The 70331-nt window shown below is 44.7% G+C and overlaps 6 protein-coding genes and 1 pseudogene across 11 annotated transcripts in view; 2 read left to right on the forward strand and 5 right to left on the reverse strand.

Annotated features, from left to right (window-relative positions):
- Positions 1-496: 496 nt before the first annotated feature.
- Positions 497-4538, reverse strand: LOC115129470 (GTP-binding nuclear protein Ran-like). The gene is made up of 7 exons (XM_029659845.2): positions 4442-4538; positions 2951-3015; positions 2750-2834; positions 2274-2399; positions 1773-1960; positions 1092-1262; positions 497-876 (listed from the first exon to the last, which is right to left on the reverse strand). The coding sequence occupies exons 1-7, from the start codon at positions 4521-4523 to the stop codon at positions 832-834; spliced, it is 762 nt and encodes a 253-aa protein (XP_029515705.1). The 5' UTR covers positions 4524-4538; the 3' UTR covers positions 497-831.
- Positions 4539-4868: 330 nt separating this feature from the next.
- On the reverse strand, positions 4869-13454 carry LOC115129471 (NADH dehydrogenase [ubiquinone] iron-sulfur protein 8, mitochondrial-like). Its single transcript, XM_029659846.2, has 7 exons — positions 13351-13454; positions 12531-12585; positions 12377-12445; positions 12115-12204; positions 10302-10474; positions 5488-5616; positions 4869-5333 (listed from the first exon to the last, which is right to left on the reverse strand). Exons 2-7 carry the CDS (start codon positions 12568-12570, stop codon positions 5202-5204), a joined length of 633 nt encoding a protein of 210 aa, XP_029515706.1. The 5' UTR covers positions 12571-12585; positions 13351-13454; the 3' UTR covers positions 4869-5201.
- A 363-nt stretch (positions 13455-13817) lies between these two features.
- Positions 13818-25332, forward strand: LOC115129156 (mucin-22-like). 5 transcript variants are annotated; one of them, XM_065018636.1, is made up of 10 exons: positions 13818-13969; positions 14342-14496; positions 17503-17602; positions 17674-17781; positions 17919-18025; positions 18196-18310; positions 18657-18722; positions 20232-20421; positions 20863-21020; positions 21141-25332. In XM_065018636.1, exons 2-10 carry the CDS (start codon positions 14351-14353, stop codon positions 25200-25202), a joined length of 5052 nt encoding a protein of 1683 aa, XP_064874708.1. In that variant the 5' UTR covers positions 13818-13969; positions 14342-14350; the 3' UTR covers positions 25203-25332. The 5 variants fall into 5 exon arrangements, with proteins under 5 accessions (XP_064874708.1, XP_064874710.1, XP_064874709.1 ...); XM_065018638.1 differs by having other exon boundaries at positions 14345-14496; XM_065018637.1 differs by lacking the exon at positions 13818-13969 and adding an exon at positions 14105-14123.
- A 125-nt stretch (positions 25333-25457) lies between these two features.
- On the reverse strand, positions 25458-31312 carry LOC135571693 (cell cycle checkpoint control protein RAD9A-like; annotated as a pseudogene).
- A 6344-nt stretch (positions 31313-37656) lies between these two features.
- On the reverse strand, positions 37657-48183 carry LOC115129922 (P2X purinoceptor 3-like). The gene is made up of 12 exons (XM_029660719.2): positions 47790-48183; positions 47425-47560; positions 45591-45662; positions 45308-45377; positions 40207-40297; positions 39956-40033; positions 39395-39536; positions 39006-39142; positions 38732-38837; positions 38587-38652; positions 38359-38436; positions 37657-38224 (listed from the first exon to the last, which is right to left on the reverse strand). Exons 1-12 carry the CDS (start codon positions 47918-47920, stop codon positions 38099-38101), a joined length of 1233 nt encoding a protein of 410 aa, XP_029516579.1. The 5' UTR covers positions 47921-48183; the 3' UTR covers positions 37657-38098.
- Positions 48184-53746: 5563 nt separating this feature from the next.
- LOC115129472 (FACT complex subunit SSRP1-like) lies at positions 53747-67903 on the reverse strand. Of its 2 annotated transcripts, none has more exons than XM_029659850.2 (18): positions 67815-67903; positions 67135-67216; positions 66294-66479; positions 63618-63723; positions 63238-63431; positions 62931-63031; positions 61561-61690; positions 61285-61388; positions 60959-61087; positions 60527-60751; positions 60355-60427; positions 58753-58885; positions 58568-58610; positions 56751-56874; positions 56379-56546; positions 55931-56028; positions 55396-55588; positions 53747-55256 (listed from the first exon to the last, which is right to left on the reverse strand). In XM_029659850.2, exons 2-18 carry the CDS (start codon positions 67186-67188, stop codon positions 55194-55196), a joined length of 2124 nt encoding a protein of 707 aa, XP_029515710.1. In that variant the 5' UTR covers positions 67189-67216; positions 67815-67903; the 3' UTR covers positions 53747-55193. The 2 variants fall into 2 exon arrangements, with proteins under 2 accessions (XP_029515710.1, XP_064874714.1); XM_065018642.1 differs by lacking the exon at positions 67815-67903 and adding an exon at positions 67580-67758.
- Positions 67904-70201: 2298 nt separating this feature from the next.
- The window catches only part of LOC115129158 (uncharacterized), a 20602-nt gene continuing 20472 nt past the window's right edge, over positions 70202-70331 (forward strand). The window contains exon 1 of the mRNA XM_065018190.1: positions 70202-70214. Within this exon, the coding sequence (XP_064874262.1) occupies positions 70202-70214 (13 nt within the window). The remainder of the gene's footprint in view (positions 70215-70331) is intronic.

Raw genomic sequence — 70331 nt, forward strand, 5'->3', positions numbered from 1 at the left:
TGCACCTCTTAATTAAACCATGGTGTTTAAAGACTCACCAGGAGTCTGCAATGAAGTCCTGAGTAAACAGAATGGAATACATCTGCAGTGAGCTACATGCCCTCACATACTGGATAAGCAAAAATTAAAACATTTTGTTCACCCACCCTTTAAAAAACAAATGTGTGTTATTCCCACCAGGACATTGGGAGATATAATTTAAATATATTGTTAAGTCATATCAAAAAGGAACCTGGGTAGGTGGTGTATTCTTCAGAAGTTACACCACACAATACAGAGTATCAGGGTCAGAGCCCATTTCATTTCCACTCAATTATAGAAAATACAATAAAATAACTTTTCCTCATAGGGAAATTTGAATTTCAGTTTTACTTCCTGAATTGAAATTCACCCCAACCCTGCGTAATAAATCAGCTACTGGAAAGATTTGAGTCTACAATGCTCAACTTCTACCCCCAACGACATGTCAGAACAACGAATCAAAGACAACTGCATGTTGTATTGAGAATGTTTTTATTCAAAGTTAATTCCCCCAAGTGCTTCCGGTCAGTCTGCCTTAGCCCAGCGTGTGCCGGGTAAGGGCAGAGGGTGGTGCTTGATGATGGTGAGTTGCACATTACCATGCCAACACTAGGGCGGGTGTCTTACAATGAAACTAGAGAACCACACGACTTTACCAAGTTTGTATTTTTATCTGTTTTAAAACAGAAACGGAAAAAAGTTCCAAAATAAAAATAAATCTGCAACGGGATTTTACATTTAAAGGGGCCAAACTCCAACAACTTCCTGACACACAGGGGGGGAGGGGGTCATACATACATACATAACAGGTTAAAGGTCATCATCTTCATCTGGGAGCGCTGTTTCTGATGCAACCTGGAGAGGTGGAGACAGAAGTGAATAACGGTTAGTGTTACGACAATACACCATTTGCAATTCAACAACATTGATGCATGTTATTATCTAGCCATTCTGATCCAATTTCCTACGGTAAGACACTGATAAGATCAGATCCAATTTAAACCGATAACATTTGACTGTCTCGACGCAGTCCATCTACCCGTGCTGAGCCACTGTGCGGTTCTACTCACTTTGAGGTCATGCTCATACTGCGCTGCGAGGGAGGGGTCCATGAGGATCTCTGGTGGGGCGAGAGCGGGCATGGCCACGAACTCCAGGTTTGGGTCTCCAATCAGCTTCCGTGCTAGCCACAGGAAGGGCTTCTCAAAGTTGTAATTACTCTTGGCAGAGATGTCGTAGTACTGAGAGAGGGAGAAGAGGGTTATAACATAACTGCGGAGAACAAGGTGTAAAATGTTTATTTACCCATTATTTCATCAGGGCTAGTCTCAGTTTGCACAGAAACCCAGATACACTGCTATACTTACTGACTTTATTGTCCCCATGGAAGTTTTGCTGAAGTGTCATGCACATGTTTAAAGTGGTGTTTAAATACAAAACAAAATTGACAATACAACGTTCATAAGTATATACATTCAATACAACGCTCATAATAAACATTCATAAATATATTTTTAAAATTGTTTTATTGGTAAGACTGGCTTGCTGCCCTAACTGAGTAGATAAGAACATTAGCCCAAACTATTTAGGAGGGATATCACACCTGGCACAAATTATTGTCTAGTTCTGTTTTTCTTGCTGAGGGGTGCCCTATACCTGTGCCCAGAGGGGAGTATTTCAAAGTCCGGGTACAGGGGGTGGCTTGGTACAACACCGCCAGTCAACAATATTAAAAAGTGTGTAATTAGTACCTGGAGGTTCTTCTTGCGATGGAATACGATGCTCTTGGCTTTGACTTTCCTGTCTTTGATGTCTACCTTGTTGCCGCAGAGGACTATGGGAATGTTCTCACAGACTCGCACCAGATCACGATGCCAGTTGGGTACGTTCTTGTAGGTGACTCGGGACGTGACGTCAAACATGATGATTGCGCACTGGGCTGGAGAGCAGAAAGGAGGAGAGGAAAGAGGGAGCAGAGGAAAAAAGTACAGAAGGGGATTCAGAGAGTGAAGAGGCAAAGAAAGCAAGAGAAAGATGTAGAGAGGGAGTGTCACAACATGAATCTAGTCAACATGGCATCCTTACTGGAGGGGGCAGATTTTACCCAGAATAGCTTTGTCATTCTCCCCCCCGCAAAGATCTGTCGGCAAGTATGTCAGTAGAGCAGGGAGTTATTTTTAGTAACTAGGGCCCAGAGTTTTTCCTCTTGACAAAACTTCCAGGCCAAGCAAACGAGCACTTTTATACAATACCTTGGATGTAGTAGCCATCTCGGAGCCCTCCAAACTTCTCCTGCCCGGCTGTGTCCCACACATTATATTTGATGGCCCCCCTGTTGGTGTGGAATACCAGCGGGTGCACCTCCACTCCCAGCGTGGCTGGAAAAAGGACAGGCGAAAGGAGGGACAGATGAGAGGGAGACAAGGAGAGGTAGCGAGAAATAAGGAAGAGAAAAGAGGAAGTGGGCAGAAGAGAAAGAGACAGTTTAGAAACAGGTGTTTACAAGGCTGGTGCTGGAACGGTGGCTGTTGGTTTCATTCCGAGTCGAGCCCTTGCTGCACTTATCTGGTGCCTCCATGTATCCTCTCTTATGACTAAAACTCCAACAAACCATTCTACCACTACAGGCTGAGTGCAAAGGCCTAAAACATGTGGATGTGTTGGTGGGTTTGCGCTATAAATGGGTGTATTGGTGTAAGTAATTACATGCTGATGGGGAGTGACTTACCAACATATTTCTTCTCAAACTCTCCCGTCAAATGCCTTTTGACGAAAGTGGTCTTTCCCGTTCCTCCATCGCCAACCAACACAAGCTGAGAGGGTAAGAGCGTTAAAAGTTGAAACACATGGGGGGGGGCTAGTTATCCATGACCTGCTTCATGTTCTAAAACAAAATAAACATGTGTGAGATAGAAGGAAAAACCCTCACCTTGAACTGGACCTGCGGTTCTCCCTCTGCCATTGTGGAATGTGTCGTGGGTTTTTTATGTTCTCCTAAAACACAGACCGGATGGTATGGTTAGCGAGCTAGTATAGTTAGCTGGCTACCCTGGCTAGCTGGATCAATTAACTAGTAGTGGCTAATGAGATTGTAGTTTTGCAAAGGGGGTTCCCAAACATTTTCCACGCTGTCCATTTCTTTTGACACCCCTTATTGGAGAGAATTTTGCTGGTGTAAATCTTGTTTTCTGCAATTCTACACATTTGCTCGTGTTTAATGTGACATTGAGTGACAAATTATAATATACATGGGCTAAAAAAACGAAATAAAGAAACCTTAGCTGACATGGGCTAGTTGATCTGGACATTTGACAAATTATAAATAGCTCTCTAAAGTGTGCAATGACAAAAATGACAAGATTAACTGACAATGCACTAACCAATTTCGAAACCGCACTATTACAACTTTCAAAAGATTTTAAAAGCCTGACAGAGTTCCTTTATACAAATGTTTTCTTATTTAGGTCCCCCGCCCCACAGCGGTTTGTGAACCACTGAACTACAACAACCAAACAACCTTTCGACATAGCAGCACGCGTCCAAGCTAACCAACAAGAAACCTTGGTAACTAGCTGCGCGTTTTATTAAACTAGCAACTTATTCCTAAACCTTTGCATATTTCCGAACATCTGACAGATCAGGACATTACAACGTGTAAACAATCCGACCGATAACCTAAATTCAGGCCTGTAGTTATGACTTCTAAATATAATATTAATCAGTTCATGTGATGTCACGTAAGTTAGCTAGCCAGCACAGCATGCAGTCTAAACGCCGAGGATGGCTAGCTAGCACAGCATGCAGTCTAAACGCCGAGGATGGCTAGCTAGCACAGCATGCAGTCTAAACGCCGAGGATGGCTAGCTAGCACAGCATGCAGTCTAAACGCCGAGGGTGGCTAGCTAGCACAGCATACAGTCTAAACGCCGAGGACGGCTAGCTAGCGCGCGCGGTAGCTAGTTAGCGTTTGAGTGCGCCATTCAGCAGGCTGCCGCACTTTTCTAGTTTCGGCTGGAACAATGTCTGTGCAGCACAATCTGTTCTCTGGCTAGTTCACAGTCTAAGTAATGGTTCTGTTATGTAACAAATTAACCCTGCACAAAACTGCTACAATCTGATATGTGTGTGGACAATAACAATATAACGAAACATCCTCAATCAAATCTATAAACGAAACAATACATTAAAGTTGCCATCTAACGTTAGCTAGCTAGCATTTCGCTACTCGCAAAGCTAACGTGGTCTTAGAAATCAATAAAACTGTCTAACAACTTCGCTTATTGCCAAAATAATTACTAAACTGAAGGTATAAATACACCAATAACGCACTTTGGTGTCTCTGATTGTCACAATTTTGATTCACAATGATTAGAAATTGAATTTAGACTAGCGTCACATCAGGAACAATGTTCAGACTCACCCGGCGTTGAAACGAAGCGGAAAAGAGTAAATGGCTGCGTCCGCGGGAGATTCAGCGACGACCTGAGTCCGTTTCCGCTCATATCACGTGATCAACGCCAGCGATAAACTGTTTTTGTTGCAACAATTGAGATATTAAAAACGTTGCGACTCTCAGTGATATACACGTAGGTAGTAAAGCTTTATGGTGGTTTAAAAACAAATTATGAACGTTTTGTAAAATGTAACATGCATGTTTTTTTGTTGTTGCCATGGTTGCTTTTTCCCCCAGTAATTTCTTCTGCAATTTGGCCATATGATTTCTAGACAATGGAAGAGTGCAAGCTATAATATTTGTATTCAAGCTATGCCAAACCAGCTCTTTCTAATCTTCATTCAATCACACATCTACTTCATACCCAAATCAGTATGAAAAAGTACAAACAGGAGGCCTTCAGAACACAATTTATTTTCTTCTTACAAATAAGCTACAATTAAATTGACAGTTATTATAATGCTTATTCAAAATCTCATATGACAACATTTGTATGAGGTATACACTTAAATCAAATAGTGATTAATGCAAATGTGTGCGCTTTTGCTTTTACACTTGTGCGTGTTTATTTGACTTTGACAATATGCCTACTGGCTCTATGTTAAAAGTATGATCTATTGCGTAGTTGGTGTATTATTAATTGACATAGGATTGTCTTAGTGTTTACAGTATGCATAGTATAGGTAGTTAGCCAGTATGATGGTGGTTGGTGTGCCAGTATGATGGTCTATCTATAGAGGTAGTCTGCCTGTATGTTGGCAGCAATCTCCGACTCCCACTGATCTCCATTGTTCAGCAGCTTCTCTTTGTTGTACAGCAACTCCTCGTGGGTCTCCGTAGCAAACTCAAAGTTTGGACCCTGAAGGACATGAAAAAGTGAAATAAGTCCAGAAACCCTTAACCCTAGAATACACCAGAAGTTGGAGAATATGCAACTGAAAGTTCTGTTCTCTTATGACCAAAGCCACTAGAATTTGACAAGCGGTGAGTGTGTGAGATTTCCAGCTGTTCACCTCCACAATAGCATCAACAGGGCAGGCCTCCTGGCAGAAGCCACAGTAGATGCACTTGGTCATGTCAATGTCGTAGCGAGTGGTTCTTCTGCTGCCGTCTGCACGAGTCTCAGCCTCAATGGTAATGGCCTGGGGCAGACACGGGGGCAGCAGAGAGAGGACAGAATGAGCAGGCAGAGGGAAATAAACTATTTCAGTGTACGAATACCAATACCGTCGTACTAAATAATATGAAAACAGAAAGTGTAATAATATGTGAAATATCCAAAACAGTACTCAAGATTGCGTCATCTAATGCGCGATTACGTTGACTCCCGCCATTCGTTCATTGTAAAACAGCACGTCAATTTATCTGATTATCAGCTGTTGTCAAACATCGATCGAACGTGAAAATGAGTATTCAGTTTAAGTATGTAGTAAGCTGCTATGGGTATTCGGACACAACCAGTGTGTACCCTATGAGCTGTGCAGGGGGTATTTGATTACTGGGGGAGGTAACTGGACTTTGTAGGGGTTACCTGGTTGGTGTACCATTGCATAGTAAAGTATATGAAGTTACCGATACCCTGGATAGTGTTATGGACTGCAGGTACACTACATGACCAAAAGTATGTGGACACCTGCTCGTCAAACATCTCATTACAAAATCATGGGCATTAATATGGAGTTGGTCCCCCCTTTGCTGCTTTAACATCCTCCACTCTTCTGGGAAGGCTTTCCACTAGCTGTTGGAACATTGCTGCGGGGACTTGCTTCTATTCAGCCACAAGTGCATTGGTGAAGTCGGGCATTGATTTTGGGTGATTACGCCTGGCTCACAGTCGGCGTTCCAATTCCTCCCAAAGGTGTTCGATGGGATTGAGGTCAGGGCTCTGTGCAGGCCAGTCAAGTTCTTCCACACCAATCTCGACAAACCATTTCTGTATGGACCTCACTTTTTGCACTGGGGTATTGTCATGCTGAAACAGGGAGGAGCCTTCCCAAAACTGTTGCCACAAAACTGGAAGTACGGGATCATCTTGAATGTCATTGCATGCTGTAGTGTTAAGATTTCCCTTCACTGGAACTAAGGGGCCTAGCCCGAACCATGAAAAACAGCCCCAGACCATTATTCCTCCTCCACCAAACTTTACAGTTGGCACTATGCATTGATGCAGGTGGCGTTCTCCTGGCATCCGCCAAACCCAGATTTGTCTGTCGGACTGCCAGATGGTGAAGCGTGATTCATCACTCCTGAGAACGCGTTTCCACTGATCCAGAATCCAATGGCGGCAAGCTTTACACCACTCTAGCCAATGCTTGGCATTGCACATGGTGATCTTAGGCTTGTGTGCAGCTGCTCGGTCATGGAAACCCATTTCATCGAGCTGCGGATAAACAATTCTTGTGTGGTTTTATCAACGATAAACCAAGTTCATACATGTAGATAGATAACTAAAGAAAGATATGGCCGGAAGAACCAAAACGTGCACCCTGAACTGAGTTTGGGAAACGGTGGAACGGAGATGGCGGACACTGAGGTTTTGTTTGAAACGGCTAGTGAGTCGAGTGAAGCTAATAGTACAGAAAGTGAGAATGAGTGGGTTACGGTGACAAAGAAAAAAAGGGAAACAAAAGAAGTAAAGCTGTTGGAAAATAGGAAACCATTTTTTGGGGTCGGAGTCAGGGTTTTGGATCAATCATACTTGGGAAATCCGTTTAACGTCTCCAGGAAAATCTGGAATGTGTTGGAAGAAAGTGTGAAGTCAGTGAGAGTCACAAGAAGTGGTCTTATTTAGATTTTTTGTGTGTCTGCGGAGTAGAACAAGCGTGTTTTAAGACTCATAATGATATCGGACTGGAAAGTTTCCTGTATGGATTTTCGTAGCAGGGAGCCTATCAAGGGGGATATTTCTGCGGTGGCTCAAGAAAAAAAAGGCAGAGGATATAACTGAAGACATCGAAGGAGTGGTTGGTGCTCGTCGATTGAGGTGAGGTGGACGGAGAAAAGAAGTTCATTTCATCCATGCTACTGTTCTTTGATGAAGAGTCTCTCCCTTCACATCTAAAGTTAGGATTCATGGTATACCCTGTAAGAGCTTCTGTGCACAAGCCCCTTCAGTGTCATACACGTAAAAGATTTGGTCATGTGTCAAGTGTGTGCAGAAGGGAAAAAATATTGTATGCCAGATGAAGGGAAATGCTGCAACTGTGGAGGTGAACGTGTGCCTGAATTCTTGGAATGCCATGTTAGGGTGAAGGAGAATGAGGTGGCACAGGTAAGGCATGTCCAGCACGTCTCCTATCTGGCGACGGTGAGAAAATTGGAAGGAACAAGTGGCAGGGAAGATGCAATGGTAGTAAGAGCCACCAAGACCAGTGAAGGTTTCTCATCAACCCGAGAGATAGTGAAATGCCACATGTTAAAAAAGGTGGACTTTGTGTTATTTATTGCAAGGATCATAAACTGTACAGCACAAGCAGAGAAATCGAAGAAAATTGGAATCATTGTGAATGCCGCTGAATGTTTTTTGGGTCTTCGCGATTTCATAGCCGAGGCCGTGCAAGAAATCCCGTCGGTGAATGTAACCCCATCACAGTCCCCTGAGGCTGTGTAGGGATGTATTTTGAAGTGGACTGTGAATGAAGAAGTATGATGGTTTTTGTATGTCGTCGTTTTCCCATTTCCCGGAATGTTTTTTGTTCGTTTCTTATTCAATACCCTGTCCAGCAGGTGGCGGTAATGCACCATTAACATTGGATGCCAAACGCTGTTAAACCCCATCGAATAAGAAGAACAATTCTTGTGCTGATGTTGCTTCCAGAGTCAGTTTGGAACTCGGTAGTGAGTGTTGCAACCGCTTCAGCACACGGCGATCCTGTTCTGTGAGCTTGTGTGGTCTACCACTTCGCGGCTAAGCCGTTGTTGCTCCTTGACGTTTCCACATCTTACAATAACAGGACTTACAGTTGACCGGGGCAGCTCTAGCAGGGCAGACATTTGACGAACTGACTTGTTGGAAAGGTGGCATCCTATGACGGTGCCACATTGAAAGTCACTGAGCTCATCAGTAATGCCACTCTATTGCCAACGTTTGTCTATGGAGAATGCATGTGTGCTCGATTTTCTACACCTGTCAGAAACGGGTGTGGCTGAAATAGCCGAATACACTAATTTGAAGGGTTGTCTGCATACTTTTGTATATACAGTGCCCTCAGAAAGTATTCAGACCCCTTGACTTTTTCCACATTTTGTTACATTACAGCCTTGTTCTAAAATGGATGAACAAAAATAGAAAATCCTCAATCTACACATAATACCCCATAATGACAAAGTAAAAACAGGTTTTTAGACATAAATACCTCATTTACATATGACACACGAAATTAAGCTCAGGTGCATCCTATTCCCATTGATCATCCTTGAGATGTTTCTACAACTTGATTGCTGTCCACCTGTGGTACATTCAATTGATTTCATAAGGTCCCACAGTGCATGTCAGAGCAAAACCCAAGCCATGAGGTCAAAGGAATTGTCCGTAGAACTCAGAGACAGGATTGCGTCGAGGAAGGTTACTAAAAAATGTCTGCAGCATTGAAGAGTCCCAAGAACACAGTGGCCTCCATCATTCTTAAATGGAAGAAGTTTGGAACCACCAAGACTATTCCTAGAGCTGGCCACCCGGCCAAGCTGAGCAATTGGGGTAGAAGAGCCTTGGTCAGGGAGGTGACCAAGAACCCGATGGCCACTCTGATAGAACTCTAGAGTTCCTCTGTGGAGATGGGAGAACCTGCCAGAAGGACAACCATCTCTGCAACACTCCACCAATCAGGCCTTTATGGTAGAGTTGCCAGACTGAAGCCACTCCTCAGTAAAAGGCAGATGACAGCCCGCTTGGAGTTTACCAAAAGGAACCTAAAGACTTTCAGACCATGAGAAACACGATTCTCTGGTCTGATGAAACCAAGATTGAACTCTTTGGCCTGAATGCCAAGCGTCACATCTGGAGGAAACCTGGCACCATTCCTATAGTGAAGCATGGTAGTGGCAGCATCATGCTGTGGGGATGTTTTTGAGCGACAGGGCCTGGGAGACTAGTCAGGTTCGAGGCACAGATGAACGGAGCAAAGTACAGAAAGATCGATGAAAACCTGCTCCAGAGCACTCAGGAGTTCAGATTGGGGCAAAGTTTCACCTTCCAACAGGACAACGACCCTAAGCACACAGCCAAGACAACACAGGAGTAGCTTCGGGACAAGTCTCTGAATTTCTTTGAGTGGCCCAGCCAGAACCCGGACTTGAACCCGATCGAACATCTCTGGAGAGACCTGAAAATAGCTGTGCAGCGACGCTCCCCATCCAACCAGACAGAGCTTGAGAGGATCTGCAAAGAAGAATGGGAGAAACTCCCCAAATACAGGTGTGCCAAGCTTGTAGGATCATACCCAAGAAGACTTGAGGCTGTAATCGCTGCCAAAGGTGCTTCAACAAAGTACTGAGTAAAGGGTCTTAATACTTATGTAAATGTGATATTTAAGTTACATTTTTGCTCATTTATAAAAATTATAAAAATCTGTTTTTGCTTTGTCATTATGGGGTATTGTGTGTCAATTGATGGATGGAAAAAAACTATGTAATCAATTTTAGAATAAGGCTGTAACCTATTGCAATGTGGAAAAAGTCAAGGGGTCTGAATACTTTACGAAGGCAAGCAGGTATTAATGATGCATATGCCTACATACAGTAGTTTGTAGTACTAGTGAGTATAGTGGCCAGGGCATTGAGGGCAGTGTAGTGCTTTACCCGTGTGTTTATGTGGGTGTATATGGGTCACCTGGGCAGGGCAGACAGCCTCACACAGCTTGCAGGCGATACAGCGCTCCTCTCCGTTGGGGTACCGGCGCAGAGCGTGTTCACCACGGAAACGAGGAGACAGGGGACCCTTCTCAAACGGGTAGTTGATGGTAGCGGGCTCACGGAATAGGTAACTCATAGTCATCCCCAATCCTGGAGGAGTGTGTGGGAAAGACAGGTAAAGAAATGTTACTTAAGGTGTGTGTGTGTGTGCATCACTGGAGTACCGCAAGGCCCACGAGCTCTGGGGTCCCATTCGTCTGTCATCGATGTCCATTTTATTTGACTTAATAAATCATTTTGACAGTAACCCTCCAAAACGTCATTCATAAACCTTTTTCATTTCCATATGTACTAGGAAGCTAAGCGTTTGTTTCTTGGGCTTCAGGAATGTGTCTGAAAAAGGGAATGAGGGGAGCGTACTCAGGTAGTTCTTTGTGGTTTTTAGTTTAGAAAACAAAAATCTCTGCAGAAGCGACAGTTACAGGGATGGTAAAAACAGCTGTATTTATGTAGCAACGTCAGGAAAACTGTGAAGGGAGTTTTGTGCTTCAAAATTAGCAAGTTTGTAACATCTTCAATTGAGCCTCTCGTTCTTAATTGCCAGCCTCAACGCGTTAAGGAAAGAGATTAACTGTCGCCTACAGGAAGCTCTGGGGACAGGTCATTTGGATACTGGACAGACGATAAATTGCCAGATGCAAACAGATTATCGTCTTTAACAGACAACAGTTCTTGAGGGCTTGAACAAAAGATAGCAGTTTACGTTTTTGTTCATACATGGTGAACCAGCGTTTGAGTTGTGTGGTTGCAATATCAACTGTCTCTTATCTCTGGTCTATCTTGGCATGCATCATTCAAGACTGCGTTTAAATTGTGTGCAGCACAATGGACATATAACGCACAATGTCTCAGGAAAGACTGTCTGGGTTGGTAATACTCACTATAGAAAACAGTCAGGCTTCCAACCTGGACCTACAGGCCTTGGCGGAAACATTTGCACACAAAAAAGGAAGCCTTCAGGACACCAGGGGAGTCTCTTAAATTGGATTTAATTTAATTTTGCAGTCCATTTGTGTAGGCTACTAGCCAGACAAAATCTGCTGAGTTCAACAATAAATAGTGGCTGAATTTATCCTCAAGACAACTACTTTTTCCTCATTGTTAGGCTATTTGATGTGAATTTTTATAAAAAGCTAAATACGGTATATAGCTATAGATAGTACACTGCATAATGAAACAAACCCTAATAAGCTAGTGTTTTGAGAGTGGACTGACTATTATTTGGTATTAATAGACTGGTTATACGCACAACTTTTTACCCAAGCTGGGTGAGAGAGTGAGGATGGCTCATCTCATGCAGGCTCAGGTAACCTATACAGGACAGTTGTATATTCCCCCCAAAATTAATTGGTAGCTGATTAGTATGCTGTTGCATCAAACATTTATTTTACAATCTGCAATGTTTGAATGTCCAACTTTAATTGCATTATTGCTGCCAGCCAGCAGTCTAAAAATAGCAGCATTGCGACACTGTGTATAGCTTTGTGAAATGTTAGGCATGAGAAAATGCCGACCAAATAGGCCTACCAATAAACATTAATCCATTAGCTAAAGCTAAGCTAAACCCTGGCACCCCAGAAAACCTATCAATGTTTGCAGCCGCATAGACATGTCGCAATTTCAGCACCATGGACAGTGGTCGGTAGAGTCTGTACTTTGATTTGTATTTTTATTTTAGAGGGGGGGGGGGGACTCCAGAGAAACTGTGTTATGCAAGTGGTGTGTGTCACCTCTGAAGAGCTCGGTCCACAGGAGAGTCTGAGCAGCTCGGTCTGTGATGGACCTCATATCAAGAGGAAGTTCCTTGGCATTCACATACTCTATACACACACACACACAAACACACACAGAGAGAGAGAGGAGAGAACAAGATGAGAGAGAGAGGAGAACAAGAGAGGACAAAGAAGAGAACAAGAGATGAGAGGCAGCTATGAAGCCAAATCAAATTTGTTGTTATGGGTACTACTGAATATCAACATTTGTGTTACTTACTGTACATCCCTCTCTGCACACTGAGGCTGAAGTGTCGAACCAGACCGGGGCTGATAACTCCAAAGGTGCCTACCAAAGAAACAGAGTAGACAGTGACACATGTAGCTGTCACCCCCCCATGAATGCAATTTGATTTACAGGTGTCTAGTCTTACCTGGCCTGGGGCAGTAAAGCAAACGCACTGCAGTAGACATCGAAGCAAGAAGAAACTGGAGAGAGAGAGATATGGACCATTTGTTGAATAGTTGGTCAATGAGGCAAATAGGCAAAATTGTGGATTCCTGATCCCACATGTCCAACAGCAGAAACAACCTTTCTCTCTGCCCCTACGTGACCTCCAGTGAGCACATCCTAAACACAAACCTCTTCGTGAGTGTCTGTAAGGTGGTGAACAGATTGTCAGGCAGCTGCTTTACCCTGCACTTTCCTAATCTCCCATACCCAATCTGGCCTTTCGGCGACGTCACAGGTCACACAAAAGCGCCATGCATAAGCACTTTCACAGCCAATCACACTGACCTTACAAATAAATACTGCAGGCTACCGTACAATTGTAGCCCCCCAAAATGTACAACGTATAGGCTACAACCGTAGGAAGACGTTGTCACTAGCAAAGAAAGTTGAAAGACAAAGCGTGCAGTTTCTCGTAAATCCCGAATAGTTTATAACTTTAACTAGGCTGTTTTGATGAATAAACCTTGAGGAAAAACGGTTATATTTAAAACTCGGAATAATAACTCACTATCGACAGTAGGCTATCTGAGTTGTCTGGACCATATGATGGTGAAGCTGTTCAGGCAACAATAATTACATGCTGCGCACTTAAATACCGCTGTCCAGACCGGACCGTTTACTTCGCAAGTATTCTAAGCACTGTAATTGAAAATGCAGGAATACCGATTCAAAAACCAAATAAACATTTGTCAAATTACATATTTGTTTAAAAAAACAGCATCAAACATTGTGAAACATACCTGCTCCCACAACCTGTGATAACAGACGCAAGGGACAACCGTCTATGCACTTGCACTGTTGCTCCGAGAGGAGGGGAACTCAGACGAGCCTTGTGAAACAGCAGTATACTGTAGACCTGGGTAGACATAGTCGCCATTTTGAATGTGGCAAAGTTCTATGCACTTACTATCCAGTGCATATCAAAATATGGTATTATTCATCACACCACCCTCCTATTTTACAATGCTATTATACACAGTCATTTAGACACAGACATACACACCAGTGGAGACTGGTGGGAGCAGCTATAGGAGGAAGGGCTCATTGTAATGGCTTGAAAGGAATTCATGTGTGGTTTCTATATGTCTGATCTGTTTGATACCATTCCATTATTCCATTCCAGCCTTTACCATGAGCCCTTCCTCCTATAGCTCCTCCCACCAGCCACCACTGACACACACACATATATATATATATACATACACACACACACAATAATGACTTCCCAATATTAGTTCGTGAGAGCGCAAGACTGAATAGCGGAAGTTTCTCTCTTTCTTTCCAATCTCGTTCTAACCAAACACTTCCCTCTAGCAAGCATTCCACCCAGTGATCAAAGAGGAGAGAGAGAACTCAAAGGTATTTGATTTTACACCATTGCTACTTTATAACTACCGGGTGTGGTAACAGTCACAGTTAGTGTCGAGGCAGGAAGCAGATTTGGCTTCACCTCTGCTTCAAATTGAACAACTTGATCTGTTGATGCTGTGGATAGATTCTGGAGCACCACACTGTATGTATGAAGCCTAGATTGTGTTAAAGTACTTTATTTAAGTAACAATAGGCTGTAGGTTTGATCTAAGTGTTTTAATATACAGGATAAGTATACTTATAAGTATACTTGCTTTAGCTCTAACACACATAAAGTACAGACACACACAACGGACACACTCTGGTCCATCAATACAGAAGTGATGAGTATTTTTGAAACTGGGACCTCTCCTCTCTCAGTAGAGTAAGATGCTGAGTGCGTCCACTCCGACTCAGATGCCCCCCAACGGAGAGGACATTTCTGGTTCTGACAGGGGGTCAGAGGTCAGTGTTCCAACTCCAGCCACAGAGACAGACCGCTTCGGCTTCATCCTGGTGAATGGATCCACTGCCGGGTCAGTACGAAGCAGTCTCTGGCTTAGCAGCACTGAAAACCAGTTTCTGTTCTCTCTCTCACTCTTCACTGTAAAGGTTTACATTTTCTCTCTCTCTCTCTCTCTCTCTCTCTCTCTCTCTCTCTCTCTCTCTCTCTCTCTCTCTCTCTCTCTCTCTCTCTCTCTCTTCTCTCTCTCTCTCTCTCTCTCTCTCTCTCTCTCTCTTTTTTTTAAAGCCCATGTAGTCTTTCTCATATTATTTTTAAATCACCACTGTATGTCTAATAAATCACTGTGTGTTTATTTAGCAAAAATAACTAAAAAATATTTGTAATAATTTATGTCCCTTGACTTAAAAAATGTAACATTAACCTAACAAAGACAGTCGTGTAGGAATGAGGTTTGTACAGTAAATGTAAATACATTTAAATAATTCGCTTTTTTTATTATAATGGACTGATGGTACCTGCATCTGATGGTCATGGTGCTTTCAGGACAACTGGGAACTCGGAAAGAAACTAGGTCAAACCATGACGTCAGTGATCTTCAGGTCAGAAAGTCCGTGCTCAAGAAAGATGCCCGAGTTTCCGACTTCCCAGTTGTCTTGAACACACTGAAGTTGGAAGTCGGAGATTTCCAAGTTCCCAGATGTTTTAAGCACGGCATTAGTCGCAGCTCAGGGAAGGATGGAGAGAGCAGCAAATAGTCCACCTCTCACAGTCCCTGCTCTCTCCTTCCTTTCCTCCGGTGAGACTGACCAGAGAGAGGGCCCACCGTCTTCCACCTGATGGCGAAACTCGAGTGGCACTGCCTCATGCACAAATTCATGTTGTTCCTATGACCAGAGAAAGTGAAATATTCCTCGATATTAAAAAAAGACACGACGAGCTGCAGATAATAATAAAAACGCAGGGCTATCAAGACACTTGGTTACTCATTCATTGCCGCTGCAGCTCAAGTGGAAGTAGGGAGAAGCACGTTTTCTGTTTTTGTAATAGTGTTGAATAAAACAGTGTTGAGAGTGCTGAATAAAAACTTAGGCATGAACTCACTCATTAAAAAGCAGCTCTTTGCTGTATTCTTTGACAGTCTCTCTCTGGTCATGGTTTTAAAAGTAGTGAAATCTCACGTAGGCTAGTATCAAACTTTACTGTGGCCGGGGGTCGCGGAAGCTGTAGTAACTGTGATTGGAGCTATCCGATTGGCCAGCGCAGTAGGCACACTCTATTTAGCCACAGATCTCCCGGTCCTCGGGCAAATTAAATAGTTTAAAATGGGAACACTTTACCTTTGCCAGGGCTTCTGAATCAAGTGTACCTACCATCAACAGTGCAACCCGGAAAAAAGAATAATAAAAGGAGTGCAAGACTTTATTGTTGGCTTTTCTACAGAAATGTTTGGTGATCGACTAGGAATGCCTTGAAGATTGACCAGTTGAACGCCATCGACCGGTTGGTGACCACAGATGTAGGCTTTAGGAAACAAATTTGAAGATATTTACATACACAGCCATGCTTGGCGGATAGGATGGTCTAGAGCCCACCCCCTTACCCAGATGAACAGTCATTGGTCTATTATAATCAGATCACATTGTGACATCACGATATGGCCAAAAGTTCCATCCCACCTGAACAGGCTGAAATTATAGTTTTTTTTTTTAAAAAGCTCTTACACAAATAAGATGGGGTGCTTTGCTGCAAGAGGGACTGGTGAACTTCACAAAATAGAAGGCATCATGAGGAAGGGAAATTATGGGGATCGATTGAAGCAACATCTCAAGACATCAGTCAGGAAGTTAAAGCTTGGTTGCAAATGGGTCTTTAAAATGGACAATGACCCCAAGCATACTTCCAAAGTTGTGGCAAAATGGCTTAAGGACAACAAAGTCAAGGTATTGGAGTGGCCATCACAAAGCCCTGACCTCAGTCCTATAGAAAATTTGTGGGCAGAACTGAAAAAGCATGTGCGAGCAAGGAGGCCTTCAAGCCTGACTCAGTTACACCAGCTCTGTCAAGAGGAATGGGCCAAAATTCACCCAACTTATTGGGGGAAGCTTGTGGAAGGCTACCTGAAATGTTTGACCCAAGTTAAACAATTTAAAGGTAGTGCTACCAAATACTAATTGAGTGTATGTAAACTTCTGACCCACTGGGAATGTGATGAAAGAAATGTACTCTGAAATCAATCATTCTCTATACTATTCTTCTGACATTTCACATTCTCAAAATAAAGTGGTGATCCTAACTGACCTAAGACAGGGAATTTTTATGAGGATTAAATGCCAGGAATGGTGAAAAACTGAGTTTAAATGTCTTTGGCTAAGGTGTATGTAAACTTCCGACTTCAACTGTAGCTTTTACACAATTTCAATGTTATTTTGACCTGTGTGGAAATTTCCTAAAAAACAACAGCAGGAAAATCACCTTTTTAACTGCACTGCCCTTTAAAGGATTGATTAGTTATGATAAGAGAAACAAACTGAGCTATAATGCATTTCTGGTGAACAGAAGACACTAAAGACTCATCCTATAACTTGCAACTTCATGCAAATAAACAGTTGTAGCACGAAAGATCACAGTTCAGCGTCACAGTACTCTTTTTTTTATATAGATACAAATGTAAGTCATTCTTTATTTAGTTCATAGAATAAACCCAGCTAATAACCGAACAAAAATATAACAGACATCCTCTTAACAGTCATCTCCTACACTCTCTCACTCTGTGTCCTTGAACATCCTGACCCGTTGCTATGGAGATAGTCATACCCCCACCATGTGGTTTTCCTGTTTCCTGTGTATCTTTACGGTGTTCTCTTTCTCTGTGACGAGACATGAAGGTGCAGTTGACTCAACTCAGTACATTTTGGTAAATTGGCTGCCTTAGGGAGGACTTTGGTCCTCAGAAACAGGAAAGAGTCAAAGTGAGGAGTTAGTTCCCTGCCCTAGAAAGATATAGACATGAAAATGTTATTATGACAGCCATGCTTAAAGTGATCACCTTATTTTGCTTATGATATGTTGGTGTCAGGAGTGAAGGCCCTGCTCCTGAGCTCGTTAGACAGAGAGAGACTAAGTGGATCAACATCATCAGCCAATGGGATCGTGTCTTACTAAAGAAGTCCAGCAAGGTGTGTACTTAGCGTTTTTGATATAACCTGGGACACCAGACCCAGGCATTTACTCTCCACCGGTCTCTCAGGTCAAAGAGCAGTGTCAGAAAGGCATCCCAGCATCCCTCAGGGCTAAATGTTGGCCACTGCTGTGTGGCGCCACAGACAGAATGCACCGCAACAAGGACCTCTACCAGGTAAGACAGAGTAAACAACTCAACTATATAGATAAGTTCTAATAAACGATTCTTACTGGGCCTTTATGGTAGTCTTACCGTAAATATACAAATATTGCAGAGTAAAGTTCTCAGGTAAATCTCTCTCCCTCTGTCAGACTCTGGACTCCAGGCCTGCCCTACAGAGCTGTGTGGACGTTATCGAGAGAGACTTAGACCGCCAGTTCCCCTTCCATGAGATGTTCCTCTCCAGAGAAGGCCATGGGTTAAACAGCCTCATGATACTCCGTACAATTTATGGAACGATGATGACCTACAACACATCTTTCTCCATCTCTCGTTCTTTTGTGTAGTGTTGTATAAATATTGTCTGGTGTTATCCCGTGTTCTGGTTGATCTGAGTGTTGTGTTGTGTGTGTGTGTGTGTGTGGGTAGGCAGCGTGGTCTGTTCCGCGTGCTGAAGGCCTTTACTCAGCTGAAGCCTGACGAGGGATACTGTCAGGCCCAGGGACCTGTAGCAGCTGTACTGCTGATGAACATGCCTACTGAGGTACTGTTACAATCAGGGGCTCAACTTTGGTATTAGAAGTGGGGGGTGGGGGGACTCCAAACAGCCTACCTGACCACTCGAAGGCGTCCCATGGTCCTAAAGCACACGTTGCCTCGTTTTGTATCACTTTCCAATGATAATATTAGGGGGGATAAAAATGCCATTTCAGAATGTAGGACATGTCCCCCCCGCCCCTCAGTCCCCAGTGAAATTGCGCCCCTGGTTACGATCACCATCCATCCACCTGAACAACATGAAAGGACTGGATAGGTGGCAAGCTTGAGATTTCTCTCTGTCACAGCCTGTAATAACCTTCCGTCTCTACCTTTGCTTTCCCCTCCTATAGGAGGCATTCTGGTGCCTGGTACAGATTAGTGAACAGTACCTCCCTGACTACTACAGCCCCCTTCTGGTAAGATAATGTTACTTACTGCTCATGGTCAATTAGTGATCCAAAGAGTACTCACAGAGTGAAAACTGCATATGTACAGTGCCAGTCAAACGTTTGGACACACCTACTCATTCCAGGGATTTAATTTATTTTTACTATTTTCTACATTGTAGAACAATTAGTGAAGACATCAAAACTATGAAATAACCAAAAAAAGTGTTCAGCAAATCAAAATATTTTTGATATTTGAGATTCTTCAAAGTAGCCACCATTCGCCTTGATGACAGCTTTGCACACTCTTGACATTCTCTCAACCAGCTTCATGAGGTAGTCACCTGGAAGGCATTTCAATGAACAGGTGTGCCTTGTTAAAAGTTCATCTGTGAAATGTCTTTCCTTGTTAATGCGTTTGAGCCAATCAGTTGTGTTGTGACAAGATAGGGGTGGTATACAGAATATAGCCCTATTTGGTAAACTACCAAGTCCATATTATGGCAGAAACAGCTCAATTAAGGAAAGAGAAACGACAGTCCATCATTACTTTAAGACATGAAGGTCAGTCAATCCTGAAAATTTCAAGAACTTTGAAAGTTTCTTCAAGTGCAGTCGCAAAAATCTTCAAGTGCTATGATGAAGCTGCCTCTCATGAGGACCGCCACAGGAATGGAAGACCCAGCGTTACCTCTGCTGCAGAGGATAAGTTCATTAGAGGTACCAGCCTCAGAAATTGTAGCCCAAATAAATGCTTCACAGAGTTCAAGTAATAGACACATCTAAACATCAATTGTTCAGAGGAGACTGTGTGAATCAGACCTTCATGGTTGAATTGCTGCAAAGAAACACCTACTAAAGGACACCAATAAGAAGAAGAGACTTGCTTGGGCCAAGAAATATGAGCAATGGACATTAGACCGGTGGCAATCGGTCCTTTGGCCTGATGAGTCCAAATCTGAGATTTTTTGTATCCAACCTAAGTGTCTTTGTGAGATGCAGAGTAGGTGAATGGATGATCTCCACGTGTGTGGTTCCCACCGTGAAGCATGGAGGAGGTGTGATGGTGTGGGGGTGCTTTGCTGGTGACACTGTCTCTGATTTATTTAGAATTCAAGGCACACGTAACCAGCATGGTTTGCACCTGGTGGGACTATCATTTGTTTTTCAACAGGACAATGACCCAACTCACCTCCAGGCTGTGTAAGGGCTATTTGACCATAAAGGAGAGTGATGGAGTGCTGTATCAGATGACCTGGCCTCCACAGTCACCCAACCTGAACCCAATAGAGATGGTTTGGGATGAGTTGGACCGCAGAGTGAAGGAAAAGCCGCCAACAAGTGCTCAGCATATGTGGGAACTCCTTCAAGACGGTTGGAAAAGCATTCCAGGTGAAGCTACTTGAGAGAATGCCGAGAGTAGGCAAAGCTGTCATCAAGGCAAAGGGTGGCTACTTTGAAGAATCTAAAATCTAAAATATATTAGAGAGACACTTGTCTTTCTAATGTTGTCTCTAATGTCTCTAATGTTGTCTGTAGGAGGGGGTTCTCTTTGACGCGGCCATGCTGACCTGGGTGCTGAAGAAGACGTGTCCCGCAACCCACAAGCATCTGCAGAGACACGGCGTGGAGCCTCTGATGTTCGCCACCGATTGGCTGATGTGCCTGTTCACACGCCACCTGCCATTCAACACCCTCCTCCGAGTCTGGGACCTGTTCTTCTGCTACGGTCTGTTAATGAAGGAGGGAATGAATGAATTAATCTATCCATCTATCTATTTATTCATATATGTTATCCAGTATATCTATACTTATATTATGACCATTCACCTGCTCTTCTGTCCCTATCTTGTCTGTCTGAATGACAGAGTACATACAGACACCCCTCTTCCCCTGTCTGTCTGTCTGTCTGTCTGTCTGTCTGTCTGTCTGTCTGTCTGTCTGTCTGTCTGTCTGTCTGTCTGTCTGTCTGTCTGTCTGTCTGTCTGTCTGTCTGTCTGTCTGTCTGTCTGTCTGTCACTCTGTCTGTCTGTCTGTCCGTCCGTCCGTCTGTCTGTCTATAGTGAACCCTAAAGAAAGTATCTTTCTAACAAAGGGTTTGGATAATCTCACCTCTCACTCCCCACATATCCTGTGTGTCGTTCTCACCCTCTCCATCCCCCTCCATCAGGAGTGCGTGTGTTGTTCCAGGTGGCGGTTGTGTTGGTGCGCAGGGCTCTGGGCCGGGTGGAGCAGAGGGAGGAGTGTGAGGGCCAGATGGAGACTCTAGAGAGGCTGAGGGGTGTGAGGGAGCAGGTGCAGCAGGAGGACGATACCTTCATCGGAGAGGTCAGACACCTGGCCTCATGTACACCGGTTATTCTTGAACTATCCTACCATGCATGTACAATACACACCTGTGTTACCCCACTTTTACCAACTCTCCATCTCCCTTTCACCCCCACCCAGGTGTGTTCTGTCCCTCTTTCGGGTAAGGATCTGGAGAGGCAGACGGAGAAAGAGCTGGAGAAGTGGAGGAAGGAGCGGCCTGCCTCCACTTTTGATCCCCGGGGTCGTTGCCACGGATATCGGATGGCGTGGGCGAGGGCTCGAGAGAGGGAGGAGGAGAGGAACAGGAAGGAGAGGGCGAAAGGAAACCTGTCCATCCCACCGATTCGCTCGCCCTCCCTCCTCTCTCTGTCTCCCTCGCTCCTCCGCAAGAGGTGGAAGAGAGGGAGCAAAACAGACACAGGGGAGTGGGAGGGGGGAGGCAGAGAGGTGAGGAAGGTTTCAGAGGAGGCGTGGGAGGAGAGAAGCGAGGGAGGGGATCTGAGGAGAGGAAGTGAGAAGGATGGTAGTCTAGTGAGGGCTCAGGGTGTTCCACCTCCTGCTACAGAGGACAGGGAACCAGTGGAACTGAGAGAACCGTTAGAACACAAAGAACCATCAGAACAGGACAGAACCCAAAAGACCCAGATGACCCCAGATTCAGCCGGAGTAGCGTCCCAGCAGCGTGAGCTCACCTCTGACCCTCGCGTCACCTCACAGGGCCAGGAGGAGGAGCAGGGTGGTTTCAGCGAGACACAGGCCTCTGAGCAGCACAGCGACAGCCAGTCACAGGAAACTAACCACAGTAAAGGCTCCATGGAAACACAGGAAATACTGAGCAAACAGTCAACAGAGAGTGCACGTGTCGTCACAGAGCACATAGTGACAGAGACAAAGGGTGAGGCAGAGGAACGCAAGGAGACAGAGACACATGCAGAAGCCAAGACAGAGGAGGAAACAGTGACAGAGATCCAGATTCACACAGAAGCCAAGACAGAGGAGGAAGTAGTGACAGAGATCCAGATTCACACAGAAGCCAAGACAGAGGAGGAAACAGTGACAGAGATCCAGATTCACACAGAAGCCAAGACAGAGGAGGAAGCAGTGACCGAGATCCAGATTCACACAGAAGCCAAGACAGAGGAGGAAACAGTGACAGAGATCCAGATTCACACAGAAGCCAAGACAGAGGAGGAAACAGTGACAGAGATCCAGATTCACACAGAAGCCAAGACAGAGGAGGAAATGGAGGCTGAGGTACAGAAAGGACAACACACAGATAAAAGTGTAGGAACAGAGACAGATATGGGGTCAAAAACAGAGACTCAAACATATGTTAATGCAGACACTGAGACAGACACTGAGGCCGACACGCAACAAGAGGCAGATACAAACTTAGAGGCAGAAACAGACATTGGTTCACTGAGAGAGAGAGACAAAGAGACGAACACAGAGACTGATACCAACAAGGAGATAGAGGCACGTACAGAGACACAGTCACACAAAGGGGCAGCAATGGAGACACACACGGACAAAAAATCTGAGGCAGAGAGACAAACAGAGGTAGAAACTGAGGTAGAGGCACATACAGAAACAGAGACACAGGGAGAAAATGAGTCAGCGATGCACATAGAGGCAGACATAAGAGTAGAGGCAGACTTGGGGTCACAGATGGAGGCTGATACACACATAGAGACAGAGAAAGAGTCAGAGATAGAGGTAGGGACAGAGACGCGCACAGAGGAAACTACTGACATAGGGACAGAGGAAACTACTGACACAGGGATAGAGGAAACCACTGACACAGGGACAGAGGAAGCCACTGACACAGGGACAGAGAGAGCCACTGACACAGGGACAGAGGAAACCACTGACACAGGGATAGAGGAAACCACTGACACGGGGATAGAGGAAACCACTGACACAGGGATAGAGGAAACCACTGACACGGGGATAGAGGAAGCCACTGACACAGGGACAGAGGAAGCCACTGACACGGGGATAGAGGAAGCCACTGACACAGGGACAGAGGAAGCCACTGACACAGGGACAGAGGAAACTACTGACACAAACACAGGGACAGAGGAAGCCACTGACACAGGGACAGAGGAAGCCACTGACACAGGGACAGAGGAAACTACTGACACAAACACAGGGACAGAGGAAGCCACTGACACAGGGACAGAGGAAGCCACTGACACAGGGACAGAGGAAACTACTGACACAGGGACAGAGGAAACTACTGACACAGGGACAGAGGAAGCCACTGACACAGGGACAGAGGAAACCACTGACACAGGGACAGAGGAAGCCACTGACACAGGGACAGAGGAAACTACTGACACAGGGACAGAGGAAACCACTGACACAGGGACAGAGGAAACCACTGACACAGGGATAGAGGAAACCACTGGCACAGGGACAGAGGAAACCACTGACACAGGGACAGAGGAAACCACTGACACAGGGATAGAGGAAACCACTGACACAGGGATAGAGGAAACCACTGACACAGGGACAGAGGAAACCACTGGCACAGGGACAGAGGAAACCACTGACACGGGGATAGAGGAAACCACTGACACAGGGATAGAGGAAACCACTGACACAGGGATAGAGGAAACCACTGGCACAGGGACAGAGGAAACCACTGACACGGGGATAGAGGAAACCACTGACACAGGGATAGAGGAAACCACTGGCACAGGGACAGAGGAAGCCACTGACACAGGGATAGAGGAAACCACTGACACAGGGATAGAGGAAACCACTGACACAGGGATAGAGGAAACCACTGGCACAGGGACAGAGGAAACCACTGACACGGGGATAGAGGAAACCACTGACACAGGGATAGAGGAAACCACTGGCACAGGGACAGAGGAAACCACTGACACAAACACCGGGACAGAGGAAGCCACTGACACAGGGACAGAGGAAACCACTGACACAAACACAGGGACAGAGGAAGCCACTGACACAAACACAGGGATAGAGGAAACCACTGACACAAGCACAGGGATAGAGGCGGTCATAGCGTCCCCAAATGAAATTTGGACACACACAGAGACAGCATCAAAGATAGAGGTACAATACACAGAGCCCTCTAGGATAACACCAGCCAATCAGAGCCAGGTTTCTCCAGAGTTGACCTCAGGCCAAGACCAAACAGGCCAAGACCAGAAGATTCCTGAAGAACCCCAGGGTCCAGTCACCATCCATCCAGAGGAGAATCAGGAGACCCAGAACGTCAGAGAGAGTGAAGGAGAGAAAGAAGAGGAAGCATTAACATTTCCCTCTCAGGAAGCCTCAACTGACATTCTTCCACCATCACATCAGGGGGAATCACTGAAAGCTGACCTCCCTCTCATACCTGGCAACCCAAAGTCTCAAAGTAAGAGTGAAAAGAGCGAGTCTCCACCTCCTGCAGACTCAAAGGCTGGATCTGGCAACCCAGTATCCACACACGCGGACGTCTCCTCCCAAAGGACTCAGGCCCGTGATGGACCTTTGGCAACCACTTCCGGAGACTTCCGGCACTGCAAGTCCTCCAGCTCACGGAAGCTCACTCAGAGGCTCTCTGATGATCTCTTCACCGACCCCAACCAATCACAACCCACTTTCACACACTCTAACCAATCAAATGCAGGCCTCATTCAGTTCGACCAACCACAACCTAACACCACAGCTCCAATTCAGGTACCAAAACACCCAGAATCACCACGACATGTCACAGGGAGCATCCCAGGCACTGTCCCACCTCAGACTGTGTCCAAACCAGGCAGAGGACCAACCGACACCCCCAGGCGATTTGGTCTCTTCCGCAGGCTCAAAGGGGAGCAGCCCAAACAGGGCAGGGAGAAAGGGGAACCTAAAGTCCCTGTCCCCAAAATCCTGATCCAGGACTTTAGTGACGGGACAGGTGAGGGGCGCACGGTCAGGGGGGAGGAAGAGGAGGAGCTGAGCTCCAGAGAGAGGAGGAGGAGACGGAGGGAACAGGAGAGGAGGGAGAAAGAGGAGGAGAAGTTACGGAAGAAGAGGGAGAAGGAGATGGAAAAAGAGGAGAAAGAGAGAAAGAGGGAGAGGAGGAAGCCTCAGACGAGAGGGAAGAGTTTTCAGGTGCAACACAGCAATGTCCCCCTCCCCGGCAACAGCGGCTCACAGACATTTGGTTCCAAAAGAAACTCTACTCCGTCTATTTAGACATACTTTTAACAAGCTAGGAAAGAAATCAACGTCTAAAAATATTTTACAAACCACAAAAATAAAAATAAAACATTTCCTTCAATTGTAGACTTTTCTGGAATGTAAATAAAGCAATTATTTTTTCTAACTCAGGAAAATAGTGTTTGTTTTATTCTAGGGCTTGTGTACATTGATCATTGACATGCCAACATAAACAGGAAGTGCTTGTTGTTCAATTCCTCATAACTTCGGAGTCCCCGGGTGATGTCATCATCATGGTCCAATAAAAAGACTGAATCTCTTTAAATATTTGTCCTCAAAGGGATTCCATAAGTGGTGTGAAATGGATTTACACACAGTCTCACAAACACCCAGTGCTCCTGTTCCAACACCCCAATGCCACTGCGATGCTGTTGGGGTATCATCCTCGCTGTCGCTGGCCAGCACTTCCTGACTCTTGATCCTTTGATTGGTCAGTTGAGAATCAGTGGGACAGACTGACCCGAAAAACAGGGGGCGGAACAGAGCAGGGATAGAGAGGGAGAGATTTGATTCGATTTGAGTGGGAGAGCGAGAGAGGGGTTGGTCTTACATTTTGAACCCAGCAGCTGTGCCACTCAGCCCTTTGACAACAAACCTCACCTCTTTACTGGGAGGTCTTTCAGTGTCCTCTGTCTCTTCCTCCTCTTCCTTGCACTGTGATAAGCTACATGTGGCTGGGTTGTGATTGGGCGAGGGGGTCCGACCGAGCTGCGGGTGTACCGGAGGGACCCGCTAATTCACTGGTCTCCATGGCGATGAGGTAGGAGTCGATGTTGTCACTCGTCGAGTCGTCAGGAGCTGGCGGCAAGCGAGCTCTGGGGAGAGAGGAGGGGATTCTGGGTAAAGAGCAGGGTCCTGTACAAAGAGGTATGACTGCTCTGAATATTTCACAGTTAATGTTCATTTACCGTTTTGTGTTGTTGATGTTATGGTTACGGAGGTTGGAGTTGCCAGAGAGTGGCGAGCACGAAGTTCACCTCCAGAACACTGTCTGTTACACTTAACACCACGAGGCAGACAAAAACAGATACACACACAAATTAGTCATACACAGGAAACACAAAATATCCTAATAACTTAATATTCATATGTGTCCATTGTCCCCACCCTCCCCCATTTTAAGCTCTCTGTTTATTACCTATGCATAGTCACTTTACCTCTATCTACATGTACGTATTACCTCGACTAACCGGTGCCCCCGCACATTGACTCTGTACCGGTACACCCTGTATATAGCCTCCACATTGACTCTGTACTGGTACCCCCTGTATATAGCCTCCACATTGACTCTGTACTGGTACCCCCTGTATATAGCCTCCACATTGACTCTGTACTGGTACCCCCTGTATATAGCCTCCACATTGACTCTGTACTGGTACCCCCTGTATATAGCCTCCACATTGACTCTGTACTGGTACCCCCTGTATATAGCCTCCATGTTGACTCTGTACTGGTACCCCCTGCATATAGCCTCCACATTGACTCTGTACTGGTACCCCCTGTATATAGCCTCCACATTGACTCTGTACTGGTCCCCCCGTATATAGCCTCCACATTGACTCTGTACTGGTACCCCCTGTATATAGCCTCCACATTGACTCTGTACTGGTACCCCCCGTATATAGCCTCCACATTGACTCTGTACTGGTACCCCCTGTATATAGCCTCCACATTGACTCTGTACTGGTACCCCTGTATATAGCCTCCACATTGACTCTGTACTGGTACCCCTGTATATAGCCTCCACATTGACTCTGTACTGGTACCCCTGTATGTAGCCTCCACATTGACTCTGTACTGGTACCCCCTGTATATAGCCTCCACATTGACTCTGTACTGGTACCCCCTGTATATAGCCAACACATTGACTCTGTACTGGTACCCCTGTATATAGCTTCCATTTTGCATTGACTCTGTACTGGTACCCCTGTATATAGCCTCCACATTGACTCTGTACTGGTACCCCTGTATATAGCCTCCACATTGACTCTGTACTGGTACCCCTGTATATAGCTTCCACATTGACTCTGTACTGGTACCCCTGTATATAGCCTCCACATTGACTCTGTACTGGTACCCCTGTATATAGCCTCCACATTGACTCTGTACTGGTACCCCTGTATATAGCCTCCACATTGACTCTGTACTGGTACCCCTGTATATAGCCTCCACATTGACTCTGTACTGGTACCCCCTGTATATAGCCTCCACATTGACTCTGTACTGGTACCCCTGTATATAGCCTCCACATTGACTCTGTACTGGTACCCCTGTATATAGCCTCCACATTGACTCTGTACTGGTACCCCTGTATATAGCCTCCACATTGACTCTGTACTGGTACCCCTGTATATAGCCTCCACATTGACTCTGTACTGGTACCCCCTGTATATAGCCTCCACATTGACTCTGTACTGGTACCCCTGTATATAGCCTCCACATTGACTCTGTACTGGTACCCCTGTATATAGCCTCCACATTGACTCTGTACTGGTCCCCTGTATATAGCCTCCACATTGACTCTGTACTGGTACCCCTGTATATAGCCTCCACATTGACTCTGTACTGGTACCCCCTGTATATAGCCTCCACATTGACTCTGTACTGGTCCCCCCGTATATAGCCTCCACATTGACTCTGTACTGGTACCCCCTGTATATAGCCTCCACATTGACTCTGTACTGGTACCCCCTGTATATAGCCTCCACATTGACTCTGTACTGGTACCCCCTGTATATAGCCTCCACATTGACTCTGTACTGGTACCCCCTGTATATAGCCTCCACATTGACTCTGTACTGGTACCCCCTGTATATAGCCAACACATTGACTCTGTACTGGTACCCCCTGTATATAGCTTCCACATTTTGCATTGACTCTGTACTGGTACCCCCTGTATATAGCCTCCACATTGACTCTGTACTGGTACCCCCTGTATATAGCTTCCACATTGACTCTGTACTGGTACCCCCTGTATATAGCCTCCACATTGACTCTGTACTGGTACCCCCTGTATATAGCCTCCACATTGACTCTGTACTGGTACCCCCTGTATATAGCTTCCACATTGACTCTGTACTGGTACCCCCTGCATATAGCCTCCACATTGACTCTGTACTGGTACCCCCTGCATATAGCCTCCACATTGACTCTGTACTGGTACCCCCCGCATATAGCCTCCACATTGACTCTGTACTGGTACCCCCTGTATATAGCCTCCACATTGACTCTGTACTGGTACCCCCTGTATATAGCCTCCACATTGACTCTGTACTGGTACCCCCTGTATATAGCCTCCACATTGACTCTGTACTGGTACCCCCTGTATATAGCCTCCACATTGACTCTGTACTGGTACCCCTGTATATAGCCTCCACATTGACTCTGTACTGGTACCCCTGTATATAGCCTCCACATTGACTCTGTACTGGTACCCCCTGTATATAGCCTCCACATTGACTCTGTACTGGTACCCCTGTATATAGCCTCCACATTGACTCTGTACTGGTACCCCTGTATATAGCCTCCACATTGACTCTGTACTGGTACCCCTGTATATAGCCTCCACATTGACTCTGTACTGGTACCCCTGTATATAGCCTCCACATTGACTCTGTACTGGTACCCCTGTATATAGCCTCCACATTGACTCTGTACTGGTACCCCTGTATATAGCCTCCACATTGACTCTGTACTGGTACCCCTGTATATAGCCTCCACATTGACTCTGTACTGGTACCCCCTGTATATAGCCTCCACATTGACTCTGTACTGGTACCCCCTGTATATAGCCTCCACATTGACTCTGTACTGGTACCCCTGTATATAGCCTCCACATTGACTCTGTACTGGTACCCCCTGTATATAGCCTCCACATTGACTCTGTACTGGTACCCCTGCATATAGCCTCCACATTGACTCTGTACTGGTACCCCTGTATATAGCCTCCACATTGACTCTGTACTGGTACCCCTGTATATAGCCTCCACATTGACTCTGTACTGGTACCCCTGTATATAGCCTCCACATTGACTCTGTACTGGTACCCCTGTATATAGCCTCCACATTGACTCTGTACTGGTACCCCCTGTATATAGCCTCCACATTGACTCTGTACTGGTACCCCCTGTATATAGCCTCCACATTGACTCTGTACTGGTACCCCCTGTATATAGCCTCCACATTGACTCTGTACTGGTACCCCTGTATATAGCCTCCACATTGACTCTGTACCGGTACCCCCTGTATATAGCTTCCACATTGACTCTGTACTGGTACCCCCTGTATATAGCCAACACATTGACTCTGTACTGGTACCCCCTGTATATAGCTTCCACATTGACTCTGTACTGGTACCCCCTGTATATAGCTTCCACATTGACTCTGTACTGGTACCCCCTGTATATAGCCTCCACATTGACTTATTTTATTGTTGTTCTTTAATGATCTATTTTCTTCTTTTTTATTTATTCATTTTTTTCTTCAGCTTAAATAATTTCTAAACAGTTATTTTTCTTGTTGGATTGTTGGTTGGAGTCACGTTGGTAAATGATTCGGGAGACAGACGCAGGAATGCGTAACAGGAGTCTTTATTGTACCCAAATTGCGGCGTGCCATGTAAAGGCACAGGACGAAGACCAAACAAACACTATAACAAAACGCAGGGTTGAAACCCAAACCAAAGAGCGAGGAGTACCTCGAATAATTAACACACACGCACAATGATTAACACACGGTACGAGACCCGTAATCATCTGCGCAATCCACAATGCCAAAACACACTCTCTTTATCAAACACGGCCTGCAGACTTTCACTGTCCTGGAATGACAGGTCGTGTGTCTTCAGCCGCCCTACGGCACACACACACACACACACACACACACACACACACACACACACACACACACACACACACACACACACACACACACACACACACACACACACACACACACACACACACACACACACACACACACACACACACACACACACACACACACACACACACACAATATGCCATAGTTAGGGGAAAGCTAATGGTGCGAGGAGGTTTAAAGGGGTTGACTCTCTTCATATCAAACTGCTCTATGGTTTTACTGCACGTTACCATGTTTGCACTGCAGGGTGAATGTGAGACTCTTCCATCCAGCTCAATGTGACACTTCTCTACTGTCTTCTCCAGAGACGACAGGGACCTGAACACAGCCTGCACACACTGGGAGAGAGGGAGGTTAAGTACAAATGACACATATATCAGAACACTATGATACAATCAATGTGTCTTTGTCCCTTGATGGCCATCTTGCAGCGAAAAGCATGTCCACAGGGAATGGTGTACCTGAATGGGCAAGAGAAAAGATGTATGTGCTTTTGAACGGGGTATGGTAGTAGGTGCCAGGCGCACCGGTTTGAGTGTCAAGAACTCAAATCAAATCAAATGTTATTCGTCACATGCGCCGAATACAGTGAAATGCTTACTTACATGCCCCTAACCAACAATGCAGTTTAAAAAATAAGAATAAAAATAAAAGTAACAAGTAGTTAAAGAGCAGCAGTAAAATAACAATATGGAGAATATATACAGGCGGTACAGGAGTTCTTAAAGTGACTATGCATAGATAATAAACAGAGAGTAGCAGTGGCATAAAAGAGGGAGGGTCAATGCAAATAGTCTGTGAACCTACACAGACAATTTTTAGGGCCTTCCTCTGACACCGCCTGGTATAGAGGTCCTGGATGGCAGGAAGCTTGGCCCCAGTGATGTACTGGGCCGTACGTACTGCCCTCTGTAGTGCCTTGCGGTTGGAGGCCGAGCAGTTGCCATACCAGGCAGTGATGCAACCATGCTCTCGATGGTGCATCTGTAGAACCTTTTGAGGATCTGAGGACCCATGCCAAATCTCCTATTAGGGAATAGGTTTTGTCGTGCCCTCTTCACGACTGTCTTGGTGTGCTTGGACCATTCTAGTTTGTTGGTGATGTGGACACCAAGAAACTGAAAACTCTCAAGCTGCTCCACTACAGCCCCATCGATGAGAATGGGGGCGTGCTCAGTCCTCCTTTTCCTGTAGTCCTCAATCATCTCCTTTGTCTTGATCACGTTGAGGGAGAGGTTGTTGTCCTGGCAACACACGGCCAGGTCTCTGACCTCCTCCCTATAGGCTGTCTAGTCGTTGTCGGTGATCAGGCCTACCACTGTTGTGTCATCGGCAAACTTAATGATGGTGATGGAGTTGTGCCTGGCCGTGCAGTCATGTCGTCCTCTTTTGCCATAGTTTGTACATCTCAATTGTCAGTAGAAACCACATTTGTTAAAGCAAGTCAGCCATATCAGCTATGTTTTTTTTAAAGGCAGTAAATGAGACTGAATGAATGGTTTCGCTGCCAGACAAGGCTCCACTGAGAGCCAGGTGTAGCGGTGGTAAGGTGTTGGGACTCTGCTGTTGGGACTCTGCTGTTGGGACAGCTTTATGTAGGCCCTAACAGTTTGTGGGCACCGTTTGTCACAATGTATTGTTTAGTGTTCTGTTGTGTAGTGGCCTTGCTGGCACCCCCCCCCCTCGAAAATGTTTGCCCCACCAAGATTTACATGCTAAATTTGCCACTGGAAAGGAGTCATCAGGCCAGGTAGTCCTGAGGCATGGTCCTAGGGTTCAGGAGGGGAGGGAGAAAGAGAGGGAGAAAGAGATCATTAGAGGGAGCATACTTAAATTCACACAGGACCACAGATCAGACAGGATAATTAAACCGGATATAACAGACTGACCCTAGCCCTCCGGCACATAGACAACTGCAGCATAGATCAACCTGGTCTCAGAGGAAAATGTATTATATGTCACTAAAATCTGTGCAACTCCATTTAGTTTGATATGTAAAATTAGGTTACATTACATAATATGATATGTAGGACGTGTAGTATGTTACAAATTCCAATTTGTTGTTTCTAATGGTGGCTAAGTGGCTAATGCTAATGTTAGCTAGGCTAGGGTTAAGGTTAGAGTTAATGTTAGGAGTAAGGTTAAATGGTTATGTTTAAGGTTAGGGGAAGGGTTAGGTAACATGCTAAGTTGTAACAAGTCTACTGAACAAAAATATTAAGGCAACATGCTATAATGTCAACGATTTTACTGAATTACAGTTCATATAAGGAAATCAGTCAATTGAAATAAATTCATTACTCCCCAATCTATGGATTTCACATGACTGGGCAGCGGCTCAGCCATGGACGGGCCTGGGAGGGCATAGGCCCACCCACTGGGGAGCCAGGCCCAGCCAATCAAAATGAGTTTTTCCCCACAAAAGGGCTTTATTACATTATTACACTATTTCGTCAGCTGTCCGGGTGACTGTTCTCAGACGATCCCACAGGTTAAGAAGCCGGATGTGGAGGTCCTGGTCTGGCGTGGTTACACATGGTCTGCTGTTGTGAGGCCGGTTGGACGTACTAACAAATTCTCTAAAACTACGTTGGCTTATGGCAGAGAAGTTAACATTCAATTCTCTGGTAACAGCTCTGGTGGACATTCCTGCAGCCAGCATTCCAATTGCACATCCTGTCAAAACTTGAGACATCTGTGGCATTGTGTTGTTTGACAAAACAGCACATTTTAGAGTGACCTTTAGTTGTCCCCAGCACAAGGTGCACCTGTGTAACCTGTGTAACAAATTATAGCAAAACATTTGAGAGAAATAAGCTTTTTGTGCGTATGGAAAAGTTCTGGGATCTTTTATTTCAGCTCATGAAACATGGGACCAACACTTGTTGCGTGTTTATATTTTTGTTCGGTATAGAATCGATGATACCTTTCTGTGTTGCCAGGGCATGTATAGTGTTGCTGTAGCAAATGGTTTATTGGTAGGCCTATTTGGTCATCGTTTTCTCATGTTAAGCCTAACGTTTCACGAAGCTATACATGGTGTCACAACTGCTGGCGGGTGGCAATCATTTAATAACTTTTTCAGTGATTAAAGTTAGAAATGTACACGATTGCAAATTGTAAAATAAATGTTCAATGCAACAGCAATTCTAATCAACCTGCAGGACATAAGCCGTCCTCACGTCTCCCAGCTTGGATAGAAGGTTGTTGTGTGTAAAACCAGTCTATTAATGCCAAATAACACAGTCAGTCCACCCTGAAAACACGAGCTTACTGGGGACTGTTTTATTATGCAGTATACGATCTATAGCTAATGTATATACCTGCTATTTAGTAACCTTTTATAAAAATTACACATCAAATAGCCGTGATAAATTCCTCCACTATTTATTGTTGAACTCAGCTGGTTTTGTCTGGCTAGTAACCTACACAAACAGGCTGCAATATTCAAGGTAAATTAAGTCTAATCCAATTTAGGAGACTCCCCTGGTGTCCTGAAGGCTTCCTTTTTTGTGTGCAAATGTTTTCGCCAAGGGCTGTAGGTCCAGGTTGGGAGCCTGACTGTTTTCTATAGTGAGTATTACCAACCCAGACAGTCTTTACTGAGACAATGTGAGTTATGTACATTGTCAAACGCTAAAAAACTACTTAAATATGATCAATATTCAGCTAGAAGAACAAGAAGGATTTTGTCATTTGCCACATATATATTTGTGCGGAACAATAGAAGTAATGTCTTTCCTAACGTGAGGCAAACTTACTTTGCTCAGACATGTAAAAATGGCTTTCTCTGACCACACTGGGCAGAGAAAGCAGAAGCTTGCCAGTGTGCACCTGTGACAGAGGCACACAGAGTGATTGAGATAAAGAAAGAAAGGGAGAGAGTCCGAGTCACTGTCACTTGTGGATGAAAGAGTAGTTATAGAGTAGTTAGGCTATCCAGCCTCACTGGGCTTTCTCATTGGTCTGGATGTGTCTGTCTGTCTGTCTGTCTGTCTGTCTGTCTGTCTGTCTGTCTGTCTGTCTGTCTGTCTGTCTGTCTGTCTGTCTGTCTGTCTGTCTGTCTGTCTGTCTGTCTGTCTGTCTGTCTGTCTGTCTGTCTGTCTGCCTGCCTGCCTGCCTGCCTGCCTGCCTGTCTGTCTGCCTGCCTGCCTGCCTGCCTGTCTGTCTGTAAGGCCTGTGAAACGCTTATTCCTCCACTCTCCTCCCAGTGATGACATGATCCCTCTAGGAGCGAAAAAGAAAGAACAACTTCACCACGAAAATAGACAAAATGTGCCTTTTATAGAGATAGGCTACAGGGAAACAAGAGAGAGAGAATTTGATTGTGAGCAGGACAAAGAGAGACCTAATGAGTTTGAGCTGTTTTTTGACACTGCTGAGTCAACAGAGTGATGTTTCAACCTCTCTGACAACATATGGACAACTGGAGGGAGCAACAGACAGGAAAGAAGGGGAAAGAATATGTCAACAATCCACCCGGAAAAAAGTGTGACATTGGAGAAAGACTAGGATGAAAAAGAGAAAAATCCTGGCATTCTTCCTAACAAGAGAAGAGAGGCCAAAGAACATGCCTGAAACTGAACTAAGACTGTGGACAATCAAGGCATATTCCAGATTGTTCTCTGTATGTAAATCTCAATAGCCGCTGGTCTGTCTAATCCATAATCCATATACAGCAAATCATATGTATGTAATGTACAGTACTGGTCAAAAGTTTGGACAAACCTACTCATTCAAGGTCTTTATTTGACTATTTTCTACATTATAATAATAGTGAAGACATCAAAGCTATGGAATAACACATATTGAATCATGTAGTAACCAAAAAAAGTGTTTGAGATTCTTCAAAGTAGCTACAGCTTTGCACACTCTTGACATTCTCTCAAACAGCTTCATGAGGTTGCCACCTGGAATGCATTTCAATTAACAGGTGTGCCTTCATTAAAGTTAATTTGTTGAATTTCTTTCCTTCTTAATGCGTTTCAGGCAATCAGCTGTGTTGTGACAAGGTATGGGGGGGGGGGGGTGTATATAGCTAGAGAGCACTATTTGGTAAAAGACCAAGTCCATATTAGGGCAAGAACAGCTTTAATTTACTTTATTTATTTTATTACTTTAAGACATGAAGGTCAGTTAATCCGAAACATTTCAAGAACTTTGAAAGTGTCTTCAAGTGCAGTCACAAAAACCATCAAGCGCTATGATGAAACTGGCTCTCATGAGGACCGCCACAGGAATGGAAGACCCAGAGTTACCTCTGCTGCAGAGGATAAGTTCATTAGCGTTAACTGCACCTCAGATTGCAGCCCAAATAAATAACACCATGGGACCACGCAGCCGTCATACTACTCAGGAAGGAGACGCATTCTGTCTCCTAGAGATGAACGTACTTTGTTGCGAAAAGTGCAAATCAATCCCAGGAAAACAGAAAAGGACCCTGTGAAGATGCTGAAGGAAACAGGTACAACGTATCTATATCCACAGTAAAACAAGTCCTATATCGACATAACCTGAATGGCCACTTAGTAAGGAAGAATCCACTGCTCCAAAACCGCAATAAAAAAGCCAGACAACGGTTTGCATCTGCATATGGTGGCAAAGATCATACTTTTTGGAGAAATGTCCTCTGGTCTGATGAAACAAAAATAGAACTGTTTGGTCATAATGACCATCGTTATGTTTGGAGGAAAAAAAGGAACGCTTGCAAGCCGAAGAACACCATCCCAATCGGGAAACACGGGGGTGGCAGCATCATGTTGTGGGGGTGCTTTGCTGCAAGAGGGACTGGTGCACTTCACAAAATAGATGGCATCATGAGGTAGGAAAATAATGTGGATATATTGAAGCAACATCTCAAGACATCAGTCAGGAAGTTAAAGCTTGGTTGCAAATGGGTCTTCCAAATGGATAATGACCCCAAGCATACTTCAAAAGTCGTGGCAAAATGGCTTAAGGACAACAAAGTCAAGGTATTGGAGTGGCAAGTGAAAAAGCATGTGCGAGCAAGGAGGCCTACAAACCTGACTCAGTTACATCAGCTTTGTCAGGAGGAATGGGCCAACATTCACACAATTTATTGTGGGAAGCTTGTGGAAGGCTACCCAAAGCGTTTGACCCAAGTTAAACAATTTAAAAGCAATGCTATTAAGTACTAATTGAGTACCCACTGGGAATACGATGAAAGAAATAAAGCTGAAATAAATCATTTTCTCTACTACTCTTCTGACATTTCACATTCTTAAAATAAAGTGGTGATCCTAACTGACCCAAGACAGGGAATTTTTACTAGGATTTAATGTCAGGAATTGTGAAAAACTGAGTTTAAATGTATTTGGCTAAGGTGTATGTAAACTTCCAACTTCAACTGTATATGATATTATTTAAAATATATACAGTTGAAGTCAGAAGTTTACACACACTTAGGTTGGAGTCATTAAAACTCGTTTTTCAACCACTCCACACATTTTTTGTTAACAAACTATAGTTTTGGCAAGTCAGTTCGGATATCTACTTTGTGCATGACACAAGTAATTTTTCCAACAATTGTTTACAGACAGATTATTTCACTTATAATTCACTGTATCTCATTGAGGTGTTTAAAACCTTATTATAATCTCCCACAATAATAATAGAGTCTTGTTTTGCTTGTAGGTTAAATTAATTATTACAGTTGACGTCGGAAGTTTACATACACCTTAGCCAAATACATTTAAACTCAGTTTTTCACAATTCCTGACATTTAATCCTAATAAAATTCCCTGTCTTAGGTCACTAATAACGATATTAATTAACAATAATTTTGATCGAATGTGCAAATTGTGCCAAACAGACAATTGGCACATTCGGATCAAAATGATTGTTAATTAATATCGTCACCCCTTTTGAGTTTCTTTTCCCATAGAAGTATAACTTGATCTAATATTGTTGAATGAGTTTCCTGTAAACAATAGATATTATATTCCTTCTCTTTTAGCCAGGTAAATACTGATCGTCTTTTCTTATTATCTGCTAAGCCATTACAATTATAACTGGCTATACTTATTTCCCCATTTACCATAATGAGACAAGTTTCAATTCAATTTATCATAATATATGTTTGTAAACTTACCATTAAAAGTTCCATGATGATTGAGTGTCCATATAGCTGTACCATGATATTTTATATTGTTTTCCACTATTCCACCCGCTGGAACCTGGGTTGTCGTCCATGTAACTGGCAGACCAGCCCTGTCCACCTGGTCCACCTAGACTTCCAGTCATTGCACTAACGCTAGTTAGCATTGGTTCACTAAATGACCTCTAACTTCCTTCATACTGGACACAGAGACATTAAAATGGCATCCAGTAGTTCATCTGACACACAAGTACGTAGATCAAGGCCAAAATCCTGAAGTGTCCTATTTAAGATGCTCTTAAGCTGATCTATTGGTGCTGAGATGGGTCCGTGGTGGGAGGTGTGTTTTTATGTGTGCATGTGTGTGTGTATATCGGGTGTGTATTGCAATAGAATCAGATACAGACACACACAAAATACAGCAGGCGCGACTCAGTCAATTCCGACCAATTTATTTACTGGTTACTGATGTTTTTTGAGGGTCCAAGATGATTATAGAATCACGTCATTTCTTCTCATACCCCTTTAAACCCCCCATCGTTATAGAACATCACAAATGGAGGTTATGAGAGCAAGACAGAGATGAAGAAAGGGATGAGGCCAGGTAAATGTAACATATGAACTACATAGTATATGTACAAAAGCAATGGGACCAGGGCAGAGCTTTTATGTATATTGATGTAACTGTTTATAATGTTATTTTAAGCTACAGTAGAGTTCAGAAATAGTTTGCCCCAAAACAACATTTTAAAAGTTCCTCAGACGTTAAATCGTTACCTTCCCTCACATGAACATAGGACTTATCAACAGCTGCTAGTAAAATAAGGAAGTGGTGGAGGATCCTCTCTGTCGATTGGTTGAAGTGGAATGTCACTCAAAGCTGCTGGTCCAGGTAAAGGGAGACAGCTCCCGAGTCATCTGAAATCTTCTCCTCTGCTTTGTTTGACAGCTGGCTGCAACTTTCTCGGGAGAGTAATATCTGTATCTGTGACTCAGAAACCTAGGGAGCGAGGGAGAGAGAGAGAGAGAGAATAAGACTGTCTCGAGATGCTCTTCACCGCTCTCTCCCACACACAAATTACTTACAATATAACACAAAAAAATATGCTTTTATCTGAGTAATTAAAAAAAAACCTCTTCAAATTTCTTGGCCTTGTATTGGTCCGCCCCCTTCAGGAAGTTCAGGAGGATGATATCACAGAGGACCGTACCCTGCAGCATATCAGAACAAAGACAGTTACACAAGTTGACCTAAAAAAATCCTGAAATACTTGCCTCGATTCTAGGGTTGATGGAGGTAACATTCTAAACGTATTGCATGACCTCCTTTTAAAGCATACAGTCTGAGTACAGAAGCCTTACCAGTCCCACAGAGGTAAAGGCTGCCACTAGGTTGATCAGAGTAGGAACTGTGTTGAACTTCCCTGCCTGAAAGGACAAAGACAGATGAATCCCGTAAAATACACAGATAACAGGTACACGCACACACACCCTAATCCACACTCACAAGCCCAGTGACCAGGATATCAAAGCGGATGGCGTAGGCCTTGTGGAGAGTGCGGAAGTCCGTCCGATTCTCTATACCGTTCTCCGTTTTGTAATATTTGGCAAATCTGTGGATGATGAGAGAGGGGGAGACCATGTCAATGAACACAGAAATAAAACGAGAGGAGGAGGGGGGGTAAGAAGGATGGAGAGGGGAAAAGAAAGAGGACGGGGAGAAGGAGGAAGAAAGACGGGGAGTCTCTTGAACAGTACTAAACTGAAAGGGGTTACAGTACCTGAAGTTGTATCCCTGAGAGATGGCGTTCTTCTGAAACACAGCATCAAGTCGCGTAAAGGAGTAATGTGGTTCACATCTTTCTTCTGACTCATCCAGATTACACTCCCATTCAATATTGATCCCGATCTCTCCACCCTGATAGAGGGAGACAGAGGGAGGGAAAAGAAGAGAAGGACATATAGGTGAGGAGGGGGAAGAGGAAAGGTAGGGACAAGCAGGTGGGACTGGAGATATATAAAATGGAGAGGGAGAAGTGGGAAAGAGAGAGGTTGAGAAAGCAGAATATAAGAGAGAGGGAGAGGAGAGAAAAGAAAGATGGGAGACCTTCGGGGGAGAGAGATGGAGATAGAGGAGATGATGATGAAGAGAGGAGGAGATGAGTCTCACTGTCTGAGCGATGGTGGAGAAGTTCTGTCCAGTATAGCGCAGCACATCTCCCACCTTGAAGATGGGACAGTGGCGGTTGTGCTCCGGGTCATATGTACAGCTCCTGATATAAGTTTTATTCAGCGATGACGGGAAGTTCCCTCTGTGGGAGAGAGAAGGTACAAATTTGAGTGATAGAGCCAAATCCCCTTCTTCGGTAGAAAAGAGAGGGCAACGCCTTGACAAGAAAGTTGGAGTGAGACCTCCTGAAAGTACTCTAACACAACATCATAAAGGTCTTCCCTTTGTTCATTTCAACATCTTGGCCATGTTCTGTTATAATCTCCACCCGGCACAGCCAGAAGAGGACTGGCCACCCCACATAGCCTGGTTCCTCTCTAGGTTTCTTCCTAGGTTTTGTCCTTTCTAGGGAGTTTTTCCTAGCCACCGTGCTTAGGCTGGGTTTCTGTACAGCACTTTGAGATATCAGCTGATGTACGAAGGGCTATATAAATCTATTTGATTTGATTTGATTTGATTTTCCCAATACAGCCCCAGGAATGAGAGGTGTGTCGGACTCACCTGGTGACGTTGAACATAGGGAAGCGGATACTGTTCTTGATGAAGATGGTGAAGTTTTCGACCTCCATCATTGGTTGCCTGAGAAAGGGGGAGGGAGAAAAAAGAGAGCGAGAAGAAGGACTTAGTTAGGTGGGATGCACAAGTTGTAAACATGACATGTCATATGTTCATAATATTGTGGTCTATATGAAGCAGCTTTCTTTATGAGACAGAGCGAGAGAGAGAAAGAGAAAATGAAAGAGAGGTCTTACATTATGACTTTGTCATTCTCGGCAGGGCACCAACCCTCCATTTCACAGCGGCCTCCTTCAGAGGAGTTCACACAGGCACCAGTTATTATTCCTGTGGAGGAGAGAGAGAGATAAAGAGGGAGAGAGAAGAGAGAGAGAGAGAGAGAGAGAGAGAGAGAGAGAGAGAGAGAGAGAGAGAGAGAGAGAGAAAGAGAACAAGAGCATGAGTGAGTGAGAGAGAGAGAGAGAGAGAGAGAGACAGAGACAGAGACAGAGAGAGAGAGCTACAGGACTGTTTTACTAGCACAGACTAGAATATGTTCTGGGATTCATCCAATGGCATTGAGGAGTATACCACCTCAGTCACCGGCTTCATCAATAAGTGCATCGACGATGTCGTCCCCACAGTGACCGTACGTACATATCCCAACCAGAAGCCATGGATTACAGGCAACATCTGCACCGAGCTAAAGGCTAGAGTACCCTCCAAAGCTCATCATTAAGCTTGAGGCCCTGGGTCTCAACCCCGCCCTGTGCAATTGGGTCCTGGACTTCCTGATGGGCCGCACCCGGGTGCTGAAGGTAGGTAACAACATCTACACTTCGCCTCAACACTGGGGCCCCACAAGGGTGCGTGCTCAGCCCCCTCCTGTACTCCATATTCAACCATGACTGCATGGCCATGCATGCGTCCAACTCAATCATCAAGTTTGCAGATGACACAACAGTAGTAGGCTTGATTACCAACAACAATGAGACAGCCTATAGGGAGGAGGTGAGGGCACTCGGAGTGTAGTGTCAGCAAAACAACCTCTCACTCAATGTCAACAAAACAAAGGAGATGATCGTGGACTTCAGGAAACAGCAGAGGGAGCACTCCCCTATCCACGTCAATGGGACAGCAGTGGAGAAAGTTTTAAGTTCCTCGGCTTACACATCACAGACAAACTGAAATGGTCCACCCACACAGACAGTGTGATGAAGAAGGCGCTACAGCGCCTCTTCAACCTCAGGAGTCTGAAGAAATTTGGCTTGTCACCTAAAACCCTCACAAACTTTTACAGATGCATAATTGAGAGCATCTTGTTGGGATCTATCACCGCCTGGTATGGCAACTGCACCGCCCACAACCGCAAGGATCTCCAGAGGTTGGTGCGTTCTGCACCACGCAACACCGGGGGCAAACAAAATTAAGCTCCTTATGGAAAATCAAGAGACACTTTTTGCTGACTATTATAACAATGAGAACATCAGCAATCTCCCACACAGACCATCCCCTGGCATGGCACAGTGCTATATTAGTACACTATCCCTCTGTTAAGAGGGGGAGGGTGTTACCGAGGGGTGGAAAGTCAGGATACTAGACAATGATGACTCTGAGTCAGCTAATATAAATCTCTAAGTCTGGAACAGTACTGGTATAGGGAAAACCCAAACAGTTTCAGCTGGACTTTCACCTAATCAAAGAATTAGCTCAGGAGGAGAAGCTCTCCCTCGAGAAAGATACCCCCATCCCGAGCAGGTCAGACCAGACTTCTTCATTATATAACCCCACAGATGAGCAACCCCAAGCGGAAAGTCAACCTCCCAGCACAGAGTACTACTCCCTCATTGAAATGAAGGATACATTCACCCAGCTGGAGGTAAGGCAAGTGAAGCTGGAACAGCAGGTGAACACACTCCAGTCAGCACAAAAAAATTGTCCAGCTAAACAACACCCCCTCAACCAGACCCGGAGAGCTGGAGGTGGAGAGAGACAAATCTGCACTCTGGACTGTGGTGAGACAACTTCAACAGTAGAAAAAGCAAGAGCAGGAGAAGAACAGAGCACTAGAGGAGAGGGTCAGACTGCTGAAGGAGAGGGTGAGGGGGATGGCATGTGACAGAGAACAACCCACTAGAGAGGTGGCCACACCCGCAGAGAAGCCAGCAGAACAGCCCAACTCAGCCCCCGACAAAAGTCTCGACACCACAGCAGAACAGTCCACCCCAGACCCTGACCACATCGAATTCACAGCGGGACAGACAAATGAAGAACCCCAAGCCCAGAGGATCTCACGCCCCCTGAGCACCCTCCCCTTGTCAGCCACCCTGATAGCCCCCCCACTGAGGACGTACACAAGACACAGATTGTTCTCCTTATGGACTCAAACGGGAAATATATACAAGAAAAACTCTTCCCCAAACACAGACTGTCTAAACTCTGGTGTCCAAACACCCAGCGCGCCCTAGACCTTCTGTCTGAGGACCAACTAGGGTCACCCAGCCACATAATAAAACACACAGGCACAAACGACCTGAGAGCACAGTAGGAAAGGGTGGCCACAGCACTCAAGGGAGTGATTGAAAAAGCTTGTTCTACTTTCCCCAATGCACAAGTGGTTCACCCTGCTACCACTCTGCTATCTCCACCCTGCTACCACGAAGAGACTTCCACCCTGCCACAATACAGTGGGTAAACACAAGTATTTCCCATGACTGTGCCTCAAAACCAAATGTTTACCTGGCCCACCACTCCACCCTGGACTTGAGCAGCCTTTATGACCAGGTCCACCTATACAAGGCAGCAGTGCCCACCTTTGCCCTGACCCTAAAGGACATCACTCTCAAACACAGCCCCAACTCTTCACACAGGAGCAACAGATCAATAGACACCCCACCCAGACCAGAGAGACACTCTCCCAGACCTGCGGGACCCCCCCGGGACCTACACAAAGAGGACCCATGCCGAGAGGATCTACATCCAGGCCACAACACCACCAGCCACATCCATACCCCCACCCCAACCAATCAATCCCCCCCCAAATCAACCATGCCCACACCCCATTTAGGCCCCCCCAGATCAGACCTATGCCCCTCCTGCCCACCCCATGCACCCCACCCCCGCAAAGAGGGCTTCAACATGGAAGTCACACATACGTCCAGGCCGTGAGCAGGCAAACAGGCCCAGCCCCCACTCTTACACTAGCCCAAGCCAATGACATGTACCAGGTGCTTAGCAGGCTCTACTAACACTAACTGGCCAAACCACACAACCAACAACATTGGACATTTTATGGAACACAAAGCCTCATCCTAGAATATCCAAGGCCTGAGGTCATCTGCCTCTGGCCTAAAGAGCAAGGACCTGGGCTTCATCAAAGAAATCGGAAATACAGACATTGTCATCCTACAAAAAACATGGTATAGAGGAGACGGACCCACTGGTTGCCCTCTAGTTACAGAGAGCTGGTAGTCCCATCCACCAAACTACCAGGTGTGAAACAGGGAAAAGACTCAGGGGGTATGCTAATTTGGTATAAAGCAGACCTAACTCACTCCATTAAATGAATCAAAACAGGAGTATTTTACATTTGGCTAGAAATTCAAAAGGAAATTATCTTAACAGACAATGTAACAGACAATGTCCTCCTGTGTGCTACCTATATCCCCCCATACTTTAAGGAAGATAGCTTCTCCATCCTGGTAGGGGAAATCAATCATTTCCAGGCCCAGGGACATGTACTAGTCTGTGGCGACCTCTTAAAGAAGAAGTTACAGGTCTGTGAGAGCCAGACATCTTGCTTGTTTGTAGGTGACCACATACTTATTTTCCACCATAATTTGCAAATAAATTCATTAAAAATCCTACAATGTGATTTTCTGGATTTTATCCCCTAATTTTGTCTGTCATAGTTGAAGTGTACCTATGATGAAAATTACAGGCCTCTCTCGCCTTTTTAAGTGGGAGAACTTGCACAATTGGTGGCTGACTAAATACTTTTTTGCCCCACTGTACATGATCAAATAGAAATCTTAGAAGCAACTATTAAAGACTACCAGAACCCATTGGATTCTCCAATTACCTTGAATGAACTACAGGACAAAATAAAAATCCTCCAACCCAAAAAGGCCTGTGGTGTTGATGGTATCCTCAATGAAATGATCAAATATACAGACAACAAATTCCAATTGGCTATACTAAATCTCTTGAATTAGCTCTGGCATCTTCCCCAAAATTTGTAACCAAGGACTGATCACCCCAATCCACAAAGTGGAGGCAAATTTGATCCCAATAATTACCGTGGGATATTTGTCAACAGCAATCTTGGGAAAATCCTCTGCATTATCATAAAAAGCAGACTCATACATTTCCTCAGTGAAAACAATGTACTGAGCAAATTTCAAATTGTTTTTTTTTATCAAATTATCATACGACAGACCATGTCTTCACCCTGCACACCCCAACTGACAAACAAACGAACCAAAACAAAGGTAAAGTCTTCTCATACTTTGCTGATTTCAAAAAAAGCCTTTGACTCAATTTGTCATGAGGGTCTGCAATACAAACTGATGGAAAGTGGTATGGGGGAAAAACATACGACATAAAATCCATGTACACAAACAACAAGTGTGGGGTTAAAATAGGCACACATTTATTCCCACAGGGCTGTGGGTTGAGACAGGGATGCGGCTTAAGCCCCACCCGCTTCAACATATATATCAATGAATTGGCGCGGGCACTAGAACAGTCTGCAGCACCCGGCAACACCCTACTAGAATCTGGAGTCAAATGTCTACTGTTTGCTGGCCCTGACAGTAAATTTCATTAAGATAAAAGTAATGGTGTTCCAAAAAAGTTCCAGTTGCCAGGACCACAAATTCAAATTCCATCTAGACACCGTTGCCCTAGAGCACACAAAAAACGATATATACCTTGGCCTAAACATCAGCGCCACAGGTAACTTCCACAAAGCTGTGAACGATCTGAGAGATAAGGCAAGAAGGACCTTCTATGCCATCAAAAGGAACATAAAATTCGATATACCAATTAGGATCTGCCTAAAAATACTTGAATCAGTTATAGAACCCATTGCCCTTTATGGTTGTGAGGTCTGGCATCTGCTCATCAACCAATAATTCACAAAATGGGACAAACACCAAATTGAGACTCTGCATACAGAATTCTTCAAAAATGTCCTCTGTGTACAACGTAAAACACAGAATAATGCATGCAGAGCAGAGCAGAGCAGAGCAGAGAGAGAGAGAGAGAGAGAGAGAGAGAGAGAGAGGAGGAAGGATCAACGGAGTCCCAGGAGGGGAATGGTGGAGATAACAAGAAGAGGAAATAGTTGAAACTCGCCGTTTCCAAGGAAGCTCCCTAAATGCTTGTCACAGTCTTCATCTGTTTCACACTCGTACTTCACGTCGCTCTGAACACACAAAGAACAGATACACAGGCGTTAATAGCATTGGCCTTCGACCAGCAGCTCTGTCACCACCCAATATTAAATGCCTCAGCTCTTGTTAATGGTACGGGCGGGGGCTCTGCAGAGTAGAGTACGTTGTATTGTTAAAACCATGGTTTAGAGAACTGGAGCAGGTAGGTAACCCGCTGCATGTATACTGGACTGAAATGGACTCACCTCAGGGCAGAAGCCTTGGAATTGTTCCTCCGTGACGATGAGCTTGGTGATGATGCAGAACACTGCGGAGCCCTGTCAGCACATATACAAACCAGCACTTTAGCCTAAAGGTCATCAAGTCAACCTATCAGGCCTACTGCTGAAACCATCTAAAAGCCTCAACCAACGACAAACTTTTTTGTTGTTCTTGCTATCATTAGCAACCCTGTTTTTTTTGTTTGTTGCCATGCTACTTAACCAGTTTCTTGGGCTAATGCTAACTAATGTACTCTGATGAACCACTCAGACACTTATTCTACCCAACCAAAGGACTTCATTTAGTTTCCCATCATCACCTCACACCAAGCACTTCCCTTTAAGTGTGTAACATTACCACAGTGAAATGCTCAATGACATTATATCAAGTATCTATAGACTTCTTGTACCACACTTCGGCTGACTGGGCGAGTGTTTGTGTGTGTACCTATTGCAATAATTGTAATAACGTTTAATCAACATTTGGTACACTGAGTATACAAAATATGAAGAACACCTGCTCCTCCCATGACAAATCAAATCAAATTGAATTTGTCACATGCGCCAAATACAACAACCTTTCAGTGAAATTATATTTATTTGACCTTTATTTAACTAGGCAAGTCATTTAAGAACAAATTCTTATTTTCAATGACGGCCTAGGAACAGTAGGTTAACTGCCTGTTCAGGGGCAGAATAACAGATTTGTATCTTGTCAGCTCGGGGATTTGAACTTGCAAGCTTCCGTTTATTAGTCCAACGCTCTAACCGCTTGGCTACCCTGCTGCCCGGTAAATGCTTACTTACAAGCCCTTAACCAACAGTGCTTTAAGAAGTTTTTAAAAAAACAATAAAGTGTTGAGTAAAATAGAAAATAAAAGTAGCAAATAATTTAACAGCAGCAGTAAAATAACAAGCGAGGCTAGTCAATATGTGGGGGCACCGGTTAGTTGAGGTAACTGAGGTAAAATGTACATGTAGGTTGAGTTAAAGTGACGATGCATAGATTATAAACAGAGAGTAGCGGCAGTGTAAAAGAGGGGTCTGGGTAGCCCTTTGATTAGCTGTTCAGGAGTCTTATGGCCTTGGGGTAGAAACTGTTTAGAGGCCTCTTGGACCTAGACTTGGCGGTCCGATACCGGTTGCCGTGCGGTAGCAGAGAAAACAGTCTATGACTTGGGTGGCTGGAGACACAGACTGACCAGGTAAATCCAGGTGAAAGCTATGATCCCTTATTGATGTCACTTGTTAAATCCACTTCAATCAGTGTAGATGAAGGGGAGGAGACAGGTTAAATAAGGTTTTTTAAGCCTTGAGACAATTGAGACATGGATTGTGTGTGTCAGAGGGTGAATGGGCAAGACAAAATAAGTCATTTCCTTCTCACGGGATATGGTAGTAGGTGCCAGGCACACCGGTTTGAGTGTGTCAAGAACTGCAATGCTGCTGGGTTTTTCACCCTTAACAGTTTCTTGCGTGTTTCAAGACTGGTTCGCCACCCGAAGGACATCCATCCAGTCAACCTGACACAACTGTGGGAAGCATCGGAGTCAACATGGGCCAGCAATCCTTGTGGAAGTTTGACACCTTGTAGAGTCCATGCCTGCGACGAATTGAGGCTGTTCTGGGGTGCAACTCAATATTAGACGGTCCTAGTGTTAGTGTATATTAGTGTATATTAGTGTATACTACACAGTGTACAGTTATAATATACATGTTGTGTACAGTAACTATGTTAGCACTGCAGTATAACTTCTGTGTTGTTTTAGTTTAGGGTCAAAGGTAAGATGTCACGGTTAGGCGTCTGGGTGTCACAGACCTGCGTAGGGGCGACATAGTCCGCCACATCCATCACACGGTTGTTGTGGTAACCGAAGCCCTTCACCTTAGTCATGACAGAAGACTCGATGCCAGAGTCTTTCACCTGGTATGCCTTTTCGTGTAAAAAGACCCACCTAAATGACAAAACAGGAAAGAAAGATAGATGGAGGCAAAGGTTATGGAGAATGACAGGGAGGGGGGCGGGTAAGGAAAGACGATTAGTAACAATAGTTCTAGAATGATCAGGAGCAAGACATTGGGAGAGGAAAGAATTAAGGGGGAAAGAAAGATGACAAAGAGAGGTCGACATTATCATACACACACATGCACATACACACACACACACAAACAAGTTGTACCGACCAAACGAAGTAGATGATGATGAGCAGTTGTACGACGCGGTTGATGATTCCAACAGACCAGCTCTTCACCACCACAGACTTGGTTGTCTCGTAGGTGAAGAAGTCCGTAATAAAGCCCCATAGCAAAGACATCCTGAGAGATGGGTTGTGTGTGCGTGCGTGTGTCTACGTGCGAAACAGCTGCAAGTCTATTTTGCATCAGAGTTTCTCCAGGTGGGTGAGTGAGAGCCCAACAAGTGTGTAAATACTGCTTCAGTTGCCACACAATGCTGCTGACAAGACGTCTCACAAAAATGTCCCTCTGTGTGTCGTCGATCCTTCTGCTTCTCACCCTCTTTAGTACCTCTCTCTGTAACACCCTGTCCCTCTCTCTCTCTCTCTCTCTCTGGTTCGCTGGGTAATCATGCTGGACCTCCCCTTTTCTCCTGCAAATGAAAAAAAAAGAAGAAGAAGCGGAAATAAAAAAAAACTCTTTATCTCTCTGTTCCTCCATCGTGTCCTCTCTCTCTCTCTCTCCTCACCACAAATCCCTATCTCCCGAACGCCCCTTGAGTCCCTCCCTTTCCCATCAGAACTGTTCTCCCCTCTTACTTCTGACACGAGTGTCTCACTACATGTGAACACAAAACGCTTACCTCAAATCGTCTTCGACCTACACACACGTTCAAATTCCAACGGAACCCCACAACATGTGAACAGTGCTCCGCAGAGCGGTAAACACACAGTAAGATGCATTTGAGAGATCAATACAAACTAGGTCTCATACTATTAAGGGTGTAATGATAATGGCTATTATAATCCCGCTTAGTGGCATACACACAAAGTGTGCTAATGTAAGCATTTCAACAGTTGTAAGTGTGTTTGCGGCACGTGTGCCTGTGTGTGTGTGTGTGTGTGTGTTGTGTACATGTGTATAATATCTAGAGACCGAGCTGGAAGATGCCATGTCTTCACTTCTTAAGTGGTTCCATTACGTCTGTGGCCAATTACAGTAGTACAATGCAAGTAACAAACACAATTAATACATTAACAATAGGATTATATGAGCTCTGAGTGCACATGCCAAGGCAATGTTATCACGTTTCAGGAAATGGCATGGTTCTGTGAAATCTATATACAGCACATCCCAGACATACATGATAAAGCAGAGACTTAGTAAGGGGTGTGCTCGTGATATGAGTAAGACAGAGAGAGAGACCGAGAGAGCAACAGCAAGAGAGAGAGAGAGACAGAAAAAGAGAGACAGAAAGAGAGTGAGACAGAGACAGAAAGAGAGAGAGACAGAACGAGAGAGAGAGACAGAGACAGAAATAGAGAGCGACGACATAGGATTGACTGAGGTCTCTTTCATTAATGGCATTTTTGTGAAAGGGAAAACCACAAGTGATCATCATACAGGAAATGACTCAGCGTCGACAGATAAACACGCACGTACACGCGCGGACACAAAAGTATGTCTTCACATGAGTGAAATTATAGATATATACGCACATAAACGTTTGAATTATTATATACCTGAGGGAAGGAGGAGGAGTAGTCATTTTCGGGATCTCTGATGAACATGGTATTTTGGAGAGGAGACGCTGTCTAACAGGGGAATCCCTCTGGGTCGGCACCGCACACTATCATCCTGGTACCCCTCGCTTTTAAACCCCCCCCCCCCCCCCTCACCCAGCCCCTTTTAATAACCACCCTTCCTATTCTGACTCCACTCTACAACCACTGTCTCTACCCTGCCCTGCCATCAACTCACATTAGAATTCACTCTGAAACAAACGACCCCTGCTTGGTTAAACTGGATCAATGCATCAACGTAGAAGCTGCAGGGAAAAAGCATGAAAGGTTACTCTCTTTGTTTGAACAACTTTCTGCATCCAGGATGAGGTTCCGATAAGTGTGTTCACCTTCTGACCCCACTCATGCTCAGTCAGCCGTCTGACCGGTCTGGCTCTCTCTCTCCTCCAGTTCTGAGGGCGAAGACTATTACCTCCCACTATGATGACCACATAATAATGTTATAGTAACGTTGAATATTATGATACATCTGGAAATGTTCATCTATGTGGCACATCAACCCGAACAACATTGTAGCCCTTCCTGTAATATCTATTATCTCTCTCAGTACAGCCACTAATGCCACACTTTCTATAACAAACTCAATTAAGAGAAGCAATCTTATGATCTGTGTTAAAACGTATCAATAGCAGAACGGCAAGGATCAAATTACCGAACTTCTGATCATTTTTGTTTTGGCTAAGTCCCTGACTTACATATCTTGGACCACCTTTTACAAAACTTGAAATACAAATGTCATCAGTGAATACAAAACTCAGTGTTAAGTATTCTGTTCACAGAGTATAACACATTGTATCAGGGGCGCAACTTTGGTTTTAGAAGTGGGGGGGACATAATATATATTTATACTGTATATATACACTACCGGTCAAAAGTTTTAGAACACCTACTCATTCAAGGGTTTTTCTTTATTTTTACTATTTTCTACATTGTAGAATAATAGTGAAGACATCAAAACTATGAAATAACACATATGGAATCATGTAGTAAAAAAGTGTCAAAAAATATTTTTGATTTTAGATTCTTCAAATAGCCACCCTTTGCCTTGATGACAGATTTGCACACTCTTGGCATTCTCTCAACCAGCTTCACCTGGAATGCTTTCCAGTCTTGAAGGAGTTCCCATATATGCTGAGCACTTGTTGGCTGCTTTTCCTTCACTCTGCATTCCGACTCATCCCAAACAATCTCAATTTGGTTGAGGTCGGGGGATTGTGGAGGCCAGGTCATCTGATGCAGCACTCCATCACTCTCCTTCTTGGTAAAATAGCCCTTACACAGCCTGAAGGTGTGTTGGGTCATTATCCTGTTGAAAAACAAATGATAGCCCCACTAAGCCCAAACTTGATGGGATGGCATATTGCTGCAGAATGCTGTGGTAGGCATGCTGGTTAAGTGTGCCTTGAATTCTAAATAAATTACAGACAGTGTCACCAGCAAAGCACCTCCACACCATAACACATCCTTCTCCGTGCTTTACGATGGGAAATACACATGCAGAGATCATCCGTTCACCCACACCTAGTCTCACAAAGACACGGTGGTTGGAACCAAAAATCTCAAATTTGGACTCCAGACCAAAGGACACATTTCCACCAGTCTAATGTCCATTGCTCGTATTTCTTGGCCCAAGCAAGTCTCTTCTTCTTATTGGTGTCCTTTAGTCGTGGCTTCTTTGCAGCAAATCGACCATGAAGGCCTGAATCACGCAGTCTCCTCTGAACAGTTGATGTTGAGATGTGTCTGTTACTTGAACTCTGGGAAGCATTTATTTGGGCTGCAATTTCTGAGGCTAGTAACTCTAATGAACTTACACTCTGCAGCAGAGGTAACTCTGGATCTTCCATCCTGTGGTCCTCATGAGAGCCAATTTCATCATAGTGCTTGATTGTTTTTTGACTGCACTTGATTGGCTGAAACGCATTAAGAAGGAAAGAAATTCAACAAATTAACTTTAATGAAGGAACACCTGTTAATTGAAATGCATTCCAGGTGACTACCTCATGAAGCTGGTTGAGAGATGGACAAAAATGCAATTTCAGAATGCGTGTGGGGGGGGGCATGTCAGCCTCATCCCCAGTGAAAGTTGTGCCCCTGCATTGTCCTCATCAGAAGAGAAATGTGTGAAATTGTGTTCAACGTTTCCAGCAATCGGTAAATACTACTGCATGGAATTCTAAATCACCCCGTCAGTGTCATACCGTGTACGATATATAATTTTTACAATATTGTGGACATGCAGATGCAGAAAATGCGTTACTCCCAAGTCATCATCTTCGACATTGTGACCTTCCTCTATAGAGCATTGCTTCGATCTGCATTTTTTTTTACGCTGCTACTCGCTGTTTATTATCTATGCATAGTCACTTCACCCCTACCTACATGTACAAATGACCTCAAATGACCTCGTCTAACTTGTACCCACGCACATTGACTCGATACCGGTACCCCCTGTATATATAGCGTTGTTTTTGTTATTTTATTGTGTTACTTTTTTAACTTGAGTTTATTTAGTAAATATTTTCTTAAACTCTTAAAAAAAAAAAAAAACTGCATTGTTAGTTAAGGGCTTATAAGTAAACATTTCACAGTAATGTCTACACCTGTTGTATTCGGTGCATAAAATGTGATTTGATTTGATTGAGGCCTATTCATTCATATCAGTTGTGTTCCTCCATTGTGTACACCTTTCCTTATTTCTATTGTGGATCGTGTTACTGTGCAATGGTCTACAAAACTATGAGCAAACCAGCCTTTTTGTATTGAATACATGGATTGTGACGGAATTCAATTCTGCACATGTGCTTATTTTTTTTACCAGGAATAATACACTGCATGACCAAAAGTATGTGGACACGTCAAACATCTCATTCCAAAATCATGGACATTAACATGGAGGTGGTCCCCCGAAGACATGGATGTCGATGAAGGCAGCCCTTCCGCACCTCTCTGATTCAGAGGGGTTGGGTTAAATGCGGAAGACACGTTTCAGTTGAATGCATTCAGTTGTATAACTGACTAAGTATCCCCCTTTCCCTTTCCTTTTGCTTCTTTAACCTCCTCCACTCTTCTGGGAAGGCTGTCCACTAGATGTTGGAACAATGCTGCAGGGACTTGCTTCCATTCAGCCACAAGAGCATTAGTGAGATTGGGCAATAAGGCCTGGCTCACAGTCAGCGTTCCAATTCATCCCAAAGGTGTTCGATGGGGTTGAGGTCAGGGCTCTGTGCAGGCCAGTCAAGTTCTTCTTCACCGATCTCGACAAACCATTTCTGTATGGGCCTCACTTTTTGCACGGGGGCATTGTCATGCTGAAACAGGAAAGGGTCTTCCCCAAAATGTTGCCTCAAAGTTGGAAGCACAGAATTTGTCCGTCGGACTGCCAGATTGTGAAGCTTGATTTATCACTCCAGATAACATGTTTCCACCGGCCCGGAGTCCAATGGCGGCAAGCTTTACAACACTCCAACCGATGCTTGGCATTACGCATGGTGATCTTAGGCTTTTTGTGGCTGAAAACCCATTTCATGAAGCTCCCGGCGAACAGTTCTTGTGTTGACGTTGCTTCCAGAGGCAGTTTGAAACTCGGTAGTGAGTGTTGCAACTGAGGACAGACGATTTTTACGCTCTTCAGCGGTCCTGTTCTGTGAGCTTGTGTGGCCTACCCGTATGCGGCTGAGCCGTTGTTGCTCTTAGACGTTTCCACTTCACAATAACAGGGCAGAAATTTGACGAACTGACTTGTTGGAAAGGTAGCATCCTATGACGGTGCCACGTTGAAAGTCACTGAGCTCTTCAGTAAGGTCATTCTGATGCCAATGTTTGTCTATGGAGATTGCATGGCTGTGTGCTCGATTTTATCCACCTGTCAGCAACGGGTGAGGATGAAATAACCGAATCCACAAAGTTGAAGGGGTGTTAACATACATTTGTATATACAATGTACTTGATTTGACATTGTTTGGTGAATTATGCATTAAAGGAGAGTAATTGCCCATAATAATGCACCTTTGATAAGCTATACTGCCAATTTTGATCAACATGATTTAATGACTGCAGAGAAAATGTATTAATCTACTAGGATTTTTTTTAAAGACAGACTTTCTAACACAGTTTTTGTGTTTTCAAAAATGTAGAAGCGATAAGATTTGAGCGATAAGTACGGTTGCGTTCGTCTTTTTGCAAGCAGTCGGGCTCAATTTTGACGGTAGAATAGTTTTGATGAACGCATTTATGGTCTGAAAACGCTTCTACATTTTTGAAAACACAAAAACTGTGTTAGAAAGTAAGAGTGCATACTTGGGTACAAAATAAGTGTTGACGCTATCCTTATCTGCCCCTGTGTAGTGTTCCATCTAATATATATTGAACAAAAATATCAACTCATCATGCAACAATTTTACTGAGTTACAGTTCATATAAAGGAAATCAGTCAATTGAAATAAACTTGTTAGGCCTTAATCTATGGATTTCACATGAATTGGCAGGGCCGCAGGCATGGATGGGTATGGGAGGGTATAGGCCCACCCACTGGGGAGCAGGCCCAGCCAATCAGAATGAGTTCTTCCCCCCACAAAAGGGCTTTATTACAGACAGAAAATCTCAGTTTCATCAACTGTCCTGGTGGCTGGTCTCAGACAATCCCGCAGGTGAAGAAGCCAGATGTGGAGGTCCTGGGCTGACGTGGTTACACGTGGTCTGCTGTTGTGAAGCCTGTTGGACGTACTTACAAGTTGTCTAAATTGACGTTGTAGGTGGTTTATGGTGGATAAATTAACGTGACATTTTCTGGCAACAGCTCTGGTGGACATTCCTGCAGTCTGCATGCCAATGGCCCACTCCCTCAAAACTTGAGCCATCTGTGTGCATTGCATTGTGTTGTGTGTCAGAACTGCACATTTTAGTGTGCCCTTTTATTGTCCCCAGCACAAGGTGCACCTGTGTAATGATCATGCTGCTTACTCAGCTTCTCGATATGCTACACCTGTAAGATAAATCAATTAGTCTTGGCAAAAAGAGAAATGCTCACTAACAGGGATGTAAACAAACTTGTGCAAAACATTGAGAAATAAGCTTTTTGTGCATATGGAACATTTCTGGGATCTTATATTTCAGCTCATGAAACCAACACTTTACATGTATATTTTAGTACAACTACATATTCTAGGTGTGTGTGAGTTTGTGTTCCTAAGGGTCTTTTCAGGGTATATAATATGAACAGGAGACCTGTCTCAAGGGGGTTAAACCGACATCTCCTCTACCCATTAAAGATATTCATGGCCCCATTCCAGTACTCCTAAATGGCTTCCTGTGCTTTGTCCTAAATAATTTAATTTCCTTGAGGACTTCCTTTCCTCAAGCTCCTACAAACAATCAAAGATTTTATTACAAAAGATTTATTAATTCTGTCTGAAATCAAAGAAACAAACATGACATGGAAATGAAAATGTAAAAAAAGTACAGAATTGCTGTTCTTCATTTCTCTAAACAGGTCAAAAGGACAAGCAACAAGAAAAAAAAAACTCAAGACTGAAGACCCCTGCATGTCTCAGTGCTTTTAAACTACAACCATCCCCATGGGGCGAATAGAATAGAACCCAGTAGAATCATGGGTAATGTAGTACATAATAATTCACTTTCTAAGAATGTGTTGGACATACAGACAGAGTACAAGTTATTGGTCCATGTAACGCTTAGTGTGTGTGTGTGTGTGTGTGAGTGTTGTATCATCTGCATGTCTTTGTGCACCTGTCACTGTGTAAACTTGTCCAAATGTTCCCTGTTCGTTCTGATGTCATCAGAAGCTCCAGCGAGGCCCCTCTCCCTCTCCTTAGTCAGAGTCCTCCTCAGAGCTGGGGGGCGTGGTCACCACTTCCTCCTCTTCCTCAGACTCCTGAGAGAGCGAGAGAGGGAAAGAGTCGTCACTATGATAATCCCGCAATTTCATTTTAATTAACGCTTTGATCATAATCCATGGAAATGGCTACAGAAATAAAGTTATTCCTATTGCTGCCATGGTGACGGTGCAGTACCTTGCCCTTGGGTTTTCCTTTGGCTTTCTTGGCCTTCTTCCGTTCGCCCTCAGACGAACTCTCCTCGCTGGAGATAAACTCTCGGCTCTTAAAACTGTCGTTCCCTCCTTGCTCCTTTTCTTTCTCTCCCCCGTCGGACTTCCTCTTCTTGCCTCCTGCCTTGTCCTCCTTGCCTCCTGCCTTCTTGCTCTCCCTGGTGGAGAAACGGAAAAGGGACACGTATGGGCAAAGATGGGCGGACGTTTGTGCGCATGTTAAAAGCAAGTTCCCCAGTGTGTGTTTCGAGCGCTTGTAAGTGTACCTGGTCGCGTGCGTATCTGATGTTCACGGGTGTGTGTGTCAGAGGAGGCTGGTGGGAGGAGCTGTAGGAGGACGGACTCATTGTCACGGCTGGAATGGAGTCAACGGAACGGCGTAAAACAGGTGGTTTCCGTATGTTTCAAACCGTTCCATTTATTCCATTCCAGTTATGTCCTCCTACAGCTCCTCCCACCAGCCTCCCCTGGTGTGTGTGTGTGTGTGTGAGGTCTCGTACTTCTTGGAGGGTGTAGAGGAGCCTCCACCGTTCTCTCTGTATTCCTTGATGGCTTTCTCATAGTTCTTCTTAGCCTCCTCTGCTTTCCTGTCCCACCCCTAGCAGAGAGAGACCCTTTGTTACCCAATCTGTTTTCCTAAACAACGGTTTAAATACAGTTAGCTAGGGTGACAATTATTTTATTCAAAATGCCCATGGAGCCCAGTGGAGGGCACCCAACCAACAGCTGAGATGAGATGCAACGCTCACTCACCATTAAAAACAATGTTTTATTCAAGCAGCTACTACATTTAAAATGTAATAAATAGTTCCTTAATGAAATGTCTTTAAGTGGAGGACATTTAAATAAACCCCCCCCCAAAAAAAAAACCCAGGAGAAGAGAGGGATGTAGAGAGAAGAGCAGAACAGAGGAACAAAAAGACATGAGGAGAGCAGATAAAGCCTCACCTCTTTGTCCTCCTTCCCTATCTGTTTCCACATCTCTCCGGCCTTCTTGGAGATCTCCGTGATTGAGATTCCGGGGTTTTCCGACTTGATGTGCTCGCGGCTGGAGTTGAGCCACAGCATGTAGGAACTCATCGGCCTCTTGGGGGCGTTGGTGTCCTTCTGCTTCTTCTAAAAGACAGAGAGAGAGGGGGAGAGAGAAACATGAGCACACACACATATCACATGTGCATAAATACAAACTATTTAGGTGCCTCCAGGAGTCAATACGAAAGTATATTTATCTCCAATACAATAAACATACATTTCACTGTTCACGACTCACTCCGCCCCCATTCCCCTTGCTCCTCCCCTTTCTTTCTTCCTCCCTCTCACCTCTTTGCGTGGCCTCCTCTCCTTCACTACTTTGGCCTTCTTTGCAGGCTTCTTCTTCTTTCCCTCGTCATCGCTGCCATCACCTCCGCTGCCGCTTTCACTCGCTGACGCGTTACTGTCATACCTGAGAGAGAGAGAGAGATACTGTTAGAGAGAGAAATACTGTCAGAGAGAGAGAGAGAAATACTGTCAGAGAAAGAGAGAGAAATACTGTTAGAGAGAGAGAGAGAAATACTGTTAGAGAGAGAGAGAGAGAAATACTGTCAGAGAGAGAGAGAGAAATACTGTCAGAGAAAGAGAGAGAAATACTGTTAGAGAGAGAGAGAGAGAAATACTGTTAGAGAGAGAGAGAAATACTGTTAGAGAGAGAGAGAAATACTGTTAGAGAGAGAGAGAAATACTGTTAGAGAAAGAGAGAAATACGGTTAGAGAAAGAGAGAGAGAAATACTGTTAGAGAGAGAGAGAGAGAGAGAAACTGTTAGAGAAAGAGAGAGAGAAACTGTTAGAGAAAGAGAGAGAGAAATACTGTTAGAGAAAGAGAGAGAAATACTGTTAGAGAAAGAGAGAGAAATACTGTTAGAGAAAGAGAGAGAAATACTGTTAGAGAAAGAGAGAGAGAAATACTGAGAGAGAGAAATACTGAGAGAGAGAGAGAGAGAGAGAGAGAGAGAGAGAGAGAGAGAGAGAGGGACTGTTAGAGAAAGAGAGACTGTTAGAGAGAGAGAGAGAGAGACTGTTAGAGAGAGAGAGAGAGAGACTGTTAGAGAGAGAGAGACTGTTAGAGAGAGAGAGAGAGAGACTGTTAGAGAGAGAGAGAGAGAGAGAGACTGTTAGAGAGAGAGAAGACTGTTAGAGAGAGAGAGAAATACTGTTAGAGAGAGAAAGAGAGAGAGAGAAATACTGTTAGAGAGAGAGAGAAATACTGTTAGAGAGAGAGAGAAATACTGTTAGAGAGAGAGAGAAATACTGTTAGAGAGAGAGAGAAATACTGTTAGAGAGAGAGAGAAATACTGTTAGAGAGAGAGAGAACTACTGTTAGAGAGAGAGAGAAATACTGTTAGAGAGAGAGAGAACTACTGTTAGAGAGAAATACTGTTAGAGGGAGAGAGAGAGAAATACTGTTAGAGAAAGAGAGAGAGAAATACTGTTAGAGAGAGAGAAATACTGTTAGAGAAAGAGAGAGAGAAATACTGTTAGAGAGAGAGAAATACTGTTAGAGAGAGAGAGAGAGAGAGAGACTGTTAGAGAGAGAGAGAGACTGTTAGAGAGAGAAAGACTGTTAGAGAGAGAGAGAAATACTGTTAGAGAGAGAGAGAAATACTGTTAGAGAGAGAGAGAAATACTGTTAGAGAGAGAGAGAAATACTGTTAGAGAGAGAGAGAAATACTGTTAGAGAGAGAGAGAAATACTGTTAGAGAGAGAGAGAGAGAGAAATACTGTTAGAGAGAGAGAAATACTGTTAGAGAAAGAGAGAGAAATACTGTTAGAGAGAGACTGAGAGAGAGAGAAATACTGTTAGAGAGAGAGAGAACTACTGTTAGAGAGAGAAATACTGTTAGAGGGAGAGAGAGAGAAATACTGTTAGAGAAAGAGAGAGAGAAATACTGTTAGAGAAAGAGAGAGAGAAATACTGTTAGAGAGAGAGAAATACTGTTAGAGAAAGAGAGAGAGAAATACTGTTAGAGAGAGAGAAATACTGTTAGAGAGAGAGAGAGAGAGAGAAATACTGTTAGAGAGAGAGAGAAATACTGTTAGAGAGAGAGAGAGAGAGAGAGAGGAATTGAAGTGGGCAATGGATGAAGGGGTAAAAACTCACTCCTCAGCAACATCACTCTCCTCCCCAGGGTTGAAAGACTCATCTAGTAAAGAGAAGAGAGAAAAAAAGATCACTAACACATTTGCTCTGTTGGAAATGTAAATCTCTCACAACAGCCAACAGCCATACATTCCTAAGATCTCTTACTACCGAGGCCCTGATTGGCTGCGGGAGTCGTCACTCACCGGTCTCTTCGTCGGAGTCGTTGCTGCCGTCTCCCTCCTCTCTGATCTTGCCCTCAGCCTTCATCCTCTCCAGGTAGGCATCGTGCTGGTCTTCATCGGAGTCACTGTACTCGTTGTTCTTACTCTTCATGCCCTGTTGGGGGGGTAGCAGAGTCAGACTACACTACCCATGATGCCCCAGCAAGGCCCTGCATCTCTATCTCTTTCTATGGACAGCAGGTTAAGGTACAGGGGCTGTGTTCCAACACTTTAAAATGGCTTCCTTTTCTTACCTCCTTACCTTTAGGACTACTCCTAGGATAAAGTGAGACCAGGGAAGGTTCTCAATTGCATTTCGTTGATTCCTCGCATCCTCTCTCTTCGCCTCCCTCTCAAAACCCATTGGATGAGAACAATGACTGTATATATGAATTTAAAAAGCCATCAATCACGTGACACCATTTATTCTTATGGGAAGACTGAATAGCCCACTGAAGCCAAATGAAGTGGGTTAAGATGGGCGTCTCATGGAGACATAACATGCGCAGTTTGAGCTACTCCAGGAAGTGACGTTGCAGGCTAACTCAGTGCTGCCCCCTCTCACTGAGTTTCTCCAGTTGAAGGCCAACCGGGGTACTGCAGTCTGCCATTATCTTCTAAATTATCCTTTTAACTTCTTCTGTGTGGGATTTTAAAATAATGACTCAAGGACATACATCTGATGTATTAAAAGTCATTTTTGGCACCATGATTGGTGAAGAAGATTGACCACGAAGATGCCATGGGGGGGTCGTGTTTTCTGCAAACAAAGCCTGCAGTACCACAGTCAGCCTTGAACTCCACGGCTTCAATGAGGGAGGGGGCAGTCATTCTCCCCTGGATGAGGTCAGAGGTCCCTCCCCGCTGACTTCGAAATCCAAGAGTTTTTGAAGAGGCGAAGAGAAAGGACGCGAAGAATCGCAATTGAGATTCTCCCTATAGGTGAAAAGTTTAGAAGCTAGACAAACAAGAGGAAGTGGAGGACAGAATCATTTGTAGTTCTTGACCATTCGGGTGACCCCCAGGGTAGTCGCTTTGTTACCATGGCAACTCCCACCCAGGGCAACGAAATGGGCCGTTGACGGACAGAGCTGGCTCTGTTTATATTACCAGAGAACATTATGGGTGAAAAATCAGGAATTCCTGTATTTGGTTTAGAGGACGTGTTTCGTCTTTCAGTTAACACACTGCAACACCTCAGGCAATACATTAGTCAAGACAACGCAGGCAACCAACCACACACACATACACACGCACTCTCCGACATTTCTCTCGGCGTCTCAGCATAATCATAAACCGATTAGTAAATCATTTATGGCCATTCACAGCAACCAATCACCATGATTAGAATGGTAGCACCCTCCTCTTCCCCCATCCAACACAGACACGCCCCCCTGCGAGCAGTAACCACTACAAACCAAAAAACCAAGACAACCCTCCCGAAACCCTGTAACCATACCAACCTTCTTCTTCAGTACACAACAGACACACAAGAAAATAGCAAAATCCGTCAGTATTTCTCAAACGCATCTCGGACGAGAGTCGAATGTACTTCCACCACAGTAAACATCTCCTAGAGGTTACCTCCTTGAATCCTCTATTCTTGATGTTGAGTTTCTTGGCGTTGACAAAGTCAAACAGCTTCCCGTACTCCTCCCTGTGAAGGGACAGAGGGAAAGAAAAAAAACATAAACCGTTCGCCAGGCAAAGAGTCTAGACGCGGTCGTGTGTCCGTTTCCCAAGTCCCCCGCCGTACCTCTCGATGCTGCTGAAGGTGAACTGGTTCCCCTGCTTGGTCTCCACCTCGAAGTCGAAGGAGCGCGTGGTGGTGGTGCCTCTGGCGAAGTTGACACAGGAGATCTCCTCGAAGCGCAGGTGGACAGGGGGCTTGTGCACGTAGATGAAACCCCTCTCCAGCGGGTAGAGCAAACCGGACTGTGCCTTGTAGGAACACGTTATACACTGGGCCCCTGGGGTGTTCCTACAGGGGAGGGAGACTCAATTACCAAAACGCACAGACAAAGTGCTTTATGATAACATGGGTCTATAATGAGGTCCGTACAAAAGAGGAACCGTTGGAAGCACCGCGGGGTTTGAGTTTGAGCTCTAGGGAGAGGAGGAACATTGGTGTGTGTTTTACGAGTGATTCCGCAAGCGAGCGGTTTTTTCGTGTGGTGTTTTTTTTTACCCCTGGAAGTTCCCGGGCACGGTGATCTTCCTGTTGACCAGAGCCTTCATCACTCTGCTCACCATCTCATAGAGAGAACCTGACATGTTCTTACTGAGCTTCCCTTCATAACGCTTCTCCACCTCCTCCCTACGGGAAAAGAGGGAGAGAGAGAGGGGGAGAGGAGGGATGGTAGAGGGAGAAAGAAGGGAAAGGGGAGGGGCGCAAAAGAGAGAGGGGGAGGGAAACAGAAATCGGATTAAGGGATTCTCACCACCCGACAAAGCGAGTTAATTGTTCCTCTTCCATGTGCTGTCGAGCTGCTGCCGTTTATTTCTCCCACTCACTCGCTCATGTTGAGGGTGAGGCGGAGCTCCTCCTCCTTAGAGAAGAGCAGGATGAGGAAGTGGTAACGGGTCTGCCCCTGCTTGATGGGCGGGTCCAGACTGATCTGTAGACGGAGGGAGGGAATGGTTATGAATCGAAGAGGCTGACGCGGCGTTTGACGTGAGCGCGACGGCATTCACACTGCATTGTCCGCGTGTTTGGTGCCGAACACAACTGAACACAGTCTACAGTCGACTGTCAAGCACTCGCCTCAATCGAACACACACAACACTTACCACAAAGAACATCTGTCTCTGATCCTTGTGTGGAAGCAGGAAGAGACGCAGCACAGTGGTGTAGGGGATCTTGTAGTCAAACGTCTTACCATGGAGGTGGAGGAAGGCGGGGTAGATGAGGATATCATACCTGACACACAGAGAGAGAGAGAAGAAAGTCGGTGAACGAGGGCAAGAAAGAGAGAAAGACCTTTGATCAAAGTAGGTGTTTGTCTTGTAGTGGTAGTGCTGAGTGACCAAGTGATATTTTGTTTTTTGGGCGGTTATTAAACAACTAATTGACCGACGTTGCTTAATTTACTTGAATTACATAAAGTTTCTTTGGGGGGGGGTCCAACTCGCCGTTTCTCTAGAGAAATCAAATCATTCACGAGAGAAATCAATTCAAGAACTGTAAGGGACTCTGGGCTGAAAGGAGGTTTAATTTTCCCTAAGCAAATATTTAATCTAGTTCGGCACAGAAATGTGGTAATACACTACAATGACCATAACACATGGCGCACGTTTTTTCTGTCTCGGACAGAGACGGATGAGAGAGGAAGAGGTGAAGCGATTGGTTTCACTCTCACCAGAATCGGTCCAAAAATAATCCCTAAGCGTTTTGGACCTAAGCTTGTCGCCTGCCTTGTCGCCTTCGGGACAACGACTCCCATTGTTAGGGCGGAGACATGAGCATTTCTTCATTATATTCAGATCTCTGGACAGATACACGTTTACGCCTGCTACGTTATGTTCGATATACACAGGCCATATGAGAGAGGAATGTACACAACACAATGAAGAGAGACAGAGACGGTTGAGGAAGTTATATCTTATCTACTTTGACAAACTAGTAGGATGACTAAAGACAGTACAGTATGGGGGAGAACATTGTTAGATGGCCTGGCTGACTGACTGCTCCTGGCTGAGCAGAGAAGAGAGGAGGACTTCAAGGAATGAGAAATAATAAAGTCATCAAATAAAAACGAAGTAATAAACACAACTGAAAAATTTGATTTCATACCCGAAGTGGACTTAACCGAGACAATGGAAGTGTTTTGGCAATTGACTGTTCACTATTTTAGGTTTTGGAATTTCCATTAAAATCATTGTAGTGTCCTTAATTCATAATGCATTTAAAAAAATAAAATGTTTAAAAAAAATAAAAAATGAAAACCGTGATTACTATTTTATAATCAAACAAACAGACTTCAAAAAGCATTAAATCGCTCAGCTCTACTTGTCCGTGGTCGTTATTATTTGGAAGGGGGAACGTAATCAAGCCAGGTGAACAATTTGCGGATCAATCTGATAAACGTAGAGTAACGTTATATAAAGTAATGACTGCTAATACTGATGAATAGTGGTTCATGGTGCTGATGCCACAGTACCTGCCCCTGGGGGTGAGGCACTGCAGCTCTTTGAAGACACACACAGCATCTCCTGTAGCCTGGATCACGTCGGCCTTAGACAGCACATTCCCGGCAAACGCCTGACAGGAAGGAAGGGAGGGTTTAAGCAGGAATAACATCAATCACTGCATCATTGATGTTGCTGTGAAAACAACGGTTTCTGAGTACAGAACAGCTGTAGTGGCAGCGCCATCTGCTGGGGTAAAGCCAGTAAGGCACTGATGACCACCATTCAACCAGTTAGTTCTCCTCCCTGGTACAGGTCCGGCAGTAGAGCGTGGTTTACCTCCACGGGGTCTGCCCCCTCGTCTGCGGGGCCGGGGGGGACGTAGAAACGGACCTCCATGAGAGAGACCTCAGCGTCATCGTTCTGGTGGAACTCCAGCGTCACCTCGTTCTTCCCGGTGGCACACTGGGACACGCTGGCCAGGGGGATCTCAAACACGGAGCTGTCATTCACGTCAAACGACAACAATGGACCTGCGGAGGGCGGGGTTAAAGACTACAGCTCCCACAATGCACCTCAACATGGCTGGAGAAATGCTACAATGAACGCTTCAAGAGAGATTAAAAATCTGGTTGTGGAAACATCCAAGAGGAAACTATATTAGATCCTCTGCTGGTGTTGTGTGACGGGCGTTTAGAGTTTAAGAGGGTGTTGTTTACCAGAGAATTTAGCAGTGCCCCAGTTCCAGCCCTTCACACACATGTCCTTCTCTGTCAGCTCCACCTTGTAGTTGGCCTTGAAGAACTCAGAGATCCTCTCATAATCCTGGAGAGGAGGAGATGTGTGGCGTGGAGGGGAGAGGAGGAGATGTGTGGCGTGGGGGAGAGGAGGAGATGTGTGGCGTGGGGGGAGAGGAGGAGATGTGTGGCGTGGTGCGTGGGGGAGAGGAGGAGATGTGTGGCGTGGGGGGGAGAGGAGGAGATGTGTGGCGGGAGGGGGAGAGGAGGAGATGTGGCGGGGGGGGAGGAGGAGATGTGTGGCGTGGGGGGAGAGGAGATGCGTGGAGGGGGAGAGGAGGAGATGTGTGGAGGGGGAGAGGAGATGCGTGGAGGGGGAGAGGAGGAGATGCGTGGCGGGGGAGAGGAGATGCGTGGAGGGGGAGAGGAGGAGATGTGTGGCGGGGGGGAGATGCGTGGAGGGGGAGAGGAGGAGATGTGTGGTGGGGGGAGAGGAGATGCGTGGAGGGGAGAGGAGGGGGGAGAGGAGAGGAGGGGGGAGAGGAGAGGAGGGGGAGAGGAGATGTGTGGCGGGGGAGAGGAGATGTGTGGAGGGGGAGAGGAGATGTGTGGCGGGGGAGAGGAGATGTGTGGAGGGGGGAGAGGAGATGCGTGGAGGGGGAGAGGAGATGCGTGGAGGGGGAGAGGAGGAGATGTGTGGCGGGGGGAGAGGAGATGTGTGGAGGGGGAGAGGAGATGTGTGGAGGGGGAGAGGAGATGTGTGGCGGGGGGAGGGAGAGAGGGGGAGAGGAGAGGAGGGGGGAGAGGAGGAAGAGAGAACGTGAAAGAGGAAAAATTGAGTAGAAAGATGTTCTCAGTTAAATCCTTAATGCCCCAACAGTCTGAAAAACACACCCCCTTTCCTCCCCCTCTCCCTTCCTCCCCCTTGATGAGGGGTCTAATTCATCAAAGCTCAATTATGGCCCCACGGCCCCTGGGACGCTGGAGGTGAATGTAATCCGTCCGCTCCCTCCCTCTCCGCCGCTTACAATCAGCCTGTTTATTTATCCTGCAGGCCCGATTAGAGCTGGGGCACACACACACACACACCTCAATCACATCCACATGTGTGTGAAGGACAGTGTGTGTGTGTGTGTGTGTGAGAGAGAAAGAGAGAGGAAAAAGAGTGTGTGGGAAAGAGAGTTTATGCACCTGGGTATCAGCTTGTCTGTTGAGTTATTAGAGTCTGTGAGAGCCCACAGTCTGTGTGTGTGTGTGTATGTGTGTGTGTGTTGGACAGCGATAGAGAGACTATACGCCAAGCTGTGTGTGTGTATAGAATATCAGTGTGTTGACAGCATCTGTGCATGTGTTTGTGAAGATGTATGAAGGCATTGTGTTTGTATGTGACAGGACATGTATACAGATCTAAGTGTGTTTCCATTTCAGACTATATACTGGATATAAATCTGTGTGTGTGTGTATATAATGTAATGTATATAATGACTGGTCTGTAACTGTGTAAAGACAAACATATCAGTGTGTGTGTGTTCCTGCTGTCCTCATCAGCCCCTGTATTAAGAGCGCAGTCTCTCATTACAATTTTGGCAGAGTCCGGTTGCTTACCTCACACAACCATAGTAACACTCATCCCAGCCTTCCCATCCACTATCCACACAATCAATATATGCATATGCACAAAACACCAAACAGTCCCAATCCCCATAGTTGTTCCATTCCACCACCCCTCTTCCTCTCCCCCTAACTAGGGAGGCTCACAATTGGCCCGGCGTTGTCCGGGTTAGGCCCGGGGAACTCCGTCATTGTAAATGAGAATTTGTTCTTAACTGACTTGCCTAGTTAAATAAGAAAAAACTAATATGATACTGCCATAGGATCACCAGGGTGCTATGCATCAGCAGACACCGTAGAAAAGTATTTTGCAACAGAAAAGGAAAACGAGCCCTTCTCATTGGACAAGATCGTCCCTCCCCGTGTTGTCCCCGGCTTTGTTTCCTCTTTGTGCCTAGTGAATACAACCCAGTTATGGCTAACACAGTCGAGTCCCGATCAACACAAAGCAAACTCCGTTACAGAGCGGCGCGCTTCACAAGTAGTACCAAGTTAGCAAACAGATGGCTCGTGATACGTGGATTTCAAAACTCGCCAGGGCACTTCACCACTCCTAAATCAAATAAATGATCATTGCTTTTTGAAAACAGACATTCAAAGCATTGAGAATGCATGGGGAGTGGGGCTGAGGTGGTGTTTAACCAGTGGAACATGATATAGAAGGTGAACACATCAAACTGACAGGTTAGTGGAGCAGCCAGCCTATGTTTGAATTCCTCACCAGTGACAGTGTGCAGGATAATAAACAATGACATCATTGTCTGAACCACCACAGTCAGAAGAAACCATTTTCAAATACACACTGATTAACCTCAGGAGACCAGCCTTCCTTCTCTCCCTTTCCAGCAGCACTGGTAAGGCTAGATTATACACACATACACGCGCACTCACACACAGAGACACACATCCACTCTTGCACTCACTCAACCAGGCAACTGCCCACGGAACTTTCACAAAGAAACACAGCACCGCAGCACACAGACATTCACAAACATTTTTCAAACTATTTCTCTCAGTCGTTCACACACACACACACCACCGCCTCACCGTGTCTCTGAAGCCGTCATATTTGTAGACATGTCCGCTGCTGGTGGCCAGCTTGATGCCGTGTCCCAGGCACACACGCCTCCACGTGGCCTGGGACAGCTCTGCTGCCGGGATGTTGTCCACCTTCCCCGTCTTACTGCTCTTATACACCACATTCTGCTTACTGAACCTCAGACGACCGTCGTTCTGCAGGGGAGTCACCGCTCACACATAAATACACGGAGGCTGTTGTTATAGCCTTTGATAGTAGCTAGATGTCGAGTTACAGTTGGTTCCAGTTTGTGGTCATTTATTTGTACACCAATTACAACACGGTTCCTTCCAGCATTAGGGATTTTTTTAAAACAACATTAGCCGACATGGGCTAGTTGATCTGGACATTTATAACAAGAGATAAATATACAGTATATATATATATATCTCTATGGTGTGCAATGACTAACAGGACAAGAGGAACTGATGATGCACCACCCAATTAGGCGGGAGGATGACCCCCAAGCACCCAGCCGTTTGGGAACCACTGATTTACACTACCAGATTTTCCAAGCACCACAAAGCAAAGACTTCACTCTATGGTCCTTCTACCTTTGTCAAATATTGTGTGCTATAGCTTGCAAATAAACTAAATGTGACTGGGTGCCAAAATAAGAAATGAAGTCTGCTTTTTTTTGCTCCTGGAAACACACAGGCATGTGTTCTACTTTCATCCTAGACAGGACTAACACCTGATTCATCTAAGTACTGGGCTACAACAAAAGCCTACACGGCATGGGGCTCTCCGGGACCTGGTTAGTTAAGACACTGATGGTAGATGGTATGATAAGGTAAACTAGCTACTGACCCAGGACCCCTTGGATTCCTGGTAGATCTCGTTGAACTCAAGCGTGTCTCCCATCTCTGCCTCCACAAGAAGTGGTGTTCAACTGAGTGCACAGAATAAAACAATGTCAAACAACTAGTTAGCAATGTTATTAATTTGCTGAGGAGCCAAAGTTGTAACAGCTAACTAGCTAGGTAGCAAGCTAATTCCTTTGAGAGTGAACATGTGAGTTTGTTGACATTTCATTTACTATTGAGCTAACTTAGCGTTAAATCAAAACATGTAGTTTAGGCTAGCTAGCCAATAACAACAACCATGTAAATATTTAGCTAGGTAAGTTTAGCTACAAGTGACAACTCAATGCGGGTATAAAAGCTTAGTATTGAGTGAACAACAATATGCTAATTGTAGCTAGCTAGCTGCTTTCTTTGTGTCAAGAACATGCCGATACTAGCTATTTAGCTACCATAGTTGGCTGGCCATTCGTAGCGATGTGGCTAGTAAATGGATGCCAGTGTGGCTAGCATGTTAACGTTAGCCGGCTAGTGATTATGTGGCGTTTCTTCGCTAACTATTTGACTCCAATGGGTCAATAGTAGCTAGGCCAATGTTACTGGTCTCATCTGTTTGGTTGTCTATCCAGTTACTTAGAATCCGCTACATTCGTCCCTGAATAAAAACGAACAAACTTGATGTCTTACTGTCAACGTGATGAGGAGACCTCGCTGTTTCCCGCGTGAAGCATCAGCCCAAGAGCGACGTCACCGGAAATAATCCCTACTACTTTAGAATTTACTTCCGTTTCGTTCTACTTTCCAGAAAGTAACACTTTTCAAATGTGTTCTGCCGACTCGTGTAGGTCTTTCGTCTGACACTCACATTAACAACTGGGCCAACAAATAGATGAGAATTGTTTCATGCGAATGATTTTAGTCATGAAGCTTGGCCTTACTTGTCTCCTGTTAGGAAATTCAAATAAATTTCTCATGGTTGTCAGAACTGCATGCAGTAACTGCTCACCTCCACTAAGGGGTGCACGCAGCAGCCTGTTGTTTTAAGATGCGTGAGAGGTTCTCCAATTGAATTGCTGATTTGTGACGATGGATGGTGATGAAACTGCAAGACTCCCCACCAGTCCTGTCCAATATAGCCTACTGTACCACTTTGGCACAGAGAATTACGCTAATAGGTTACTGAAATCCTGTCAACGCTTTGTAAAATCCTGTTGCCTTGTTCCAATATCAACATACCATGACTACTACTATGAGCAGACGCACATCAATGTTTTGACAATAATTCAATATTAGTTTTGAAATTGTTAGATTTAACATATCATTCTCTCTCTGTCTCTCTCTCTCTCGATTCAATTTCAATTTAAGGGCTTTATTAGCATGGGCAACATATGTGTACATTGCCAAAGCAAAAGTTAAATTAACAATATAAAATTAACAGTAAACTTTACACTCACATTTCAAATGTCAGATTATTTACCAAAGGGAAAATAAATAAACATAAATATAGGTTGTATTTACAATGGGGTTTGTTCATTGTTCCCGGGCTCTTGAGTGGCGCAGTGGTCTAAGGCACTGCATCTTGGTGCTAGAGGTGTCACAACAGACACCCTGGTTTGATTCCAGGCTGTATCACAACCGGCTGTGCTTGGGAGTTCCATAGGGTAGTGCACAATTGGCCCAGTGTTGACCAGCGTAGGCCGTCATTGTAAATTAGAATTTGTTCAAGAGAGAGAACTGACTTGCCTAGTTAAATCAAAGTACAATCTAAATCAAATGTTTTAAAAAATCCCTGGTTTCCCTTTTCTTGCGGCAACAGGTCACACATATTGATGATGTGTTTGCACACTGTGGTATTACACCCAATAGATATGGGAGTATATCAAAAATTGATTTGTTTTTCGAATTCTTTGTGTGTCTGTGTAATTTGAGGGATATATGTGTCTCTAATATGGTCATACAATTGGCATGAGGTCAGGAAGTGCAGCTCAGTTTCCACCTCATGTTGTGGGCAGTGTGCACATAGCCTCTCTCTCTCTCTCTCTCACACACACACACACACACACACACACACACACACACACACACACACACACGCATCAAACGCAAACCACACTATGGGTACACAATGGCACATGTTGACTGACAGGTGGAGGTGAGAGAAGGAGATCAGACTAATCTAACTGTCAATAAAGCTAATGCCAATTGAATGAATGTAACACAAAGGAGAAAGTTAGGAGTGGAGCAGGCAAACATTCACATATGCTAACACACGCACACCTAAATACACAATGACCACACACATACAAACGCATCAGGCTCTATTCATAGAGCCCATTCACTCAACTTCAATTCAAATAGACTGTTTTAATTCGCTGAGGCAAGCCTATATGCCATTTACATAGGCTAACGTGTACAAATATCCTGATGAAGCATGGAACGAATGAAATAACAATATGTTTGATGAAAAGGAAGAATCACAGAGATAGAAATTAGTTGTGACAAGTTCGAGTCTCTTGCTTCCAACGACTCCTTCAAGTTTAGCCGATGCGTCAACTTGGTGAATCACCAGGAGAATAACTAAAGAAAGGAGGAAAAGGATGGGAGGGGGAAAGGAGGGGGACAGAAAAACTTTCGCCCTCCTTACAAAAACCCTCCGCCGTCAGTCAGTCTGTCACACAGACCACACACCCGTCAAGTCTGCGGACCGTCAAAGTCAGCCAGGCGGATTTGGTGCGCACACCTCGGCTTTTATAAACAGCGACCCACCGGTAGAATTCGGCGTTAGCGATGTTTTTGATCAATTCATAAACGTTTAATTAGAAAAGGTGTACATTTCCATGGACATTTCATGGACATAGGATTCAGAAGATGTTTTTTTCTTCAAGAGAAGGCACTTCAAGTTAGACTAATCAAGGAAAAATGTTAGTTTATGGAGAAAAGTTTTGAAAAGGTTAAATCAACAAAAGATATTCGAATTCATCATTACGCAATTACTCCAGTAGCCTTTGGAGAAAGTCTTGCTGATTTAATCAGTGCGCGCCGAAAGGAAATAAAGGATATTGCGAAAATTAAAAATGCATTTTGAAGGTAAGTCCCAGTAAAAATGATCACGTGTAAATTATCTTCCACAATAACATTCTTATAAAAATGTGTATTTATTTATTATAATGATGATTATTATAGTAATGGTTATTATTATTGCAT

The sequence above is a fragment of the Oncorhynchus nerka genome, linkage group LG5, assembly GCF_034236695.1.
Source record: "Oncorhynchus nerka isolate Pitt River linkage group LG5, Oner_Uvic_2.0, whole genome shotgun sequence".
In the NCBI taxonomy this organism is placed as follows: domain Eukaryota; kingdom Metazoa; phylum Chordata; class Actinopteri; order Salmoniformes; family Salmonidae; genus Oncorhynchus; species Oncorhynchus nerka.

Bases quoted from the DNA above. Each gene is read 5' to 3' on its own strand.
- LOC115129470 (XM_029659845.2), bottom strand. From the start codon at position 4,523: ATGAGCGGAAACGGACTCAGGTCGTCGCTGAATCTCCCGCGGACGCAG. The intron at 2,400-2,749 runs GTAAGTCACTCC...TCCTTTTTCCAG, and splicing joins GTTTGAGAAGAAATATGTTG to CCACGCTGGGAGTGGAGGTG. The intron at 1,961-2,273 runs GTATTGTATAAA...TCTGCTCTCCAG, and splicing joins AGATGGCTACTACATCCAAG to CCCAGTGCGCAATCATCATG.
- LOC115129471 (XM_029659846.2), bottom strand. From the start codon at position 12,570: ATGTCTACTGCAGTGCGTTTGCTTTACTGCCCCAGGCCAG. The intron at 10,475-12,114 runs GTGACACACACC...ACACTCCTCCAG, and splicing joins GTGGACCGAGCTCTTCAGAG to GATTGGGGATGACTATGAGT. The intron at 5,334-5,487 runs GTGAACAGCTGG...CATGTCCTTCAG, and splicing joins CTGTTGATGCTATTGTGGAG to GGTCCAAACTTTGAGTTTGC.
- LOC115129156 (XM_065018636.1), top strand. From the start codon at position 14,351: ATGCTGAGTGCGTCCACTCCGACTCAGATGCCCCCCAACGGAGAGGAC. The intron at 18,026-18,195 runs GTTAAACAGCCT...GTGTGTGGGTAG, and splicing joins CTCTCCAGAGAAGGCCATGG to GCAGCGTGGTCTGTTCCGCG. The intron at 18,723-20,231 runs GTAAGATAATGT...TGTTGTCTGTAG, and splicing joins ACTACTACAGCCCCCTTCTG to GAGGGGGTTCTCTTTGACGC.
- LOC115129922 (XM_029660719.2), bottom strand. From the start codon at position 47,920: ATGTCTTTGCTATGGGGCTTTATTACGGACTTCTTCACCTACGAGACA. The intron at 45,663-47,424 runs GTCTGTGACACC...ATGTGCTGACAG, and splicing joins ACTATGTCGCCCCTACGCAG to GGCTCCGCAGTGTTCTGCAT. The intron at 39,143-39,394 runs GTGAGACTCATC...TCCCTCTATCAG, and splicing joins TCTCCACCATCGCTCAGACA to GGTGGAGAGATCGGGATCAA.
- LOC115129472 (XM_029659850.2), bottom strand. From the start codon at position 67,188: ATGGGAGACACGCTTGAGTTCAACGAGATCTACCAGGAATCCAAGGGG. The intron at 63,724-66,293 runs GTGAGGCGGTGG...CCTCCTCTCCAG, and splicing joins ATGACGGCTTCAGAGACACG to GATTATGAGAGGATCTCTGA. The intron at 55,589-55,930 runs GTACGAGACCTC...TTTCTCCACCAG, and splicing joins TCCTCTACACCCTCCAAGAA to GGAGAGCAAGAAGGCAGGAG.